The 72,089-nt window shown below is 36.6% G+C and overlaps 4 protein-coding genes and 1 long non-coding RNA gene across 6 annotated transcripts in view; 2 read left to right on the top strand and 3 right to left on the bottom strand.

Annotated features, from left to right (window-relative positions):
• LOC128213183 (protein Hook homolog 3-like) overlaps positions 1–22,648 on the top strand; it is a 39,247-nt gene extending 16,599 nt beyond the window's left edge. Inside the window, exons 2-6 of one of the 2 annotated variants that reach the window (XM_052918735.1) lie at positions 3,567–3,650; positions 10,398–10,790; positions 11,033–11,245; positions 11,553–11,718; positions 12,459–13,672. In XM_052918735.1, coding sequence (XP_052774695.1) covers positions 3,573–3,650; positions 10,398–10,790; positions 11,033–11,245; positions 11,553–11,718; positions 12,459–12,724 — 1,116 coding nt within the window. In that variant the 5' untranslated portion in view covers positions 3,567–3,572 and the 3' untranslated portion in view covers positions 12,725–13,672. Of the gene's footprint in view, positions 1–3,566; positions 3,651–10,397; positions 10,791–11,032; positions 11,246–11,552; positions 11,719–12,458; positions 13,673–16,690; positions 16,840–17,120; positions 17,172–21,557; positions 21,642–22,520 lie in introns of those variants that run through there. The other variant, XM_052918736.1, reaches the window with a different exon arrangement.
• Positions 17,805–20,854, bottom strand: LOC128213179 (uncharacterized). The gene is made up of 2 exons (XM_052918730.1): positions 20,769–20,854; positions 17,805–20,537 (listed from the first exon to the last, which is right to left on the bottom strand). The coding sequence occupies exon 2, from the start codon at positions 20,532–20,534 to the stop codon at positions 18,372–18,374; it is 2,163 nt and encodes a 720-aa protein (XP_052774690.1). The 5' UTR covers positions 20,535–20,537; positions 20,769–20,854; the 3' UTR covers positions 17,805–18,371.
• A 6,325-nt stretch (positions 22,649–28,973) lies between the features above and the next one.
• Positions 28,974–32,724, bottom strand: LOC128213186 (uncharacterized). The gene is made up of 4 exons (XR_008257696.1): positions 32,625–32,724; positions 32,270–32,335; positions 30,773–30,952; positions 28,974–30,452 (listed from the first exon to the last, which is right to left on the bottom strand). It is a non-coding gene; the product is annotated as an uncharacterized LOC128213186 (long non-coding RNA).
• Positions 32,725–36,772: 4,048 nt separating this feature from the next.
• LOC128215431 (protein Hook homolog 3-like) lies at positions 36,773–57,637 on the top strand. The gene is made up of 6 exons (XM_052922118.1): positions 36,773–36,878; positions 41,676–41,761; positions 42,270–42,393; positions 47,423–47,474; positions 55,614–55,762; positions 57,581–57,637. Exons 1-6 carry the CDS (start codon positions 36,840–36,842, stop codon positions 57,635–57,637), a joined length of 507 nt encoding a protein of 168 aa, XP_052778078.1. The 5' UTR covers positions 36,773–36,839.
• Positions 57,638–61,066: 3,429 nt separating this feature from the next.
• LOC128213175 (uncharacterized) lies at positions 61,067–64,020 on the bottom strand. The gene is made up of 2 exons (XM_052918725.1): positions 63,936–64,020; positions 61,067–63,687 (listed from the first exon to the last, which is right to left on the bottom strand). The coding sequence occupies exon 2, from the start codon at positions 63,682–63,684 to the stop codon at positions 61,522–61,524; it is 2,163 nt and encodes a 720-aa protein (XP_052774685.1). The 5' UTR covers positions 63,685–63,687; positions 63,936–64,020; the 3' UTR covers positions 61,067–61,521.
• Between the last annotated feature and the right edge of the window lie 8,069 nt (positions 64,021–72,089).

The following is a 72,089-nucleotide window of genomic DNA, read 5'->3' as shown; positions in this document are numbered from 1 at the left end:
TTGTGAATGAATCCTTTGAAAGACATATGACTTCAGTTCAGGCCACACTAAAAAAGGTGTGGTTAGGGTTAAATCTTGTCCAGAAACAGGTAGGGTTGATAGACTGGTTTTTTTTATAAGGCTAACTTTAAAAAAAAAAAATATTAGGCTAAATGGAAGAACATTATTGCCTTCATTGGGGAATGGCGTTAATGTAATCTTCAGTGATAACCGTAAAAGGATTTTAATCTACATATTATGAAAACGAATATTTTCATTTTTTTTTTTTTACAGATAGACAATAAAACGTTAGGGTCAGGGTGTTTATCCTAGGTAGGGCTTGGCTACCCGAAGCAGAATTATTTTTTTAGGCCTTAATTGTTTGCTGCATATTAATGATGTTAGAAAACTGAGTGTGGTGTTTATTGATTGGTGACCTAATGACAGACACCGTCCGTCTGCAATAACTACCTGTCATTGACACTGTTGTGGCACTATTGGAATTTCTCGCCTCAGAGAAAAATAACATATTCAGAGACAGCATTAAACGGTTATAACGGATTTTTTTGTGATTTGTGTTTTTGTAGATATTTGTATGAATTACGGTATGCTTGTAATTTTGTTGTTTTTATTGTTTTTTGCCAAATTATTAATCATGAAATGGGACATAATTTTATATTGGTATAATATGTTATAGTAAAATGACATGAAGAAAAATCTTAATGATTAAGAATGGGTGGAGTGAGTGTAGCAACTTAGGATACAGCCTCATTAGCTGATACATTGACAATGCAAAATCTGACACAGGGATTGTGTTTTGGGTGAGTAGCAGTAGGCGGACCTTTAAACGCACTCAAAAGTTGTCATTCTTATTGATTAAGTCTACTACTTAATAATTGCCTATCTGCAATTTTTATTGCCTGAAAATGTAGGTTATATTCTAATCGGTCTGTGAACAAGATTTCTTATATATTGTGTCAGTCTACTTTATTGCGTATTGATGACAAATTCTGTCTTTTTAACTTTCAAGAAATTGACACATCTGACAAGTTCAACCTGAACCCAGTGTACTGCAGTGACATTTAAAAGTTAGATATGTTATGTAGTTTTTTTGTTCAAATACCATCAAGTTTTAATCTGAAAAGTGCTTGAGAGTGTTAGGTTGCCAAGGAAACCCATGTGGTTGAAATGCATTGAGACTGGTATAGGAATGGTTCTTCATTCAAAGTGTTAATTGCTCTATATCAGTGTCTAGGGATATAACACATTACAGTTTCTGTGATTTTTAAGCACATTTCTATTTTAACTCTGGATTTGTTTGAAGGCTCAAATCAGGCATCATCCCTCAAATAATTGATTTGCCAAAGGGATGGTGAGTTAATTACTATAAGTTTTGACTTATCTAAGGAGACAGATCCCAGTGAAGAAAAGTTGTTAATTTTTAGTTGTCTTGAGTTTCGAAGGAAAGAGGAACTGTGGTAGCCTTGGCTTTGTATGTTGTCCGTGAGATGCAGAAATTCTGGCAATAAATAAAACATCATTCAAGATATTCATAGAAAGTTGGTGAACATGTTGCCAGTTACTATAATCACATTTATTGCAAGGCCCATAACTCAGGCTTTGAAAATCGCTTAAAAGTATACCCTTATTTTTCGACTGGAAAAAAACACATAACAGACAAGCTGTGGCATCTGCTTCATGGTTCCCTTGCTTCCAGCCGGTGATTTTGAATTAAAACAAAAAGGAAAAAGAAAACTTACAAGGCAAAAAATATATTTGGTTTCAAGGTTACATCCTTTTCAAAAACAGATAGGTGAGTTAGGCTTTTTTATAACTTTTATTACTAGGCTTTATATAAGAACGTAAGAACGTAACGTCAGTATCGGGGGATGGGGTTATAGTAATCATCTGCAAAAAGCTTTTTAAAGGTTTAATCTACATATAAAACACAGACTAAAATTTAATTTTTTTTAATAATAATAGAAAAATAATTCCTACAGTCTAAAAAACAGTAGGGTTGGCACCTTATTCGTAGGATCGGATGGGTAACAAGAACCCAAAATGTTTTTTTTAGGCCCAAGCGTTATTGTCTTTTTGCTGTTTAATGAGGATACATGTTACAGATTTTCTTCTGTGTATAAAAAAGGTCATAAAGTGAAGCTGTAAAAAATGTTGCGACAAGAGACTTGTCATCAACGATGATGACCTTTTCTGAAAAACACACTGATTAATGCTTTAGTTATTGTTGTTAGGTTGTAAAACATTAAATCATACAAGATTCTTTTGACCTGAATCGTAGCACAAAGATTCATTTAATTAGTCGGCGCCCATTGAGGGCGCCGACTATATTTGATATTACTTTAGAAATTTTTGAAGTCGGGGACTAGTTCATAAAATGTGAACTGAATATGACAACTAATAATTTCATGTCAACGTTTAAGACCTAATTGTTGATGGCATTGTGTTGGAAAAAAACATATTTATTAATAGCAGTAATGCCAGACATTAAAACAGGTCGTACATGGTTGTAAGAGAGTATTGTTTCGAAATAACAACTTCACCATGAATAAATTATTAATAATAATAATGAGGTGTTCATTTTTTTTTTAAATTACTTCAGCATTGCATTTTTAAATTAACAAAACATACAGGATAACATAATTGATGAAAAATAAATATGTAAATAAAAAAAATCTTATGTAAATATAAAGTCTCGTTTTGTATAAAAGTCCGTTCATGAAGGACGAGAGCGGGTCGTGCTAATGCGCTGGTTAAATAGCTGACGTTGTGGAAATGGAAAGATACTGCTGACCATTGTATTTTTAAACGTATAAATGCAGTATGATTTGTGGTTATCAAGTCGGAAAGGTTGGTTTCTTTTTAATAGCACATAAACATTACATTACATTACACTGTCGCGTAAAATAGCACATAAGCGAGTTATTGTAAAGGAAGTGGCATGCACAAGTACATGTTATGTAGCGTAATTTCTACCCATCTACTTATTTAATTATAAAATTTATCTATTAAAATTTATCTATTTTTCAATAATGCCAAAATCATACTATGTTATGGAAATTTTACGATACCACTGATTAGGAAGTGAAACAGTAATTTAATAACAAGAAGTTTATTAAGGAGGTACAGATTAGGTTGAAAAGGTAGACCAGTTCTGATAGCTCCGTATGGCGAGACATGCTAGAGTTATGGTAATTTTATGATATCATAGATTACACAGTTCATTATGATGATGAATTTGACCAAACTGCTGTTACGGCACAATATATTATGGACACACGAGTTATATTGAATTTTTTTAAATATAATCATGAAAATGTACTTGTTCAAATATATGCATCATTTCTTACAAATGCATTATGAAAGTAAAATTTTGCACACGGTCTTGAACGCCAAAAAAGAGTTAAATAACAGTTCACTGAGTATATAAATTAATATGAATTTTTCTGAATGAGTTACATTTTTCCACAAGTTAAAAGTCCTGTTGCAACTACACCTATTACTCCCAAATATGGTCTACAAATTCCGTCTAATTTTATATATGATCGGCTAATATGTCAGCGTTTTAGTACCGCATGACGCGAGCCTCGTTCTGGTGGAAGAAAGGAAAACACGCGAGCCTCGGTTTGGAAGAACAAAGGAAAATCGAAATGGTAAGAGGGATTTTAGCAAATTTACATCAATGTTGTAATGTGTTTATGCCATTCAACGGCATGCAATGCACTGCAATTGCACTTATAGCTTTATTGTCATTTTCTCATTACAATCTGCATAGTAATGACTTGCAATCAAGGCATATCGACAGACTGCTGTATGAAGGCACAGAGCTTTACCGAGAAATCGTCTCGTCCACTGACTATTATGGGTATTTGGGCCACAACCAGTTACCAAATTTTGTTCGCCATAGACATCATGACTTTCATGTACAGTACCTGTTGGATAATTTCTATGGTTCGATTGATAATGAGGTTGTTGTCAGTTTGGGTCAGACTTGTTTTTATGAGGCATTGTCACAGGCGGTGTTGCTTTCACATTCACATTTGCTTACAGTTAATGACCTTACTGTTGCGTTATATATAGATGTCAGCAATGAGCATTATTTCATACTTGATTCTCATCAGAGAGGTACCAACGGCCTGTTGAATCCGCAAGGTAATGCTGTTTTGCTCAGGTTTGACAGTTTTGCCGAGCTGGTTATGTACATTTTTGAGGTCTATTCTGGATATATGTATGAATTGACACCAATTTTTTCCACTGTAAATGGTGTTACAGGCGATAATGTTCAGCAATATGAAGTAACGTCTTCTGTTCAACATGACATTGATGTACCCACTGTAGAGCACGTTGATGATGCAATTGACCAGATTGTGACTTGTGGCAATGATCATGTAACTGAAATTTACACTGCGACTAAAATACTGCTTGATGACTATAACAATGAGGGTGTAACTGAACATAAGGTTGAAGATGCATTAGACCAGTTTGTGACTGTTAGCAATGATTTCAGAAGTGAAATATACACAGCGTCTAAAATAGTGACAGATGAGTATGGCCATGTGCAAGCAATTGTCGATCAGGTTGATGATACAATTGAGAAGCTTGAAACTGGTGGTAAAACCTCAGGAAATGAAATGTACACTGCAACTAAAATTGCGGTAGGAGGCTACATTGAAAGTCCGTTTGATGCCAACACAGTAGGAAAATCGCTCTTACCTGGTCGGACATTCCTTTGGGGTGCAATGAATGAAGAAGATAGAACACAATGTAAGGATTCTGTGCATACTGTTAGAAATTATAGTAGTTGTAGCGTAGATTTTTTGAATGGGGAATATGTTGCAGATGAGTTTAAGATGAGTTCTTCAGGGTATTCATTCCCTAACGAAACGTCTTTTCAATATTTATTTCCATATCGTGATTCTGTTGAAAAAGATCATAGATATTTCAGCAGTACACCTAAACGCTCGCAAAAGAAACACAGGAAATACAGAAAAAAAGAACTGCTCATTCCGTTCAGTGATGGTGTTGACCTTGATATAAAAAATGCTGGACTAAATGATACAGACTTCACTGTTAAGAATCTAGCAACCTATGAGACTTCCATGTTGACGGTGGGATTTGTTTGTGATGTTAGCACGTCTGTTGATCTTACATTTATTGATTATGAGCTAGATGATAATCATAATGGTGGTTATGAACAGGCAATCCGTTTGCGTCCAATTCATAGCTGTACCAGTTGCAATAGGTTTTTGTATATTGACCAGGTGGCATATTTAACCTCATGTACAGAAGTATCATATGTTTTGAATGTGAATGAGAATGATGAGTTATGCCATACCTGCAAGAGTTCTATCGCTCGAAATAATGTCCCCAGTATTTCTGTGCACAGTAACTTTTTGTATGTGGGTGAAACTCCAAACGAACTTAGAGGGTTGTCATCTCTGGAGAAGAAACTCATTTCGAAAATAAATGTTTTCATGACATTGGTTATGTTGCCAGGAGGCCAGTACGCTGAAAAGGGGCTAGTCTTGAATTTACCAGCAAATGTAAACATTGTTGCTTCACAGCTGCCACGTTCTTTTAATAATGATTCTTTCATTACTGTGTCTTTTGATAAAGAGAGCGGTATTCCAAAGGAAAGCAAGTCACGGTTAGTGTCTGTAAATGCCATTTTTCAAGCACTGAATTGGTTAAAAAAAAATAATGAACTGTACCAAAATGTTTCTATCAATTGTTCTCTTGATTATTGTGACAAGAATCATGTAGGGAATATTTTTGAGAATGGTAATGTAAGTGGCCATTCAGTACATTGCGAAGAAAATGTTATGGTTCCTGTTGATTCATCTGGGCAGTGTCATGTGCAAATGACTGATGATAACAACATTCTGCGTATGCCAATCAATACAGCTGAACCTGTGAATGTTTTGAATTTAACAGCTGGAGAAGAGATGGCATTCCCGTGGTTGTTTCCTTATGGTAAATTTGGTTTCAAGCATGTTCGTCCTTTGCGTATCACACCTTGCATGTACTTTCGTGTCAGGTTGTATGATGCAAGTGCAGATTACAGGAAAAATCTAACGTATTTACTTCATTCAGCTGTGTCCTATGATTTAGCCCTTCTGAAGAGTGAGGTTAATATACATATGAAAATTATGAAAACAGTCAATGGGAAAGACGAACCAATTACTGCTGGGAACATAAGGAATATCAGTCAAAATTGTGACCTTCTGGAAAATTCATACATGTTCATGAAGAACATCAAAGGCACTGTTGCTTACTTTCGGAATATGTTATATGACCTTCTTGCTTCTTTCAGATGTTTAGGCCCTCCAACTTTGTTTATGACTTTATCAGCTGATGATTTGCATTGGCCAGAATTGGGGATGAGTCTGGATAATGTTGGATTTCATGAAGCATTTGGTCGATCATTTTTTTCATCCATGAGAGGTGATCCACTCATAACTGCAACTCACTTTGAAAGGAGATTTAAGGCCTTAATGAAACATGTCATACTTGACAATGAAAAGCCTTTAGGAAATGTGCGTGATTACTTTGCTCGTGTAGAATTTCAAAATAGAGGAAGCCCACACATTCATATGTTCTTGTGGATTGATGATGTTCCACAGATAATAAATGAACAATCTGTGTCTGATGTTGTTGGTTACATTGATAGAACTATTCATTCGGAGATACCAGATTTCAATGCAGACCCAGAATTGCATGAGCTTGTGAAACGTTTGCAAACGCATCACCATTCATCATATTGCAGCAAGAAGTGGTCTAATTGCAGGTTTGGTTTTCCAAAGCAAACATCCGCTAAGACAAAGCTTAACTCTCACATCAATTTTTCCTCAAAAAACAAAGGCAAATTTTATATCACAGAAAGGAACTGTGCTAGTAGTTTCATTAATGACTATAACCCAAGTGTCTTGCGTCATTGGAGAGCTAACATGGACATACAAGTGATTCAAAATGCTGAAGGTGCTGCATATTATGTATGTGCATATTTGTGCAAATCCGAACCAGATGACTTAAAGAATGCTCTTGGAGATTTGATTCATACGGTGTTTAAACAAAACCCAAGCATATCAAAGCATGCTAGATTGCTTAAAATTGGACTATGTGTTCTCAAACATAGAAGAATGAGTAGTCAGGAAGCTGCATACAGGCTTGGTAATTTGCATTTGTTGCATTCCACAAGATCTGTTGTATACTTAAATACACGACAACCACATAAGCGGTTTAAAATCTTAAAAGCGTCTAAGGATATAGATGAATTAAGTGATGACAGTACTGACATTTTCTGCACAAACTTGCTAGATTACTACCACGACCGTCCTACATCTTTAGAGTCCTGGAGTTTTTACAGGTTTGCTTCTTGGTATACTAAATGTGCCCCTCTTCACTCGCAACGAAAGGCAAATGAAAGGATTTATTGTGCAAGGCATGATGTCTGGTTGAGGAGAGATAAAAAATTTAAGGTCATTCGTTTCCCTAAATTTCCATTTGGCAGTGAAGACTACAGTTATTCAATGTTATTGTTGTTATTTCCCCATAGATCTGAAGGTGAATTGTTACATCCATATGCAAATGCTAGAGATTCGTTTCAAGCAAAACAAACAATGTTTGATGACAACATTAATCATGTTTACTTTTCACTGACGACAGAGATAGAAAATGCGGTTAGGAGGTTCAGAATGTGTGAAAACGAAATGATGTCGGTAAATGATTCCACAGAATGTGAGGTTGAAACGATTGGTGATGAAATGATACAGAACAATAATGGGTCATTTGGTTCTACAACAACAGATGTGCCTGATGTTTCACCTGCTGATGATAGTGTCATAACTGAAATGCATTCTTTAGAGTGTTGCATTATGTCCATTAATGAGTTCAATGCAAGAGTTAAGAAAATGTCTGTGTGCCAATCAAAGGTTCTTGATTTTGTCAGTACACATTTTGCCAATACATTGGAAGAACCAATGCATTTATTTGTAACTGGAGGTGCAGGTGTTGGCAAGTCATTTTTAACCTGTATGATTATAGCATATTTACAACTTTTCACCGCTTCAGTTGTTGGTCAGTCACATGTTGTTGTTTGTGCTCCTACAGGAACTGCTGCAAGGAACATTCAGGGTTCAACAATTCATTCACTGCTGAAAATTCCTGTGTCTGACTACTTGAATTATGAACAATTGCCTGAATTCACATTGTCGAAATTGCAAAGGCAATTTCTGAATGTACATACCATTATTATTGATGAGATAAGTATGGTGAGTGACAAAATGCTTACATATGTAAGTCGTAGACTGTCGGACATAAAAACAAATAAACGTCCTTTTGGAAATATGAATGTTATCGTTGTTGGTGATTTTTTCCAGTTAAGGCCAATTAAAGGTAGTTATGCATTTATGAACAAATTACTTTGGTATTTGTTCGTGCCAATGTTTTTAACTCGAAATATGAGGCAGTCTTCTGATGTTGCGTATGCTCAGCTTTTGAATAGGGCTCGTGTTGGATGTTTAAGCGAGAAAGATGTAGAGCTCTTGTTGCCCAGGCTTAATTTTAAGCAAGAAGACATGCTTAATGTCTTACATGTTTTCCCATTACGTTCGGCTGTTGTAGCGTTCAATGAAGATCGTCAGTCTCTGTTAAATTCCTACAAGCACTGCTTGCAAGCTTGTCATTACTTCGCTGTGGATGACTATGATGTTGGCAGTTTTGTGCCTGACTCTTTAATTCCTGCAAATGATAAAGACGCTGGTGGTCTGCAAAAGAATTTGATTTTGTGTATTGGTTCACGGGTTATGTTAATAAGGAACATATACACTCAATTAGGACTTGTAAATGGTGCAGTTGGAACTGTTCACTCTTTTCAGTGTACAAACAATGTTGTTACAGCTGTTAATGTCGTTTTTGATGATCCAAATGTTGGCAGAATTTTACAGATAGAAACTGAAGGAAATGCAATTGCTGTGGAAAAAATTGAGTTTTCATTTCTAAATGGAGGTCGCAGAATAATAAGACGTCAGTTTCCTTTAATACTAGCCTGGGCTTGCACTATTCACAAAGTACAAGGTCTATCTGTTGATAAGATAGCTGTTGACATTGGCAACTCTGTATTTGAAAAAGGAATGGCCTATGTGGCTATGAGTAGAGTGAAAACCTTGTCTGGTTTGTTCTTATTGAAATTCTCGACTACAGTTGTTCAGCCTCCAAATGGAGTTTTAGAGGAATATGATCGATTAAGACATGCTGATAAATGAAGTGTTGTGGTTACAAGTATATATCCTTACTATACATTTTAAATCATTTAAAGTGCTTATTTAAATAGTTGTTTATACTGTGCTATGTAACATTATTTTTGAAGAAAATGTTCATTCACATATTGGAGTTAGCAATGATTTCATGAAAGGATTTTTTTCCATTGCTGGTTTAATGGTGACTTTAATAACACAATACTCACTGAAATGAAACAAATGAACAGAATGAGGTGTCATTACTGTAATGAGCTTGTCAAGGTCATTTTTTGTGTGTTTTAATTATTGAGTAATTCCTTGTTAAATTACACTATTGTAATTATAACTATCGAATATCAAAACAACTAAGAAATGCATAAAATTGCTATAAAATGCAATTAACAACACTGAAATAGTTCTGCACAAAGGTCATGCACAAGCAACTGAATACTTTTATGCCATATACTGTGTATACCATATTTCAGTCTTAAGCATATATATAGTAAACAACAATACATTTTTTTCATTAACTACCATACACTCATTATTTCCCTTCACCAAGAAGTAAAGTTTGTAAAAATTATTCACACAGAAGTGTCATTTTCCACTATTTAAAAAATGAAGAATTGTGTTGTTCTTTACACTTCAAGTGATATATTGTGGCATAACAATTGCATATCACATTATTGTTACTGTTATAGTGAGAATATTGTTGTTGTGCCTTTTATAATATATCTGTCTTCTGTGCCTGTAGTTCAATGGTGTCTGTGTTTTGAGGTGATATTCAATGGCTATTCTTGTTCAATTTCATTTATAGTTTTGATTTCGGTACATTGTTTGCCTTCATAGTTTGGGGATGGCATTGCAATCATCTGCAGGACATGAAGCATATATTTATATATACATTTTTCTTTGCATAATTAAAACATAATGAAAAAAGTGTTTTTTGAAGTGTGTACAAAACAGTTATTCTTAAAAATATTGTTACTGAAAACAATGTACATTTTGTAATAAGAATTCATGCTGGGAAAAAATTTCACATTCATACTTAGCTAATCGGTAAAGCTGTGTCCTTCAGAACAGTCATTACTTTTATATTAATTATACAAATTTTACAACCTTGATGTAATGAGCTAATTTCCCTCTGCACACTTTTGGTTAAAGGCTGCTCAAGAGAAACGCACAGTGACTATGAAGGTGCTGAATAAATCAAAAGAACTCATCACTTACACAAGTGGCGCAACGCAGATGGCATACTTTAACCTCGTTTGCGCACGTGAAGATGAACTGCTACACATCAGAGTCTATCAGAGACACAAATTCACCATGGTCCGTGTTGGGATGACGTACAAATTCTCAAGCCTTGTAAAGAAAGGAGACACTTGCTGGTGTGTCAGTGGAAGTAGTATTGCTTATGCTGCACCTGTTGAAGTAGGTTGTTACCCAGCACACAAGACCTTACTTCCGGAGGAGGAACCAGCAACTGGATGTAAACGGTCATTACAGGATGCTATCACGTCTCCGCAAAAGTCCACCATTGTTGGCAAAATAGCCAAGGTATATATTGCTTTAAAGTTAATGAGAAGAAAGGAGGGTTTGATGCTAAATTGTTATATTTATTAGGCCGTATATATGTTCAAATATGCAAAAACAGGTCCTTTATTTCGGCTCATTATCATGGCCATGTACTTTATTATTCATATTATACACTTAAAATTACAATGTCAAACGGGTGTTTATCTTTGTTATAACACTGTGTGCCATATCACTTAGAAAATAATGAAAATAATACATTGCAGGTGTCTCCATTGACCTTCCGTAGAGACGGAACACTAGCTGTCAGGTCTTTGGCTTTGAAAGATGCCAGTGGGCCAGCTGTAAAAGTCACATTGTTTGAGAAATTCGCCACTGACACGTACAATCCAGAAGCTGTGATTGAGGTCAGTGGTGTGTACCAAAAGACCTACAACAATAGGGTTCAGTTGACTGCCACAAGCAGCACAACATGTCAGGTAAATAAATCACTTTGGCTTTATAAGTGCTTCTTACCGTACATTACATGTGTTTGTATTTCATATCTAAATTGCAATTACTGCCTATATGTACCTGTCCACCTTCATTTCCAATTTAATTCCTCCAAACAAGTTCTGTCTTAATTTTTTTGCTCATGTACATTGAGAACATGCATTTCATACAGTGCTCAAATGTGCATAGTGATTTACCTATGCTTCATGCTCCTGTCGAAACACGTCTACCTTTTGAGTGTACATTCAAGAAATTGAAATGCAGGATTTAATAAAAAAAATATTCCTTCTGCAGTTCTTGGCAAATACATCACTGCCAGATGTTGTCATTGATGATGCTGACATCATCAAATTCAATGAAGACCCTGACTTCAAGGTTAATGACGAGACCACTTCTGCTCAGGCTCTGACTGTAGACAGCATCTTAGATGTGGATGTCTACAAATGCTGCACCAACACAGGTAGTTATATTGTTATACATGCACTGTTAAGCAAATCAACTTATGTACTGTTTATGCCAGAAATTTATTTACTTTCACATTGGCATGGTAAGTAACTCCAAGCTCACTTAAATCAACTGGGAGTGACAATAACTATAATTATTAAACAACATTGAAAATTGTTGCCTTTTGTACATTTCTATTCTAACAATAATAGCAAATATTTCCCCTTCCTATACTTCGCAAAGCGTAATAGATGTACATACAATGTACAACAGTAACGTTCTTCTCAAAACAGTAGCATTCCTTTGGTGTAATTAATTCTTACAATATAAATACCTCTCACTTTGCAAACATCATTTAACAAGAACCAAACATTTGTTAACTGCAAATAAATCCTAATATTCACAGCAACATTTCTAGTTCTTCTTGTAAGTGCACGCATTGCTCCGATTATTTGTCAGTTTCAGCGCATTCATTACAAAATGGGCAATGTGTTCTCTACATGTTAGAGTTAAATTCTGGAATAACTTCTGTATATAAAGTCTATTCCTTTGCTGATTGATAATTTTTATGTCCTGTTATATCAGAGGTTAATTTATATGGCATTGTTCATTGTCCAACTGGTTCATTTTTTCTTTTCTTTTCGCATGTGTTTAACTGAAAATCCAGTCACTCTATAATTAACTGGAGAACTTACTGTGGTATAAATGAACAATAAATTCCTTTCCTTTTAGTGCAATATCTACTTATATTAACAGGTTGTCGAAAGAAAAAGCTGGTGGATGGTCGTTGCCCAGTGTGCCACAACAATGCCAGTGCGGACACTATTCGCCTAAAGGTTGAAGTCCTTGTTGATGAAGACACCAGACAGTTCACAATATTTGAGAAGGAGGTGTGTGCCATATTCGGTTTGATTGACCTGACTGCCGGGGATGACGTTGTGACCAACTTAGTATGCCAGCTGCCAGTGCAGGTCAAAGGGAAAATTTCAAGAGGCAATTTGTACGACATTGTGAAAGAATGAAGTTTGTTTAAGGAACACAAAAAAAAACATGACTTAACAAAACAATACCTGTAGCCTTTTCATATCAGCATTTTTTTCTAGAAAACCAATAAGCATAACTTTTTTGTCAAATAGTTCTAATGTCCTGTATATGTATACACAAAGTGCAAGTTCATCACAAAGCTCCATTAACAATTCGATCATTATATTTCAAGTGGCTGTGTAGTTTATAACAATCTGTAATGAAAATTGTTGATTTCAAACTAATAAATTTTTCCTAACCTTGATGCTTTTGCTATTCAGCATTATGCAAACCATTTGTACTCTATCGCTTTCATTTATAGTTGTATGTATGCATTCCTTGACAGTTTTTGTGTAGAGTGAACTACTACCATGCATGTTCATAACATTGTAACATTTTAACACTATTGCAGATCTGTGTTGAAATTTTTTCTTCTGAAACTTATTTTTTGCTAATTACACTGATCATTACCATTTACATTTGAAGCATTATATGTAGGACATTTTTCACACCCTTCATTTTAAACAGAACTTTGTGTTTTTAGATTATTGCTTTTTTCATACCAGAATACCTCACTTCTTTAAAACTAATCTTCCCTTTCTACTAGCACAACTTACATGGAACATGCTTCGTATCGGTTTGGCTATTGATATTTATCATTTCTTTAAAACAATTTTCCATTATTACACATTTCAGTTTTCCATTAAACATTTCATTTTACTTCACACAACTTTTCTTGCCATTCACTTCATTTACAATTTACACCTGTGTATAGTTATTACTGTTCATGCACTACATGTCATGGCTTTTTCAACAATTATGTATATATGTTATGTTGAGAATGCTTCTTCTGTGTTTGGTATGCTACTTTCATTAATGTCTTATGTGCATGATGTACATGTGCACTTGTCATAAGTGACTTTTTAAATGCTCCATTTAGTATATGCAATCAATTATTTGCATCATCTACATGTAGTATTTGTCATTAATGACCTTTTATGTGCTTTATCTAGTACATGACATATACATTATGTACATATAGTGCTTATCATTGATTACCTGTAATGTGCTTCACCTGATATGTTATAATATTTGTCATCCTGGAAGACATCACTTCAATTAAAACAACCTTTTCCTTTAAGTAACAATTCTTACAGAGACAGCTTTAACTGGTCAAGCTATTAACATGTATTATCTTCTTTTCAAATTTATTTATTTTAATTAATATTAGGTTTTACAACAGTGTTTATTTCAGTTCAACACTTTCCTTTAACAGGCTTCCATATAAAAATCACATCTTTGTAAAGTTGTCACAGTTCATGCAGTACATGTTACAGCTTTTCAATAATTATGTATATATTTTTTGTTGAAAATTATTTTGTGTGTGTTTGGTATGCTACTTTCATTAATGTCTTATGTGCATGATGTACATGTGCACTTGTCATAAATGACCTTTTAAATGCTCCATTTAGTATATGCAATCAATTATTTGCATCATCTACATGTAGTATTTGTCATTAATGACCTTTTATGTGCTTTATCTAGTACATGACATATACATTATGTACATGTAGTGCTTATCATTGATTACCTGTAATGTGCTTCACCTGATATGTTATAATATTTGTCATCCTGGAAGACATCACTTTAATTAAAACAACCTTTTCCTTTAAGCAACAATTCTTACATAGACAGCTTTAACTGGTCAAGCTATTAACATCTATTATTTTTCCTTACCATTTCTTCATTTTAATAAAAAAATAGTTTTACAACAGCGTTTTATTTCTGTTGGACACTTTCACTTAACTGGCTTCCATATAAAAATCACATCTTTGTAAAGTTCTCACAGTTCATGCAGTACATGTTACAGCTTCTTCAATATTTATGTATATATGTTTTGTTTGTAATGATCTTTCATGTGTTTGGTACAGTATTTGCTTTAATGTCTTATGTGCATCATGAACGTGAGGACTTGTCATAAATGACTTTTTATGTGTTTCATGTACTACATACACTAATACATTGTACATCATCTATATATAGTACTTGTTAAAATGCTCACTATGTGCTTCATCTAGCATATGCAACAATGCCTTATGTGCATCATCTACATGTTGCTTTTTTGTGTTGTGATTTTGTTGTTGTTCTGTAAATAGCTGTGTAAGAAGTTGCACAACAGGATAGCATCTCTTACCATTTGTCTAGTCTTTTTGCCAACATTTCTCTAGTCCCTTGTATTGATGTTTAGTACTTAAACCAATATTGTCACAACAGTCCACAGCAAGTGCTTTCATTTCCTACAACTTTTGTACTGTTATAAAAATCATTGTTTTACATATCAATATTACAAAATTTCAGGAACAAAACATAATGATCTCAATTATTGTCATAATGATCTCAGGTATTGTTCATGAGTTTTTTCAGCATAATTGTTACACATTTTTATTCCTTCAGTTTCTTTTGTATTCTCATTAAGCATTTGCACTATTTGTAGAAATAGCACCATTCAAAACTTATTGTGATGATTGTTTTATAACATTGCCATGTTTATCATTTACATTCAGTATTTTATAATGCAAGATACAAAACTGACATCATTCAAGTGCAATTTCATGTTGTTATTTTTGATAAATCATTATTTCTTATATTTACTCTTTCATGTAAATTGTGTTCACTTGTTATCATTAAAAAATGCCTACATTTAACTACAGTATTATCAACAAATATGTCTTTCAAGTGTTTATATATTTCAAAGTTTATGTTTCCTTACACAGCATTTGTCCACTTTTGGTATCTGCATAATAGCTTCCCATTTTTGTCATAACATGTTTCTTACACTGTTTCAAAGAAAATCCTATTTCCATACAAGTCTTTCGTTATATTATTCCTCCTGGCCCTGGCCTGTTTTGAGACACTCTCCAGTGTCGGTTTCATGTCACTTTACATCAGTCCATCAGTACTCCGTTATTCCTTAACTACTTCGCAAATGATCAGTTCCCTACATGAAATCAAGTGTCTCTGTGTTATTCCTTAACTAATACGCAGATGATCTGTTCCCTACATGAAATCTAGTGCCTGCACTTCGACTGTTGACATACATAGAATATCATAAAATTGCAATTATCACAGGAAATAATTTTCGCGCCGACTTGATGCTATGCATCAAAATTTTTCTTGTTAGAAATTGTTACAGTTGTGTATTTGATGATGTGTGTATTAGAAAGAAACGTTATTGCATGGATTTATATTTAATGCTGATTGTTCAATATCATTGTTCTACGACTAAACACGTATAGTTTAAGTTATGTATAAGTCATTTTGCATGCTTTCAAAATACCTTCATTTCAAGTGAAAGTGGTATTGGTTTAAATCATATTTTAATGGTGAATTATATTCAGCACTGTCTGTGAAGGTAATAACCACATCGAGTTTCTACAAAATATCCTTGAGTAAATGGTGATACACCGAATGTGATACATTTTTATGTTTGATCAGTATTTTTATGGTGAATTGTCTGTAGTACTATTTATTCAAGACTACAGATGAGCGCATTAGCCTAAATAGAGATTGGACGGTTATTTTTACAGCTGATTCTTGGGTGTATAGTGAATGTTATATAAATATCTGAAATTTCATTGTGAATTGCCTTCAGCACTATTATTTTACTAACGGTTTTAACTTACGGTGAGAGCAGTAACCATAAACAGCTTGGCCAGTTATTACAGCTGATTCTTGCGTGTATAGTAAATGTAATATAAAAAATTATCAAAATTTTCATGGTGAATTGCCTTCAGAACTATCATTCCACTATCTGTTTTAACTTACGGTGCAAGCAGTAACCATATAAAGCTTGGCCAGTTATAACAGCTGATTCTTGCGTGTATAGTGAATGTTATATAAATATCAGTATTTTCATGGTGAATTGCCATCAGAACTATCATTCCACTATATGTTTATACTTACAGGGGAGAGCAGTAACCATATAGAGCTTGGGCGGCTGTTACAGCTGATTCTTGGTTGTGCCGTAAACTGCACGGAAAAACAAGAGTACATTCAGCGGATTATGTCAATGGAAGAATCGGTTCAACACGCCGTCATGACCGCCATTCAAGAGGTTAGCTTACTGTTGATTGGGTGAATTTTGTTGGGTTCTTCTTTTCCTTATTTGTTCCTTTTGGTCGTGATCGCAAATATTAAAAATGTTTGGCACCATAATTCAATCATTGGCGCACATAAATAAAAAAATATTTGCTTAATTTTCAGTTGGTGACTTCAATGATTTGCCTTAAAAAACCCAGAATATATATCTAACATTTACAGTGCTGTGAGATCAGCTCATAATGCCATGTTTAATAGGAATGCAGCTGTAATCAGACATATCGTAATCCTTTCCAGCTGATGACTAAAGAAATTGCCACAGATGTGGACTCTGAAGTAGGAGAACAGGTATGACTTGCTGTGATAGCTTAAATTGATAGACAATGAGTAATCTGCTTTCTGTGATAGCTTTGAACTGAATTGTAAATTAATTTACTTTTGGAAAATGGGTATTAATAATATTGTAAATACATGTATTGGTTCTTTTTCTATTAAGAAGAAATAAGAGGTTTCTAGTTATACCCCCGACAAACGAAGTTTGAAGGGGGAATATTGGAGTCACCCTGTGGTCGGTCGATTGGTTTGTTGGTCGGTCCGTTGCAATTTACCTTGTCCCAGGGTTCCCGCTGGCAATCGCCATTGTTGCCAATTGGAACAAAATCGCAAAAGTGGCGAATTTATGATTTTACGATTTATTTTTAAATTTTTTTTTTTTAAATGACGTAAGCAGTGCCCATGCGACCTGCATGATAATCAATTCTGCCACTGTCATAAATCAAGCGCATGTACTGGTTTGAAAACAAATCCGAAAATTAGGGCAAGTAGTCACGGCTCAGTCAACACCTCGCTAATTATTGTGGAATTTTATTGCTTTCACGGATTAACTATGACATCATTTAACTTTTATGTCTCTTATTAGCACACAATTTCAAGATTTAGCTCAACAGCTTTGTGCAGTAGTTGTGTAATTAACGTGTTAGTTTTAAAAATGCGAATCATAGAATTTTAGGTTGTCTGAAAGACGCTAATAATTATGCAAATTTCGTAATGACGTTAATACGCTAAAAATAGCTTTGCTTTCGGTTATGTCGCTATTTGTAAATTGCTATGTATGCACATTTTAGGGGGTTAAATAGTGTCAAAAAGATAAACAGAAGTCATTAGGTATGCTTACATATGAATAGAACAACATCTCAGTATTAGCATCACTGATATTGTTTAAAAGCCTTTTTCTAACTTAAAAACATAAGAAAAAAAATGAATAACTGACGATAGTCCATAAAATAAAGTTGTCATTTATAGGTTGGCTTTCCAAATAGTTGACTGCAATTTCATATCAGGGCGGCGTTCGGGGGTATTATTCACCTTCAGTGATAGCTCTAGTTTAAATTGAGTGTTATAAACATTTATATAGTTTAAAACGTATTTTTATTTCAAGGTTTAAGTAATTTTCTTTAAAAATAAGTCAATAATACAGATGTTGTTATTTTTCTTTCTTTTAACCGCATTGGGTCTTCATGCTATCAACTAGGCTGAGTGAAAACATTTTCAGCCATTTAAGTGCTGATGCATGATCCTAGCCACGTGCCAGTTGGCTGCATTATTTCTTGGGTAGTGCTGCAGTGACTCAGTGTAGCAGACCCTGGCTAGATTCAGTTCATTCTCCAGTTCATAACAGTGGCCCAGCATGTTCCAGGCTGTGTCTATATAACCACAGCCTTTACTTGAGCATATGTAGAAATAAAGGTTGTTCAGTGCCCGCAATTTTCTGTCATGTTGGTTCAGTTGTGTGTGTGTGAGGTACTGTAGGTAGTGGAGAAATGGGACACAGTCAATCACAATGAGGTCCATCCATTCATAGTCAAATGCTGGATGTCTCTGTTGTCTGTCTTCATATCCTGCTGTTCTAAACATTTCATACACCAGATGGTTTGGAACACAATGGATATCATCTCGAGTAAAAGTAACATCCAAGGCTGTATATTTCTGTAACATATCCTTGAATGGTGTGTTTCCAGTCTTTTTCATGAACTCATTGGTTAGTGATGTTCTCTGTCTTCCTACACACGTACAACATTGCCACACTGCAGGCCCCAGTAGGCCCTCACAGTAGGTCAGGCAGTTTGCTGCTGCCTCATACTGCCCACTGCAGTACAACATGGAGGCAAACTTTAGTCTCCTGGACAGCAGATCCGAGTCAAAGGACAGTTGGTACAGCTGGAGAATGCTGTGTGTGACAGGTTGTCCTTGGTAGATACACCTGGAGGCTTTAATGGAGGCAAGGGCTCCACAAACTGATGGTATTAACAAGGAAGCTGTCTCTTGCTCTATTTTAGTTCCATTGTTCTTTAAAACATTCAGTGTCTCAAAATGTTCTATCAAAGATTGATATAAGTCGCTCTTGTCATTGATTAGTAAAGCAATAGGTACTTGCTTAAAAGATGCTGCCCACGATAAGTACAATTTAACCATTTGGACTTGATAGAGTGTGCATCGAGTGTCAACCCCAATAATTTGGGATGAAATCACAGATGACATTCTCCTCCCCAGATCATCCATTTCAATTGTATATAGGCACTGGAAATTGCTGTAAATGATTTCTGTTATCATAGAATGCAGTTTGTACTGTTCATGTTTGAACAGCTTTCCAGTGAACAGGTTCACCCCTGAGATGGTGTAGTGTGGACACAACCTGATCTTCAGCCATCTGAGAAGTGTGGTCAGACAGTAGATCACACACTGTACAAGGTTGTCTTCACTCCATATGTTTGGTGGATATGTCTCTATTGTAAACAGAATTGCAGTCTTCATGTGAAATGTACTGAAACGGTCATCAACAACCTGCTTTATTATTGATTTTCTAAGCATTTTCAGAAATACATACACTTTATGCTGTATTATATTCATATCAAATACAAGAAGTCTTTCCATGATAGATGTTGAAAATCTCCACTCCCGCTTATACAGAGGATAGTGCATGTTTTCTACAGGCACATAAAAAGTTGTGGATCGGCACTTGACTGGTCGTGAAGGATCCTCAGTGTATCCTTGTGGCACTAGGAACACTCCAGTCTGTCTTGCCATGGCCAGTGTGTCAGGTCTGGGCCAGTGACCAGGGCGTGGCCTACAGAATAGAAACTTACACTCTTCAGGAAGGCTGGTACAGTGAAATGCAAATATAAAATCAAGCATTTCATTCCAGCTTCTTGATGGACCATGTTGGACCATCTCTCCAGATTGGCTTATTTGTCTAATTTCTTCATGCATCTCAATATGAGTGTTGGTCATCAGCACTCTGCCCTCACTATCCACCATGTCACTACGCCTGTTGACCTCTGTCACTTGTAATGGGAGGTCAGATCTCACCCACTGAAGCCAGCAGTGTTGGGGTGGAGATTGTTCATTCTTTACCACAAGAAGATTCTCCTTCCCCTGCCTCCATTCACTCCAGTCAAGTATTACTGGCCAGTCATTAATACACACCAATGTGTCTGTATCTGACTTCATTCCCAGTGTGGTAGTCCCCTCTGTCTGGCTTCCAAAGGTATAGATAGTGAGGTTCCCACCATCAACCTCATCTCTGATCCTGTCTAGTGTCTCTATCATCAGCCATGTTCTCCTCCTCCTGGTGCGGATGAACCTGCTGACCCCAATGTCCTCCAGCACCCGGGACAGACGCAGGGACAGCTGCTGCATACTCTCTCTGTCCATGGCCTGAAAAACATTATTTGACATTTGAAATGTTACATTGCCAGGATTCCCTTGCGTTACTATAGAAAATTATGTAATTTGATCATTTTCTTAAATTTAAACCAAAAGTGAAGAGAATGATGAGAAATGAAAAGTAGTGTTTTGTTTTATGTTAAAACATATATCATTTATTAGCTTGATAACAATATCATGTATTTAAACCTTAGTTTATTGTCTAATGTTATCAATAATTACCTTTTCTGTAAAAAGTTCAGGATAACTAAACTATTTTGTCCTCTTTATATGTCCAATTATTGACGAAATGGAATGTTTTGGTTGCGCTTCCTGGTCTATAAATAGAAACAAGACATTGAACAAAGTAGTTATGATTAGGCTAGCATTTTTTTATTAATCGATTTACAGGGAAAAAAGTAGGTTTTGAGTTGGGGGGACGATAAAAAAAAAAAAATCTCTGAAATGGGCCAGTAAATGGAACAAATAAAAATGAAATTGAAAATTAAAAGATTTTTTTTTCAGTTTGAATTCCCACTGAATAATAAGATCATTTCTTTGGCCACATTATTACTCTACTACAAACAGAGCATATTAAGCCCATCAAACACAAATGTCTTGAGCCACACATAGTAATTTGTGACATTGTTTGTTCAAGCTGCTTTGAAGGCTTTCAACAATACATCAGTCATATTGTGGGTCAGTTAATAACCTTTCCAGGGCAGCCAGGTCTTAGTTTACAATACACTGTTCAATATAAATAGGTGTTATAAAATTAGCCCTATTGGAATTGGAATAATCGAGGGCTTAGGGAAAGACAGACAGGAATTCTTTCTATTGTTATATGGAGTAATGACCGTCTAGCTGAGAGGTAGGTAGGTCCATTTACAACGGTTAAAAAATACAAAAAATCCTTAAATAATGATCAGATGATTTCATGAATTGTTTGAAAATCATAAAACAGTCAACTTAATGAAATGATGATATAAATATTTTGTAAAAAAACATGTAAAATTGTGTCAATTTTTCCAGTTACGTCGAACAGTAGATGAACTGAACAATGCAGTAGAGGCAAAGGAGGAATTAATGCAGCGCTGTCATGAGCTCGATCTACAAGTAAACACATTGGGAAGATTGTTCAGAAAATTGTCAAAGTTAACAGGGTTGTTAATGACATTGTTGTTAATTTTTAAATCTTTACTACTCTGAAATGTCATGAGCTTAACCAACAGGTACACACATAGGGAGGATTGTTTAGAAATTTGTTTAAGTTAACAATGTTGTAAAACAACTTGATGGATACCCTTGTGATCTGTTGTGTTTCTTAAAGATTTAAGACAAACCTTTTAAGCTGTACTTGTGTATAGTTAAATATATGAGCACATCATCAGATAGTTCATGTTTAAAAGTTAACAACGATGTCGTTGATCACTTAATTAACTTGAACAAAATTTGCAGCAATGTTTTATGGATTAAATATTTCATATAATATGTTTTCTGGCTTAACATGTTATGTCATAATGGTTTGGTATAATCAATTACTTCATGAAAGCAAGAAGGTTCTAATGGCAGATAGAACTGTCTCGCTCTCATCTCTCGCATTGAGCTGCATGTTCATATATTTCACACTATTTTCCTGCCACAACATTTTGGAATCAATACCATCTTCTAACTTTGTAACGAAAACTGATGATTTTTCAGTGGTCTATTTTTTGTGCTTCTTGCTAAACATGGCATCTGTATATGGTTTACTTTATATGGTGTCATCATCGGTTTTCAATCATTAACAATTTAATAGCTTCAGGTTGAGTCATTTAAATTGGTATGCACTTTATTCATTGTCATAAGACGCCCCTTATGGATTTTGGGGTTTAAAGGTCAATGTCATGGTAAAAAATTATGGGTGCTCCTGAGAGGTGACACCCGATTCACACAATTCTAGTTTATGTAGAAATTAAAACAATATTTTCACATCCATTCTTTTTCTCTTCTCAGGTAACAGTGTTACAAGAAAAAAACAACCTTGCCATCGAAAACGATAGACTCGCAGAAAGGCTAAACATAGCAGAAAATCTGGATGACCCTACGTAGGTGGCGCACAACTTTGTTTTCCAGTAAATGCATTATTAAAAGCTGTTTGTGCCGTGTATTTGCATTTTGTTACTAGTGTATTGTTAACTGCATTGAATTGATTTTCAAAATGATTGTATATTTATAGATGATTACTGCCAACGACGAGCAGAAATAAGACTTGTAATTAATAAATGAAATTGTAAATTTTTGGCATTATGTCAATTAATAATGATTTTTACATGCTTTCAAAGATTTCTGCATATCTTATGTCTCCAGGTAAAAAAAAAAATATATATTTTTTTTTTTAACTGGCACAAGTTAAAAAGCTGATTGCATTAATTGTTATTTTTATCATTTATTTTTTGTACCTTAAATGACACTCCAGTTTACTTAAAATATGAAGTGTGGAGAGCCCTCAAAAGGAGGGCTTTTAAAAAGCCAGTTTTGCTTCTGTAGCAGGGTTCACCCTGTTTTACCCCCAAAAAGCACCCCCCCCCCCCCCCCCCCCAAACATCACTGAAATTGTTTCAGCCCTTCAGCTACCAGGTCTATCACATTCCTGATTATGAATGTTTCCTTAACAGGTCAATATATCCACCATTTTTGTTAAAGTTCCGGTGGCTGTGTGGACTAGCCGGCTGTTCTCTACTGTTTTCTTGGTTTTACCAGCGTGGTTTCGAACCCCACTAAAACCGAAATACTGTTTTAAGCACTGTATTTTTTTCTGCAATTTTGATATCATAAAATAATGATAAAATTTATTAAGTGTTGTCAGATGCAATACAGGGAAAACTTATTTTTGGTCCAAAAAACATAAGCGATTCACTTTATAGGACTAAATCTAGAAAACTTGGTATATGCCTTCATATGAATAGTTATGGCGATGACACCTGATGGGAAGTTCTAAATCTTAAGCAATGCAGTTTATCAACTGAAACCTGGAATCATTGACCTAAGATTGGATTTTGGATTCAAAAGTGAAGTTACGTTAAGTTTGATTCAGTTGAAACTAGAGCTATCACTGAAGGTGATTAATACCCCCGAACGCAGCCTCTCATTATGATTTATCATTGTATGAGGTTTTATGAAATTCCATCTAGTAGTTTTCATGTTACTGTCCGGACAAAAGTTTGACAAAAACAACACAGAACAAGTTACTGTCCGGACAAAAGTTTGACCAAAAAAAACACACAGAAAAAGGCAATAACTCTGTAATTTGCTAAAATAGTGTAATGATTCATGTACACTGAACTCCTTCTCATTGTGCTGTACCATTGTATAAAGTTTTATTACATTCTATCCGGTAGTTTTCAAGTTATGCTCCGGACAAGAAAAAAGTAACAAAGGGCTTTAACTCTGTAATTAACTGAAACAGAGTTATGGTTATTGTACACTGCACTTCCTCTCATTATGCTCTATCATTGTTTGAAGTTTGTTCCAATTCCATTCAGTAGTTTTTAAGTTATGCTCTGGACAAGGTAAATTGCAACGGACCGACCGACAAACCGACTGACCGACCGACCGACCGACCAACCACAGGGTGACTCCAATATACCCCCTTCAAACTTCGTTTGTCGGGGGTATTAATACTGTGAAATTAAAATAATGTTGCTTGATTTTGAAGTCTACAGATAATACACAGGATTTATGTAAGAAATATGGTTAGAATCAGTAAAGACTTGAAAGAAAGTCTTAACTGGTTGTGTAAGAAACAGATAACTTTTAATTTAGTGAAAAAACATAAAAATGGAATTACATGTAGAGAAAAAAAACTACTAGATCAACAATTGGATTCACCTGAGATATTACAAGAACATCAAATTAAGAAGATGATCTACAAAAATAGATTATATTATATGAAGAAACTACTAGATCAACAAAATTGGATTCACCTGAGATATTACAAGAACATCAAATTAAGAAGATGATCTACAAAAATAGATTATATTATATGAAGAAACTACTAGATCAACAAAATTGGATTCACCTGAGATATTACAAGAACATCAAATTAAGAAGATGATCTACAAAAATAGATTATATTATATGAAGAAACTACTAGATCAATAAAATTGGATTCACCTGAGGAATTACAAGAACATCAAATTAAGAAGATGATCTACAAAAATAGATTATATTATATGAAGAAACTACTAGATCAACAAAATTGGATTCACCTGAGATATTACAAGAACATCAAATTAAGGAGATGATCTACAAAAATAGATTATATAATATGAAGAAACTACTAGATCAACGAAATTGGATTCACCTGAGATATTACAAGAACATCAAATTAAGGAGATGATCTACAAAAATAGATTATATTATATGAAGAAACTACTAGATCAACAAAATTGGATTCACCTGAGATATTACAAGAACATCAAATTAAGGAGATGATCTACAAAAATAGATTATATTATATGAAAAAACTACTAGATCAACAAAATTGGATTCACCTGAGATATTACAAGAACATCAAATTAAGAAGATGATCTACAAAAATAGATTATATTATATGAAAAAAACTACTAGATCAACAAAATTGGATTCACCTGAGGAATTACAAGAACATCAAATTAAGGAGATGATCTACAAAAATAGATTATATAATATGAAGAAACTACTAGATCAACAAAATTGGATTCACCTGTGGAATAACAAGAAACTATATGATGAAAGTCTGTTAACGGTGCTTTAAAAAAAATGTTCATCGGAAATGGGCCAAAATTAAAGAGAATATTGAAATTATACGAAAGAATTGTGTGGATTTTTGGTGACATGATTGAGTCGGTGACAAAAAACACTTCCATTGTAGGTAGTTTTCCATGCTTGGTGAAATTGAGAAATAGTTTTTCATACAAGTATGGTTACTTATCTGCATGGAAATATCAACATAAAATGAAACTAATGTGAATTGTGTCACAAATTAATTCTTCTGAATGTACACAGTAACTATTATACACTTCTGTTTGCAAATCACGTTAGCATACATAGATCAAGGATCTGAAGCATTGATAGTTCTTGGCATTTGTTCAGGCTTAAACCACCAAGTGAATTTCCTTTCAAAGCTAACAGCTATGGCCTATCATTCAACTTCATACATCGAAAAAAACACTAACTTTTGCTAACACCATCAGCAATTTGACCTGTTGTTTAACTAATTACAGAACTTTCTCTTGAAAAACGGGCTCCTTACCACACAAACCATCCATTTACAGTTTGAATTAATCTTCCTAATGGATTGTACTTTTAAAGTATGCTTGCACAACTGCATCATTACAAAAGGATATCTTTGAAGAGGTGATAATGACTACATGGGTATCTTGGAGAGGTGCTCATGACTACCTGGGGTATCTATGAAGAGGTGATAATGACTACCTGGGGTATCTATGTTTAAAGAGGTGACCATGACTACCTGGCTATCTATGAGAGGTCACCATGACTACCTGGGGTATCTATGAAGAGGTGACCATGAAAACCTGGGGTATCTTTGAGAGGTGATCATGACTACCTGGGATATCTTTGAGAGGTGATCACGACTACCTTGGATATCTTTGAGAGGTGACCATGACTACCTGGGGTATCTTTGAGAGGTGATCATGACAACATGGGGTTTCTATGAAGAGTTGATCATGACTATCTGGGGTTTCTATGAAGAGGTGATCATGACTACATGGGGTATCTATAGAGTTGATCATGACTACCTGGGGTTTCTATGAAGAGGTGATAATGACTACCTGGGGTATCTTTGAGAGGTGATCATGACTACCTGGGGTATCTATGAAGAGGTGACCATGACAACCTGGGTATCTTTGACTACCTGGGGTATCTATGAAGAGGTGACCATGACAACCTGGGTATCTTTGAGAGGGGACCATGACTACCTGGGGTATCTTTGAGAGGTGATCATGACTACCTGGGGTATCTTTGAGAGGTGACCATGACTACCTGGGGTATATTTTTAAAGAGTTGATCATGACTACCTGAAGTATCTTTGAAGAGTTGATAATGACTATCAGGGATATCTATGAAGAGTTGATCATGACTATCAGGGATATCTATGAAGAGGTGATCATGACTATCAGGGATATCTATGAAGAGTTGATCATGAATACCTGGGGTATCTATGAAGAGTTGATCATGACTACCTGGGGTTTCTTTGAAGAGTTGATCATGACTACCTGGGGTATCTATGAAGAGTTGATCATGACTACCTGGGGTATCTATGAAGAGTTGATCATGACTACCTGGGGTTTCTTTGAAGAGTTGATCATGACTACATGGGGTTTCTTTGAAGAGTTGATCATGACTACCTGGGGTTTCTATGAAGAGTTGATCATGACTACCTGGGGTTTCTATGAAGAGTTGATCATGACTACCTGGGGTTTCTATGAAGAGTTGATCATGACTACCTGGGGTATCTATGAAGAGTTGATCATGACTACATGGGGTTTCTATGAAGAGTTGATCATGACAACCTGGGGTTTCTATGAAGAGTTGATCATGACTACCTGGGGTTTCTATGAAGAGTTGATCATGACTACATGGGGTTTCTATGAAGAGTTGATCATGACTACATGGGGTTTCTATGAAGAGTTGATCATGACTACCTGGGGTTTCTATGAAGAGTTGATCATGACTACCTGGGGTTTCTATGAAGAGTTGATCATGACTACATGGGGTTTCTATGAAGAGTTGATCATGACTACATGGGGTTTCTATGAAGAGTTGATCATGACTACATGGGGTTTCTATGAAGAGTTGATCATGACTACCTGGGGTTTCTATGAAGAGTTGATCATGACTACCTGGGGTTTCTATGAAGAGTTGATCATGACTACCTGGGGTTTCTATGAAGAGTTGATCATGACTACCTGGGGTATCTGTGAAGAGTTGATCATGACTACATGGGGTTTCTATGAAGAGTTGATCATGACTACCTGGGGTATCTATGAAGAGTTGATCATGACTACCTGGGGTTTCTATGAAGAGTTGATCATGACTACCTGGGGTTTCTTTGAAGAGTTGATCACGACTACCTGAGGTATCTATGAAGAGTAGATCATGACTACCTGGGGTATCTATGAAGAGTAGATCACGACTACCTGGGGTTTCTATGAAGAGTTGATCACGACTACCTGGGGTTTCTTTGAAGAGTTGATCATGACTACATGGGGTTTCTATGAAGAGTTGATCATGACTACCTGGGGTTTCTATGAAGAGTTGATCATGACTACCTGGGGTTTCTATGAAGAGTTGATCATGACTACCTGGGGTTTCTATGAAGAGTTGATCATGACTACCTGGGGTTTCTATGAAGAGTTGATCATGACTACCTGGGGTTTCTTTGAAGAGTTGATCATGACTACATGGGGTTTCTATGAAGAGTTGATCATGACTACATGGGGTTTCTATGAAGAGTTGATCATGACTACCTGGGGTTTCTATGAAGAGTTGATCATGACTACCTGGGGTATCTATGAAGAGTTGATCATGACAACCTGGGGTTTCTATGAAGAGGTGATCATGACTACCTGGGGTTTCTATGAAGAGGTGATCATGACTACCTGGGGTTTCTATGAAGAGTTGATCATGACTACCTGGGGTTTCTATGAAGAGTTGATCATGACTACCTGGGGTTTCTTTGAAGAGTTGATCATGACTACCTGGGGTTTCTATGAAGAGTTGATCATGACTACCTGGGGTTTCTATGAAGAGTTGATCATGACTACATTGGGTTTCTTTGAAGAGTTGATCACGACTACCTGAGGTATCTATGAAGAGTAGATCATGACTACCTGGGGTTTCTATGAAGAGTTGATCACGACTACCTGGGGTATCTATGAAGAGTTGATCATGACTACCTGGGGTATCTATGAAAAGTTGATCATGACTACCAGGGGTTTCTATGAAGAGTTGATCATGACTACCTGGGGTATCTATGAAAAGGTGACAATGTCAACCTGGGGTATCTTTGAGAGTTGATCATGACTACCTGGTATATCTTTGAGAGTTGATCATGACTACCTGGGGTATCTATGAAAAGTTGATCATGATGACCTTGGATATCTTTGAAGATTATAGGGTATAGTGTGATGGTCCTGAACAACTGTGTAACAGGTATTGGAGTTTTAAGTGAAAATGCCAACTTGCCCCAAACCTTCAACTGGACACCAACAGCCTCCTTATTCTTCAAATTGCCATAAAAAACATGTTTTTTTGGAGAACAAATACACACTACAACAAAAAAGTGTTGGTCCAGTAGAAAAAAAATAGTGATCAGTCAGGTTTGTGGAAACACAAAAATACACATTTCGCCTTAGCTGTACACTGGGCTTTTTTAAAAGTCAGTCAAATAAGACTGCATTTTAACCTTTTATTGTTCTCTTAACTAATTTAGACAATTATCTGTCAGTAAATGCAAAGATCTTACATACATAAATTTATTAAAATAATTTGGTTAAAAAGCAATGACTGTAATATTGACTTTTGACCATAAAGAATGTTTTACTATTAAAAGCATTATCAGTGATTTCCTGGTATTAAATACAAGCAGGAATTGATATAAGAGGGGGTGAATAAGGGCACAGCCTTTTGACACATCCTCTCCCTCAGATATGAAAATTATACAGTTTTAAATGTTTGCAGTGAGGCTCAGGGTGATTTTAAACAATTCATGTGCATGGTGCATATTTAGCCTATTTTATAACCTTTTTTACAATATTGACATAATAAGGAAGTTGAATAAATTACACAGATTTAAAAACATATAAATGCAAAACTCTTTATATCATTATACAAAAACATTGGCTCTGAAACATAAAATATCTCAAATAGTCTTTGTTTAAAGCTGCTCTCTCACAGCCGGATCGACTGATTTGACATCTTTATTGTCTTGAAATGAGGTATATTTGGTAGATGTCTAGAAAACAGTGATATATATGACTGCTGTCAAAAGATCAGATAGTTTTTCCAATAAGATGAGTGAATGCAAAAATGTTCTAAGTGACATTAGATAAAGAAGCAGATAGAACCTTTTTGCTTTCACCCCCTTCAATTGATAATCGATGTTTTATGACTACAAAAGTTACTTATAGACGCTTTAAGAAAATTAAAATTTTCAGCAGTTTTTCACACAATTGAGATCTGTTCTATTGTTTAATCTTAAATGAACGATGCTTTTGAGACAAAACATGCAAAATAATGAAACAAGATAAGGTCAACAATGACCCTAATTCGTGATGGTCAAGTTTCTGACACAAAGCGTAATAGTATTTACAGTTACATGCACAAATAATGATTTGCAATGCTAATAAGTTCTTGCTGAATTTCAGCAGGACCCTGTTACATATGTGTTGGACTGATATATCAATCACTAGATATCAATGGTATAAGGTCAAAGAATTAAAGGGTCATTGTGCAGAATAACCACTGTTTGCCATGACCATCACCTTTGACCAACAAACTTCAAAAACAATACTGGTCATGTTCTGGTCAAAGATAACCTACCATTAATCTTTCATGGTCTGAGCTCAACCTACAAAATGTATTTTCAAGTTATTTACTAAAATAAAATGTGTCTGTTTGCAAACATATACTAGTGCGTATGCCCATTGTTTTTTACAATAGTGGCAAAATACATATAAAATACATTTAAGGTCAATAAATCAATAACACAAAGCAGCCCAGTTTTTTTACATAACAGATTCTCTGCAAGCCAAGCTAAGGTAATTCCATCCAAAGAGTATGCAAACTGTCAACAGCCGGTTGAAGAGATTTTCCGGAGGAACAATCCTGGGGATTCATTCACTTCCTTCTGTCAGAGTAGAGACGTTTCAAACTGACAGCCTGCAATTTAAATGTACTCATTTGAAAACTGTTGATATCCACAATGACTTTTTAAAAAAAAAATCCATTAAGTGATGTTACATCAAATGTTGCCCATATACAATTAAATGCTCAAACAGACTATCATTTAACAGTAATTTTACAGGTATGAAGCTATGGCGTTTACAGCATTTAAAAAACAACACATTAATGAAACAAATGATATCATTTACTTTGTCTGTATGTAATTATTTGTAAACTAACATGTTTTAAACAGGTTATTATTTTTAGTTTTAAATACAGAAATGTTGATGCTGAGGTCTTGGAAAGTTAATTCTTACACAAGGAAGAGGTGCAAAATGTATGCATCCATAGGCAGATGTCATTCTGTTGATGTTGTTATGGCTGCTACTGAGATCCTGGACTCAACGGCATGGTCAAGTGTTGATCCAAGCAGCAATATATCTGCCATCGCTGTGGAAGGCTCTGGATGAAGGACGGCAAAGGTCCATGACCAGCTCCTAATAGCAAATTCAATTATAATTAATAGTATGAGATGCATTGTTTATTTAACATGTACATGCATAGGTATATAATTTAACTCTACATAATAATGCACCAGTCAATTGTAACCACGCCCCCCCCCCAGGCCCATGGGTATACCGGGGATAGCCTGGGAAATGCGCCATGTTTTACCTTCCAGGTGGCCCCGCAGTGCCGAGTGACTGTGCGGTGGTTTTGTCTTTCCGCCAAATACAGCGGGTAATGGGCCTTACCTAGAGTCCCTTAGGTGCTGGGGCATTTGGCGGGGGTTTCACGAGCAGTTTGTCCCTGCAGGGTGAGAACTTTGCCCGAGCTTGGCTGGAGCGAAAGTCAAAGTCCCCGCTATTCCCCGGACCTGGGGGGGAGGGCGTGGTTACAATTGACTGGTGCATAATCAACACACATATCTGCCAACTTTCAAGAACCAGTTGACCAAACAGCATATGAGATGACTAGGGTACGAACTGACTAAGTCTAAGGTAAGAGTAGATCTACTCATAAAACGTCACACATTGATTTCTATCATTTTTTTTATTTTCTATAATGTGTTCCGTGTGCAAACAGAAAATGTCAATTAGAAATATGCATCGACCCATTTTGGTCAAATAGCCACTACATGGAAAAAAATGGTCAAAAAGCCCCCATTTTGGTCAAATAGCCCCCACTCCTTCTTTTATTTGTCATTTTTAAGATATTTGAATGTAAGTTGTAATCTTTTTTAAGATATTTGAATCATAATGAATGTATATTTGAAGGTAAGTAATAATATTTTTAAGATATTTGTATTTATATTTGAAGGTAAGTTGTAATATTTTTAAGATATACAGTCTAAACGTCAACTTCCCTTAAAAGGTTAACTCAGTTAATATTTTGAGTAAACTTACTCCGTACATCAAATCCTCACTAAACCGGAATCCTCACTAAACCGGAATCCTCACTAAACCGGAAATTTTGCCCAGTCCGGACCTTGTCCGGTTTAGTGAGTTTCCACTGTATTAACATATTATTTATAAGTAATATTTTAAAACGTTTGATATTCTTACTTGGTAAAATTGTCAGATTTATTAATATACAAATAATGTTAATTGCACTTCATTTTGTATAATAAAGGTTTAGAAATGTTTTGGAATAAAATAAGTATGCATACATACATATAAAAAAATAAAAAATGGGGTCATTTTTGGGGGGCTATTTGAACAATTTTAAAATGTGAGTGGGGGCTATTTGAACAAAATGGGGGCTATTTGACTTGGGGGCTATTTGACTAGGAAGCCTTTTAAAGCTTGTTAAATTACCTTTGGGAATTGTCATACCCATTTTTTGTGCCGCGTGGACGACTCTTAATGACTCCTTCCCGAGATCTAAAAAGGATCAAGAAATGTGTCTATTTCCTCGTTTTATTATGAGATGAAACACTTCGAAGTCAACAGTAAAAGTGAAGTACATATACATGTATCATAAGTATTAACAACATTTCATAATACAGAATAATAATGATTTCAACATTGTCAAATAATAAGTTTCTCTTAAATTACCAATTAATCTTGATTGACAATTAGCAATTAGATGAACCAACAATGCATTGCAAAGTCTCACATCAATTTCTGAGTTAGTTGGTTTCAAAAGTATACAAAGAAGCAATATACATACATGTCAACATCTTTTGCTGTCTTAAAAGAATCAGATAAGCTTAAAACTTTTTCACTGACAAATTTCTGGGTTTTTTTTCTCAATCGCTTCCTGATCTTAGAACGACTAAGTTAACTATCTAACGAAAAGCTAACAATGGAGCCAAAAGAATGACCGAAAAGTGTACAGCGCTTAGATGTGACTTGGGTGTATAAGCCATAGACAATAATATGCTTCTTACATAAATCAGTTATACATAGTCAGTACATGATAATTATAAGGAATGTATGAATACATTTATAAACATATCAAGACTGATTTTCCATTCTAAATTATCTTTAAATACTTAATACAATATCATTGAAATAACTTTATAGCATGTTTCTAAAACGGAAACATTTAAGTCTCAAATACAACTGTTAATCATTAAAAAAGATAGAACAACCTTACACAAATAAGCAAAATTCTTACCTAAAAAGGATCAAGAAATGTGTCTATTTCCTCGTTTTATTATGAGATGAAACACTTCGAAGTCAACAGTAAAAGTGACTCGAGCGAGGAAAGACACAACTTTTTAGAGAATTGCCAAAACTATCATCAACCAATGACAAAGGATGTTACAAAAAGTCATGCCAATACATGGCCAATGAAATTGAGACAATTAATCCAGACGCAGGGGACACTAGGGGCTGGGCCCTAAAAATGTCATTGTCTGACTTAATCTCAATTATCAGTTAAGCCGGGCATTCTGTTTATATTACAATCTAAAGTTTCGCAACAATCTTCAGCGTAGTGATAGGTTGTCAAGAAAAATAATTCCACAGACTAATTGATAATAAAAATGCTATACGCTGTGTATACTATAATATAAAGTTTGACAACTATGTTTGGATAGAGTAATAAATGTCATGAAACCATTTGGCTATTATCAAAATTCACTTTAAGCACCAGGAATGTGTTTCTAACAGACAAAATATTCTAAAATTATGAAACATGAAAAGTATTAATGACATTTCGTAAAACTTCATTACACAAAAGTACTCGAAATTTTACAGCATAACACATTCACAAACAGAACAAGATAAAAATTGCATGTAAAGGTTATCGTCCTATCACATTACTGCCTGTGATGTATAAAGCTTTCGAAAAACTGGTGCATACACGCCTTCAAACATGGTCAGTTAAACATAAAAAACAATTTCCAAATGCACAACAGAATGGATATCAAAAAGGACTTGGATCGATAACAGCATCCTTTGCTCTTCAGGAAACTATATTCACAAACCTAGAGTACGGCTCACCGTCATACGTAGCAACACTAGAAACTTCCGGTGCCTTTGACAATATATTGCACCCAGCCCTATTTGTTAAACTTCATGACTATGGAATTCGTGGTAGAATGCTAAGAGTACTCATCAACTGTTATACAGACTTAAAGGGCACGGTTTTAGTAAACGGTATACAGTCGACGCCATTTCCGGTCCGCCAAGGCGTCCGTCAGGGAGGGATACTTTCAACGTGGCTGTATCTCCTCTTCATTGATAACTCCTAAACAAGCTACAGGTTTCTCCTCATGGATCTTACATTGGATCCATAAACACTGGTAACCCGACCCTTGCTGACGACCTCACATTGATATCATCGAACAAAGCTGCGCTACAAGCCCAAATAAACGTTGTTGTTGCTTACGCAAATTTATGGGGCTATCAGTTAACACGAAAGCAAATGTTCGTACTTAATCTTCGGAAATAGTCAAACAGTAAACGACTCGTTGGTCGTAGGCCATACAACGCTTGTCCAATCAGAGTCAACAACACACGTCTGCATAGATAGAAATCCATAGATCTTGTAAATGTGCCACGGCCGTTGACGCCAGAATAAGAAAAGGACGATCATCGCTCTTTTCCTTGCTAACAATCAGAGAGTCAGCCTACGATGTCAATCCGCTAATGCTTGCTGGCTTAGTGCAAAAATATCTACACCAACCGTTCTATATGGCTCTGAATTATGGTCGTCACTCACCGAATCTGACATTACAAAGCTCGAACGTTACGTTCGTCTCGCGGCTAAGATGTGTCAAAACCTTAACACGAGAACAAGAACTGATATGGCTCTCAGTCTGTTGGGATGGCATTTTATTGTATCACAGATCGACCTACGAAAGCTCATGTTTTTCCACAAACTGTGCACTTTAAATGCATCACTACTTGCGAAGAAGGTGTACGACTATAGGCTTCCGTCATTCTGTACTCGCGGTAATAGCAGCTAACTTGGCTTTATCCCAGACATCTTCAAAATCCTTAGCAAATATGGTTTAGATCAGCACATACACACCTACAGATGTACAGCAAAGCTTCCTACAAAACTGGCTTGGAAACGGTCAATCAGAACAGCTATCACGGGCTTCTATAACGATATATGGAAATCCCGAGTCACCGTCGACCTGGAGTTTCAACTTTTTAGCAGTTTCCATACTCGCGTCTACCCGTCCTTAATATGGTCAATTGCGTAATCACGAGAAGATATACGTCATGCGATATCAACCATCCGCTTCCTCACAAACACAAGACATCCCCAGGCCGGGATATGTACTCGATGTCTTGCGTGGTCAGCTGACGTCGACGTACATCGTGTTTCTTCGTGTCCAAGGCTTTCCGCCGAGAGACAAGTGTTAATGAACAGACTCGAGACCCCATGTAAAAGTGCAGAGTTTATCTACTACTTAACAGCGCGATTCGTCATGAACATGTTGCACCCAGTGATCATACAGACACACGTATCCGCGCAGTCTGTAGATATTTTCACAATGCATTGTACAAACAGACTTAATAGACTTACACTCACAAAGGACCCCTCACTGCTGATTATTCGCATAAGAAATTAGTATCATGTTCGTCTTTCGATGTTTCTTGCTTGTTCATGAGTACTATCTTTAAAACTTATACGACAGCTCTAATATTATTGTAACATTTATTTTTGGTTATCCTTTTATTTTGCATGTCTCAGTGCGTTTAAGGCTTTTGAACTTTAAAACGGATGCAGTAAAATCAAAGGTATTATTATTAAAGCATATTTTCCTGAGCACCTTCTGTTACTTGTATTTCAATTTCGGCAAGTTTTTGAACTAGGTGCCACGAAATGTTGATATTGATTCTTTTTTCCTATTTCATTTTTTTTATTCTTTTCTTGGAATAAAATAAAATAATAAAAATAAGTATTCAGTGTAATGTACATCGCATTAATGATAATAGCCACAAACTCAGAAAATATAAGCTCAGTTCTAAAGTATATGCTTTATCTTACAATATTATTACATTAACATCGTCATCCTTGTGTAACAACTTTGTGCCTTATAACATGTAATATATATTGCTGTACATACTGTTTATATGACCGTTTGTTTGTTTAATATGTTTAAATCCCTTTCGGGTGGAAATAAAGACAAAAATAATAATGTTGGAGTTTTCAGTGTTAAGAATGAGGAATAAAGAAACGAGCGCTTGTACAGACAAAGTGTAATCTTCGTAAACATCTATGCAATTCACTATCATTTTGATTATGCTTCACAATGTGCCCTTAACTCCTATATATAGCACAGTAGAAAATGACACATTGTATAGCGCTGTAAATAATATGAATATTATTGATTTGACAATTTTTTTAATTGAAATAGGTTTCAGCTGCAAAACATGTAAAATTTGAATGCTATTAGAATCCTAAAATAAGTTTTGATCAAAAGAAAAGAAATATTTGACCGTCTTAAAGGCCTAGTTTAAGAAATGTTTGGCATGATAATCCCCTGCTGATAAGACAACTAGGCAATAAGATTAAAGGCCTAGTCCAAGCCTTTTATAAGGGCTATTTGACTTGAAAGCCAATTTACCCGTGCCTACTTTCCCGGCCTTTTTACTCGTGTTGCGACTATTGTATTAGACGGACGGATCAAGTATTGTCACTATACACTAATATTATCGCAAGCTGCCGTTTTTCTGTTATTACTTCTTCCTTACTCTGACCAATAAAACTACAAGACCCTATATAGTAGCTGCATCCAACACTAAACCCCCGGTCACAATATTCTTGACGTCAGCGTAAAGGAAAATAGTTTAGGTTAGCCTAATCGATTAAGCCAGAAATTAAAACGAGTCCATACGGAAGTAGAAATGTTATCTCCCTTGTCAATTACAGCTTGCAACTTGTCAAAATAGTTTTTGAAATGATTTAATTACCAAAAGAATGGACAGAGAAGTTCTTTGCGAAAGTTTAATTGTCTGGGTAAGAAAGTTACAGTCATTTTATACTTTGTTTCTGTAAAGCCTTTTTTCATATCGTTTTTTTTCAGGTTTTCCAAGCTCAAAACAGTTTTTGTTTTTTTCTATTTCATGGTTAGTTTAACAGGCTGGTGTCGAACCTTTTCAAGCAAAAAGTAGAACAAAGGAACTAACATTTTATGCTTTGTTTACAATAAAGCAACAAGCTGTGCTTTGGGGCACTCGGAAATGCATAATGATAAACCATTTCAGTGTTCCCTCCTAGTCTAAAATTATAGACGTGTTATACGGGATTCTTCCAATAACTAACGTCTAAACGGGTTTGTGCAAAAACCAGGGGTGTTTTGAAAAATATTGAAATTATATTAAGTGAAGTATTTTATGGTTTATATTGATCATAAAGGTTTGTATTCATATTTTACCATGTAAGTGAAAAGTTATTTTGCACAAAACAAGCATTTAATGCATTAAAACACATTATTTACCTTTCCAATAAAACAAAAGTTGACTGACACAGACAACAATTATGCCAAGCGGAACAACTCGACCCAATCGTAATAACTTGGCCACCTCCGACAAGCTTCGAGATAGACCTCGTAAATACAAAAGAAACAACTCGGCCATGGCCGAAACGTTCCGATTGTTAAAAATTGTGCCCTGAAGCCTTGCAGGTGCCCTTCATTTATATATCGCTATGTTTTGACAGCAAGAAATGAAAAAACCCAAGTCAAACTCATAATTATTCATAGGATATGACATTTTTATGTATGGAACTGATATAAAATAACATAATCTGGTAATATTTCTTGTTTATATGATATTTTATAGATGTTAAATGCTTTAACCTGGAATCCCTATCTGAATAAATTCACACTTTTGATACTAAACAATTTGCACGTGAAGGATTTGCCATATCAAAAAACGTAAAATAATCCGTAAACGTACAATTATTTGGACTATGTTCCCTCCTGGTTCTAAAAAGTTGTTGCCACTTTTTCGTGGGGGGTTAAGGGGGGCACGAAAGGCTCCCTTACAGGTCCAGGGCAGCGTCCTTTTGGGGATTCAGAAGGGTTGAGGCCCCCTGAAGCTAATTGGGTTTAAGCATTTTAAGAGCCTTAGATTGCATTTATTTAGCGCATTGTCGTGCAAAAACATAATATTTTTGTTGTACATGAAGCACAAGATATTAGCAAATTGTTATTATATTGACAAAATATATGAAAAAGTATATATATAAATAAAAATATATATATTGCAAAAAATGTGACATATCAATATGTTGACTTCAGTCTAATGCCTGCATTTAAAAGCAAGGTTCTCAATAAGTTTCAGTTGAACCGTCTCAAAGAGTAAAGTAACCAACCTGCTTCTACTTATTCTATTTAAAATTCATTTAGTTTTCCAAATTTTAACCGGCACAATTGCCATTTGAACCATCCATTTTAGCCGGCAGCCGGTTCTTATTGAGAACACTGCAAAAGTGTCATAGAATTAAAGAATACAATTATGAAATTATGAGATAAATTTAAAATAAATGGAAACTCAAAGAAATATACATTGTCAAACTCAGGCCATTCTTTCCTAGTAGAAATTCTTCTACTCTTTACTCCAGCCAACTTGTTGGAAGCCTTATCAAATGGGATGTAATTTTATTTATTTGTAAGCATACCCAATGATTTCTGTTAATCTTTTTGTCACTTTTTAACCCCCTAGAATGCTGCATTTATATCAATTACAAATTGTGACAAAACCAAAAGCAAATCTATTTTTAGCACCTAAATGTCATTACCGAATTTGCATAATTATCACTGTGACTTTCCGACAACCTAAAATTCTATGATTTGCATTTTTAAAACTAACACGTTAATTTCGCAACAACAAAGCTGTTGAGCTAAATATTTAAATTACTTGCTAATAAGAGACATAATAGTTAAAGGGATGTCATTGTTAATCAGTGAAAGCAATAATATTCTGTAATAATTTGCAAGGTGTTGATTGGGCTGTGACTGCTTGCCCTAATTATTATGCCCCCCTTCGAAGAAGAGGGGTATATTGCTTTGCACAGGCATGTCGGTATGTCGGTCGGTCGGTCCGTCGGTAGACCAAAGCTTGTATGAGTGATAACTCAACAATTCCTGGACGTATGGTCATCAAACTTCACATGAAGGTTGGGCCTGACCAGTAGATGACCCCTATTGATTTTGGGGGTCATCGGGTCAAAGGTCAAGGTCACAGTGACCTTTAATGGTAAAATAATTTTAAAGCTTGTCCGAGTGATAACTCAACAATGCCTGCACCCATGGCCCTCAAACTTGACATGGAGGTTGGGCCTGACCAGTAGATGACCCCTATTGTTTTTGGGAGTCATCAGGCCAAAGGTCAAGGTCACAGTGACCTTGAATGGTAAAAGGTTGTCCGAGTGATAACGTGACAATGCCTGCACCCATGGCCCTCAAACTTGACTTGGAGGTTGGGCCTGACCAGTAGCTGACCCCTATTGTTTTTTGGGCTCAATGGGTCAAAGGTCAAGGTCACAGTGACCTTGAATGGTAAAAGGTTGTTCGAGTGATAACTCAACAATGCCTGCACCAATGGCCCTGAAACTTGACTTGGAGGTTGGGCCTGACCAGTAGATGACCCCTATTGTTTTTGGGGGTCATTGGGCCAAAGGTCAAGGTCACAGTGACCTTGAATGGTAAAAGGTTGTCCGATTGATAACTCAACAATGCCTGCACCCATGGCCCTCAAACTTGACCTGGAGAATTGGCCTGACCAGGAGATGACCCCTATGGTTTTTGGGGGTCATCTGGCCAAAGGTCATGGTCACAGTGACCTGGAATGGCAAAAGGTTGTCCGAGTGATAACTCGACAATGCCTGCACCCATGGCCCTCAAACTTGACTTGGAGGTTGGGCCTGGCCAGAAGATGGTCCCTATTGATTTAGGGGGCCATTGGGCCAAAGGTCAAGGTCACAGTGACCTGGAATGGTAAAAGGTTATCCGAGTGATAACTTGACAATGGCTGCACCCATGGCCCTCAAACTTGATTTGGAGGTTGAGCCTGGCCAGAAGATTGTCCCTATTGATTTTAGGGGTCAAAGGTTAAGGTCACAGTGACCTTGAAAGCAAACTCGACAATTCTTGGACCTATGGTCATCAAACTTGACATGAAGGTTGGGCCTGCCCAGTAGATGACCCCTATCGACTTTGGAGGTCATCAGGCCAAGGTCAATGTCACAGTAACCTTTAACGCAAAAAAGTTAACAAATCTTCCCCCACTGATATTTCAACAATGCCTGAACCTATGATCATTAAACTTGACATGGATGTTAAGCCTGACCAGTAGATCACCCTTATTGATTTTAGGATTCATAGAGCCAAAGGTCAAGGTCACAGTGATCTTGAATGGTAAAAGGTTGTCCGAGTGATAACTCAACAATGCCTGAACCCATGGCCTTCAAACTTGACTTGGAGTTGCATCTGACTTGTAGATGACCCCTTATGATTTAAGGGGTCATCGGGTCAAAGGTCAAGGTCACAGTGACCTTGAACGAAAAAAACTTGTCTTGTGATAACTTGACAATGCCTGCACCCATGGCCCTCAAACTTGACATTTCGTTTCTGGTGACCAGCTGATGACTCTGGATTTTGAGCTCATAGAGTCAAAGGTCATGACGGTCATAACACACTTTATCCTCACACTTTAATGGTCATAATCTTAAAACAGCAACAAATCAGCTGTCATTTCGGTCCATGCATATTTCATTCAATTGTCCATATAATCCTGACAACATGGCGCTCAGGGGGGGCATAATGTTTGACAAACATCTCTTGTTGAATTTGTTGTCGCACCACCAGATGTGCTTGATTTATGCCAGCGACTGAATCAACTTTCATGCAGGCCGCATGGTCACCTCTTACGTCATTTTAAGATAAAATATTTTTCATAAATTTGCCAAATTTGAAAAGTTGTCGCCACTTTTGCGATTTGGGCGATCTCCAGCAGGAACCCTGCATTTACAGAGAAAACATGGAAAAACTTTCATAATGTGTGCCTAAATGCACTGAGCAGGTCATAAAGTTAAATTGAATGTGTTAATTGAGCCAAAGATAATAACAGTTGAAAAAACATCAAAATTATTCAAAAGAATTGTTTGCTTTCGTAAATTGTCGTAAATGAGTTGTGTCAGATGTTGCAAACGCTCATTTTGCAAACAAAACATTAAAAATTACATCAGCATTCAAAGACAAAGCGGGGTATGCCAAAAATATCTTAACATTTCATCTTTCTTTAAAAAAAAATATTTATTCGTTTAAACTTAACAAAATAGTAAATGTGAAGGTTACACATTTTATTTTTGTTTTCAACCAAAATGTTTGGATGTAAGCATACTTCTCAATAGCCCTGAATTAGTGAATAGCTGTTAATGTATCTTGATATAGTGGGTGAATGTCGCGAAATCCATGTGTTCTGATGTACTTACTTTGACGAAAGAATAATTTACGGTAAATCCTCTTTCCAGTTGATATCCAAATTTGACAACATTTATGTAGGGTTTTTTATTATATTTCAAGGCATTCTGTGTATTTTTGAGCTGCTCGGTGCTTTACAACGCACATTGCTTTTGTCTTCAAGTGTTTTCTCACTAATATTTCATCAAGCAGTTACATGAATACATGATGACTTCAGTACACAAAAAGAAGATTTTTTTTTTTTTTTTAGAAGATTGAGTTCATGTCCCTTGTATTTACTGAATTTTACTGACGGAATGAATATTAACTTTTTTTTACCACTATTTCAGTTGGAGACATTTAATCTGGATGTTCCTCACGGCAACGCAGAAGAGCTCAGTGATGGAATTGCCATGTCAAAGGTGCTGCATCAAATGTGAGTTCACCACACTAGGAAGTTTTAGTTTGTCTAATAGAACCATGCTATTTAATCAAACTGTTCCTTTTGATTCATTTTTTGATCTTTTTTTATTCATCAGATTTTTTTACCAATTCAATGTCATGTAGAAGCACCACTCCAGTCTGACAAGATATATATAAAGAACAATATATGCATCCAATATTTATACTTGACACATATATCTATTTGGACATGCAGCTTGTATGCAGCATTTTCAATATATTGACTCAAGGACTTTTGAGAACTGTGTAGGATGATACTTCACAGTTTCCCCATCTGCAATAATATTTTATTGAGTGGTTTAAGAAAGGCTCCATGAAAAGTATACTTAGGGCTACTTTAAAAAATATATATATTATGTTAGATATACTTAAACTTTTTTGAATTTACATGTTGATCTTTATTCAATTGCCTTGCAGCGGCTCAATCTCTAACCAGTGGACTAGCAAAATAATATTATGATATATATAAAATAAATTTCCAGTGCCCCTGACTATTTCACGGACTCATGGCTGAGCAGGGTAAAAACTGAGGATGTGACTAACTGGAGATTGAAGGTTTCCAACCTGAAGAAAATCCTCAAGGGCATCCTTGAGTACAATATTGAGGTAGGGTTTCACATTGGTTCACTGTCATAAGTCAAGAGGTGGTAATGAAAACATTTTACGTGACATATAATAAAGAAGCACAATTTGTTTTCACTTCCTCTCCTCGAAGTGCATATTTTTTCAATAAAGTTATTAAGATGTAGTTTCACAACAGAACTAAACAGACTCAGGCGGGGAGTTTTATGAAGCCACTAGCTATCCATTGATGTCAGCCCCATTGAGAGTTTCAGTCTTGTGATGTCGGCCCAATTGAGGGTATCAGTCTTGTGATGTCAGCCCCATTGAGAGTATCAGTCTTGTGATGTCAGCCCCATTGAGAGTATCAGTCTTGTGATGTCAGCCCCATTGAGAGTATCAGTCTTGTGATGTCAGCCCCATTGAGAGTTTCAGTCTTGTGATGTCAGCCCCATTGAGGGTATCAGTCTTGTGATGTCAGCCCAATTGAGAGTATCAGTCTTGTGATGTCAGCCCCATTGAGAGTATCAGTCTTGTGATGTCAGCCCCATTGAGAGTATCAGTCTTGTGATGTCAGCCCCATTGAGAGCATCAGTCTTGTGATGTCAGCCCCATTGAGAGTATCAGTCTTGTGATGTCAGCCCCATTGAGAGTTTCAGTCTTGTGATGTCAGCCCCATTGAGAGTATCAGTCTTGTGATGTCGGCCCCATTGAGAGTTTCAGTCTTGTGATGTCGGCCCCATTGAGAGTTTCAGTCTTGTTGTGTCAGCCCCATTGAGAGTATCAGTCTTGTGATGTCAGCCCCATTGAGAGTTTCAGTCTTGTGATGTCGGCCCCATTGAGGGTATCAGTCTTGTGATGTCAGCCCCATTGAGAGTATCAGTCTTGTGATGTCGGCCCCATTGAGAGTATCAGTCTTGTGATGTCAGCCCCATTGAGGGTATCAGTCTTGTGATGTCAGCCCCATTGAGGGTATCAGTCTTGTGATGTCGGCCCCATTGAGAGTTTCAGTCTTGTGATGTCGGCCCCATTGAGGGTATCAGTCTTGTGATGTCAGCCCCATTGAGAGTATCAGTCTTGTGATGTCAGCCCCATTGAGGGTATCAGTCTTGTGATGTCGGCCCCATTGAGAGTTTCAGTCTTGTGATGTCGGCCCCATTGAGGGTATCAGTCTTGTGATGTCAGCCCCATTGAGAGTATCAGTCTTGTGATGTCGGCCCCATTGAGAGTATCAGTCTTGTGATGTCAGCCCCATTGAGAGTATCAGTCTTGTGATGTCAGCCCCATTGAGAGTATCAGTCTTGTGATGTCAGCCCCATTGAGAGTATCAGTCTTGTGATGTCAGCCCCATTGAGAGTTTCAGTCTTGTGATGTCAGCCCAATTGAGAGTATCAGTCTTGTGATGTCGGCCCCATTGAGAGTATCAGTCTTGTGATGTCGGCCCCATTGAGAGTATCAGTCTTGTGATGTCAGCCCCATTGAGAGTATCAGTCTTGTGATGTCAGCCCCATTGAGAGTATCAGTCTTGTGATGTCAGCCCCATTGAGAGTTTCAGTCTTGTGATGTCAGCCCCATTGAGGGTATCAGTCTTGTGATGTCAGCCCAATTGAGAGTATCAGTCTTGTGATGTCAGCCCCATTGAGAGTATCAGTCTTGTGATGTCAGCCCCATTGAGAGTATCAGTCTTGTGATGTCAGCCCCATTGAGAGTATCAGTCTTGTGATGTCAGCCCCATTGAGAGCATCAGTCTTGTGATGTCAGCCCCATTGAGAGTATCAGTCTTGTGATGTCAGCCCCATTGAGAGTTTCAGTCTTGTGATGTCAGCCCCATTGAGAGTATCAGTCTTGTGATGTCGGCCCCATTGAGGGTATCAGTCTTGTGATGTCAGCCCCATTGAGAGTATCAGTCTTGTGATGTCGGCCCCATTGAGAGTATCAGTCTTGTGATGTCAGCCCCATTGAGAGTATCAGTCTTGTGATGTCAGCCCCATTGAGAGTACTAGTATCAGTCTTGTGATGTCAGCCCCATTGAGAGTATCAGTCTTGTGATGTCAGCCCCATTGAGAGTATCAGTCTTGTGATGTCGGCCCCATTGAGAGTATCAGTCTTGTGATGTCGGCCCCATTGAGGGTATCAGTCTTGTGATGTCAGCCCCATTGAGAGTTTCAGTCTTGTGATGTCGGCCCCATTGAGAGTTTCAGTCTTGTGATGTCGGCCCCATTGAGAGCTTCAGTCTTGTGATGTCAGCCCCATTGAGAGTTTCAGTCTTGTGATGTCAGCCCCATTGAGAGTTTCAGTCTTGTGATGTCGGCCCCATTGAGAGTTTCAGTCTTGTGATGTCGGCCCCATTGAGAGTTTCAGTCTTGTGATGTCAGCCCCATTGAGAGTTTCAGTCTTGTGATGTCGGCCCCATTGAGAGTTTCAGTCTTGTGATGTCAGCCCCATTGAGAGTTTCAGTCTTGTGATGTCGGCCCCATTGAGGGTATCAGTCTTGTGATGTCGGCCCCATTGAGAGTATCAGTCTTGTGATGTCGGCCCCATTGAGGGTATCAGTCTTGTGATGTCGGCCCCATTGAGAGTATCAGTCTTGTGATGTCGGCCCCATTGAGAGTTTCAGTCTTGTGATGTCAGCCCCATTGAGAGTTTCAGTCTTGTGATGTCAGCCCCATTGAGAGTATCAGTCTTGTGATGTCAGCCCCATTGAGAGTTTCAGTCTTGTTAGCTTGTGGGACATAATGTAACTCTGGTTAGAGCTACCCTGGTTCTTTTAAGTGTTTCATTCAGTCTTGTTAGCTTGTGGGACAAAATGTAACTCTGGTTAGAGCTACGCTGGTTCTTTTTAGTGTTTCATTCAGTCTTGTTAGCTTGTGGGACAAAATGTAACTCTGGTTAGAGCTACCCTGGTTCTTTTAAGTGTTTCATTCAGTCTTGTTAGCTTGTGGGACAAAATGTAACCCTGGTTGGAGCTACCCTGGTTCTTTTAAGTGTTTCATTCAGTCGTGTTAGCTTGTGGGACAAAATGTAACTCTGGTTAGAGCTACCCTGGTTCTTTTAAGTGTTTCATTCAGTCTTGTTAGCTTGTGGGACAAAATGTAACCCTGGTTGGAGCTACCCTGGTTCTCTTAAGTGTTTCATTCAGTCTTGTTAGCTTGTGGGACAAAATGTAACCCTGGTTGGAGCTACCCTGGTTCTTTTAAGTGTTTCATTCAGTCTTGTTAGCTTCTGGGACAAAATGTTACTCAGGTTGGAGCTACCCTGGTTCTTTTAAGTGTTTCATTCAGTCTTGTTAGCTTCTGGGACAAAATGTTACTCAGGTTAGAGCTACCCTGGTTCTTTTAAGTGTTTCATTCAGTCTTGTTAGCTTCTGGGACAAAATGTTACTCAGGTTGGAGCTACCCTGGTTCTTTTAAGTGTTTCATTCAGTCTTGTTAGCTTCTGGGACAAAATGTTACTCAGGTTGGAGCTACCCTGGTTCTTTTAAGTGTTTCATTCAGTCGTGTTAGCTTGTGGGACAAAATGTAACCCAGGTTAGAGCTACCCTGGTTCTTTTAAGAGTTTCAGGGTATAGTACTGGCACGGTTTAACATCCTTCCAGGAAGCCTAAATAAGTATTTTTAGTGGATAGGAAGGAAAACACACGTGCAATAACTTGGTTGACAGTCCGTTTTTGGAACTAGGTGATCTCCCATGTGAACTCAACTTAGGGTGATAAAGTATTTAATATTGAGTGAGACAAGAGATTCTGTTTAGCTTGGTAAAATATTGCTCATTTACAAGGAATGATTAAATATGAAATGGAAAAATGACACCATCTAATGAATAAAGATGATCATAATTCTTCATGCCTTTGTGGTGTATCTGTGGTCTAGTGGGCACTTACCAATCAACCCAGGATTTTTTTACCATTTAACAGTCAGGCCATTCAGGGGTTTGTACAGAATAATCTCTTTCAATTCTTGTGCTTCATATTGGACAAGCATTTGGCTTGGTAAAATAGTGCTAATTTACAATGAATGTGAAAAATGGCACCATCTTACGTATAAAGAAGATGATTTTTGTTTTTCACATTATGCTGCTATAGAGATTGATTATGATTCTTCATGCCATTGTGGTGGTTCTGTGGTCTAGGGGTGAGACACTTGATTGTCAAGTGTCAACCCAGGGGTTCAATACCCTGCCCCACAACTAAAAATACTGTGTGACATTGCTATACACTGGCATACATCAAAGAACGGTGACCCAAGGTACATGTAGTTTAATTCATGGTTACATTCTGTCTGTGTTCTGTGCCCTGAAACCTTAGAAAAAGATATTCTCACTAGGGTAGGCAATTGGCATCCAGTGCTCCAGCTAGGCCTAAATAACAGGGGAGAGTACTCTGCTGCCCCTTTCCGACTCCCTACTGCCTTTTTACTATGCCCTGCTGTGCCCTTTTGTATGACAGAACTGACTTTGATGATTTTGAACTATATTATGTATTTCTTGGACATATCAAGTCAAGTCAATTTTCAGAAATAAATACAAAAAAGATAAATGTACATAATTTTATGAATTAATTTTAATACAAAATTAAGGTATTCATAACAAGCTATTAGTATTGAAAGTAGTCACAACACTTACACAATATAATTTTAACATTGAACTTTGCAAGTGCCCCAATTTAATTTGCATCAAAAACGCCTCTTCTGACCTAGCACCCTGCTCTTTTTAAATCCTGGATGGAGCACTATGGCATCTGTTGACTCTTCTACAGATAGTTATTAAGTAGACAATCTTTATGAAACATCTTGAATGGATAATCAGGGATTTCCCTTACACAAAAAACCAGAGTCCCACACATATTTGTTCTGCCTAGGTACCCATTTCCATCTTCCTGTGGATTTCAGGGACCCCCTTAAACTTGTTTACAGTTTTATTTGTATTATTGGGACCCCATAAAAGTACCAGAGACTTTAAAATGTTTTAAAGATTGTTATGAGATTTGTAAAATGAGAAAATGCTTCTTAACATAATTTCAAATCCACAGAATGTGCCTTTAATAACAAAGGGATAATGTGTCCTGACTGTATTTCAGATCCTGGGTATACAGATCCATGACTTTCAGATGCCGGATGTGAATGCTATAGGTATGTACACATACATTTTGCAATTAATATGGTGACTGCATTTACATGTATTCTACTAAATATGGTAGAATAAGTTATATTTTTACAGTTCAATGGTTGGGCAGAGCTTCCAGCAGTAATTCTTAAATTAATATGGGTTTAACCCCTTTTGTGGAACTAGCTGCATTATTTTCAAAACATTATCATGATACATGTAACTGTACATAAATGTTTAGTGTTTGTGAGACTTGAACGTTCATGTTTGGGATAAGAGTAAAATAAATATGTATTTAACATAAAAAATTTATGTTTACCTTTTAATTGCATTTATGATTTAAGGAACATCCATCCACATGGTCCAAGTACCAAGTAATAGACAGATGGGAACTTCAGGCTCAGAATTTCTGACTTGGAAAGATTAATAAGTTTATAAGCTTTAAGTTTCCAAGTTTATGAAATATAACTCATGTCACAACTTGTGACAAAAAGAGTTTTGATATAATACATATTACACAATAGGAAAACATTTGTTTTAGACTCTTGTAATGGTTGAATATAAACACTTTGAATTGTGCATCAAACGCGATACTTTACCTACAAATTTTATGAAAATTCCTAAAAATTCCTGAAAATCAGACATGGAATTTTTTTAAATTCCTGAGTTTGGGTCATATTGAAACCCCTGTGATAAGACAGTCCAAAATTGAAGGCAAAAAAGTTTATACCTTCATTTTCAAATTCTTAATGGAAGCCCTGAAACTGGGAAAGGGCTAGTTGTTTAAGTGAATCTAGAATAGTAATCATTTGTGCATTCAGTTTATTGTATGGTTTTAGCTGAAGAGTTATGGATGGGTGCTGCACCATGTCCCTTTTTTGTTAGCACCCTTTTGCTCTCATGGAGACAAATTTTGGCACCATTCTGCCTTCTTAGAATAAAATGTTTAAAACTTTTGAATTTTTGTTCTCTTTGATTATAACTTTATTTGGCAGTTGAAAACTTTTACGACTTCAATTAAAAGGGAATAAAACAACAGTATTATTTATTCAAAACTTTAAAAATAAACATGTTTTATCAAACTTTTTGCCAAAAAATGAATAGACTATTCGGAACTTGTTCATTCTTGGTTTTCCCATAATTAATTCAGTATGTGCCATGCAGTACAAACAATGAAAAATACTGTATGTACTGTTGTGTAAGTTGAACTTGTTTAAACATTAATGTCATGGTTTTGAAAATAGCTAACAAGAAGTATGAAGTGCCCATTCTGGTGTAATAACATGATATCATTAAACTTCTTAACATTATAAAGTTCCACCCGTAAACATCAATTAAATAATGCATTATATAAGGTATTTAAAATAGAAGAATTAATGTCTAGATGGGTTTGTTTATAACGTCCATGGAATCTTGAAAAACCCCTTGAAGATTGGGTTCTAAATAAAAACTATTATATTTAAAGGGATTTATCTGTATAATCATTTCATATTATCACAATTAATTCTTTAAACTGACATATCTTTCTCTAAAGTTCATATTCATTATTATGCCCCCCTTCAAAGAAGAGGGGTGTATTGCTTTGCACAGGCATGTCGGTATGTCGGTCGGTCGGTCCGTCCGTCGGTAGACCAAAGCTTGTCAGAGTGATGACTCAACAATTCCTGGACGTATGGTCATCAAACTTCATATGAAGGTTGGGCCTGACCAGTAGATGACCCCTATTGATTTTGGGGGTCATCAGGTCAAAGGTCAAGGTCACAGTGACCTTTAATGGTAAAATAATGTTAAAGCTTGTCCGAGTGATTACTCAACAATGCCTGCACCCATGGCCCTCAAACTTGACATGGAGGTTGGGCCTGACCAGTAGATGACCCCTATTGTTTTGGGGGGTCATCAGGCCAAAGGTCAAGGTCACAGTGACCTTGAATGGTAAAAGGTCGTCCGAGTGATAACTTGACAATGCCTGCACCCATGGCCCTCAAACTTGACTTGGAGGTTGGGCCTGACCAGTAGATGACCCCTATTGTTTTTGGGGGTCATCGGGCCAAAGGTCAAGGTCACAGTGACCTTGAATGGTAAAAGGTTGTCCGAGTGATAACTCAACAATGCCGGCACCCATGGCCCTCATAATTGAATTGGAGGTTGGGCCTGACCAGTAGAAGACCCCTATTGTTTTTGGGGGTCATCGGGCCAAAGGTCAAGGTCACAGTCACCTTGAATGGTTAAAGGTTTTCCGTGTGATAACTTGACAATGCCTGCACCCATGGCCCTCAAACTTGACTTGGAATTGGGCCTGACCAGTACATGACCCCTTTTGTTTTTGGGGGTCATCTGGCCAAAGGTCAAGGTCACAGTCACCTTGAATGGTAAAAGGTTGTCCGAGTGATAACTTGACAATGCCTTGTCACGTAACGTTGTTACGTATAAACTTTAAAGTGTCACGTAACATAAAAGTTACGTATGAAACACTTTAAAGTAATAACAAAAATCAATAATAGAATTCAAAGTTTATTTGTATCAAGAAGTAAATACTTCGTCATGGTGATCAAATGTAGATTCACTTAGATGCTGACAGTTTGTGATAGCCGCTGGCTATTAGACCAATTAGCGTGACAGTTCATGACTGTAGAATACATCTTTTTGTATATAACAAGAAATTAGATATGCATACCTGTCACAAACTAGACGAAATCAGCAGTATATATGAAAGCATGTTACTCAGTTAGTTTAGGTTAGGTTTTGGGCATGAACTGGACATATAGCCCGTATGATACTTAAGAAGGTACATAACAAAATAAAGACTAAGAACACTTGAACAGTTGTTGGTTGTTTACTGAACGAACTATCACGAAAGTTAAGTGAGCGTTGGCATTACGCGACAGCCTGCACCCATGGCCCTCAAACTTGACTTGGAATTGGGCCTGACCAGTACATGACCCCTTTTATTTTTGGGGGTCATCTGGCCAAAGGTCAAGGTCACAGTCACCTTGAATGGTAAAAGGTTGTCCGAGTGATAACTTGACAATGCCTGCACCCATGGCCCTCAAACTTGACTTGGAGAATTGGCCTGACCAGTACATGACCCCTATGGTTTTTGGGGAACATCTGTCCAAAGGTCAAGGTCACAGTGACCTGGAATGGTAAAAGGTTGTCCGAGTGATAACTCGACAATGCCTGCACCCATGGCCCTCAAACTTGACTTGGAGGTTGGGCCTGGCCAGAAGATGGTCCCTATTGATTTTAGGGGTCATTTGGCTAAAGGTCAAGGTCACAGTGACCTGGAATGGTAAAAGGTTATCCGAGTGATAACTTGACAATGCCTGCACCCATGGCCCTCAAACTTGACTTGGAGGTTGGGCCTGGCCAGAAAATGGTCCCTATTGATTTTAGGGGTCATTGGGCCAAAGGTCAAGGTCACAGTGACCTTGAATGATAAAAGGTTGTCCGAGTGATAACTCAACAATGCCTGCACCCATGGCCCTCAAACTTGACATGGAGGTTGGGCCTGACCAGTAGATGACCCCTATTGATTTTAGGGGTCAAAGGTCAAGGTCACAGTGACCTTGAAAGCGAACTCGATAATTCCTGGACCTATGGTCATCAAACTTGACATGAAGGTTGGGCCTGCCCAGTAGATGACCCCTATCGACTTTGGGGGTCATCAGGCCAAGGTCAGTGTCACAGTAACCTTTAACGCTAAAAAGTTAACAAATCTTCTCCCACTGATATCTTAACAATGCCTGAACCTATGATCATTAAACTTGACATGGATGTTAAGCCTGACCAGTAGATCACCCTTATTGATTTTAGGATTCATAGAGCCAAAGGTCAAGGTCACAGTGATCTTGAATGGTAAAAGATTGTCCGAATGATAACTCAACAATGCCTGAACCCATGGCCTTCAAACTTGACTTGGAGTTGCATCTGACTTGTAGATGACCCCTTATGATTTAAGGGGTCATTGGGTCAAAGGTCAAGGTCACAGTGACCTTGAACGAAAAAAACTTGTCTGTGTGATAACTTGACAATGCCTGCACCCATGGCCCTCGAACTTGACATTTAGGTTTCTGGTGACCAGCTGATGACTCTGGATTTTGAGTTCATAGAGTCAAAGGTCATGGTCATAACACACTCTATCCTCACACTTTAATGGTCATAATCTTAAAACTGCCTTAACGGCAACAAATCAGCTGTCATTTCGGTCCATGCATATTTCATTCAATTGTCCATATAATCCTGACAACATGGCGCTCGGGGGGGGGGGGGGCATAATGTTTGACAAACATCTCTTGTTTTTTTATAAAACAACTGCTGTATATAATAAGGCAAAGTTACGATTACAGGGACTTACTCACAGATTTTTTGTTGTCAACATTTATTTTAAATTGTTAAAATATAGTTATTTTACCTACTTTCATGAACAAGCACCAAGCAGCTATTGGCAGATGCTTATTAAATCCGAAATTTGAAGATTACTAAGTTTAAGTTAACACTTACAGGTAAAATGGAAAATTTCTGTCTCATATTTGAATTATAATTGCAAAAGAGCTCTAATTTAAACTTATTGGGATTTTTTTTACAAGTATTTTGATCACTTTTCACACAAAATAAAACAATTCTGGTGTTTGACGGTATAAAACATGAATAAATCCTTTGAAAGACTTCAGTTCAGGCCACAAAAAAGGTGTGGTTAGGGTTAAATCTTGTCCAGAAACAGGTAGGGTAGGTAGACTGTTTTTTTTTATAAGGCTGACTTTAAAAAAAATATTTTTTTAGGCTAAATGGAAGAACATTATTGCCTTCATTGGAGAATGGCGTTAATGTAATCTTAAGTGTTAACCTAAAAAGGATTTTAAACTACATTTCATGAGAACAAACATATTCAATTTTTTTACAGATAGACTATAAAAAAAACTAAGGGTCAGGGCCTTTTTTTAGTTCGGGTCGGGTAACCTGAAGCAAAATTATTTTATTTAAGCCTTTATTGTTTGTTGCATATTAATGATGTTAGAAAACTGAGTGTGGTGTTTATTGATTGGTGACCTAATGACAGACACCGTCGTCTGCAATAACTACCTGTCATTGACACTGTTGAGGCACTATTGGAATTTCTCGCCTTGGAGAAAAATAACACATTCGGAGACAGCATTAAACGGTTATAACGGATTTTTTTGTGATTTGTGGTTTTGTAGATATTTGTATGATTATATTAAATGATATACGGTATGCTTCTAATTATGTTGTTTTAAGTATTTTGAAAAAAACAACATTTATCATGAAATGGGACATATATTGGTATATGTTATAGTTAGATGACAGGAAGTAAAATCATAATGATTAAGAATAATTTGAGTGAATGTAGAAACTTAGAATACAGCCTCATTGATTGCTGAATTGTCAACACAAAATCTGATGCAGGGAATGTGTTTTGGATTAGTAGCTGTAGGCAGACCTTTTAACGCATGCGAAAGTTGACAATCTTATTGATTAATTCTTCCATTAAATAATTGCCTTAATTATCTGATCTGCAATTTCATTGGCTGAAAATATAGGTTTTAATCTAATGGGTCTATTAACAAGAATTTTCTATATATTGTGTCAGTCTGTTTTATTACATATTGATGGCAAATTTTGTCTTTTGAACTTTCAAGAAATTGACACATCTGAAAAGTTGAACCTGATGTCATTGTAAGGCAGTGACATTTAAAAGTTAGATATGTTATGTGTTGTTTTTTTTCAAATACCATCAAGTTTTATTCTGAAAAGTTATTTAGAATGTTTGGTTGCTATGGAAACCCATGTGGTTGACATGCATTGAGACTGGTATAGGAATGGTTCTTCATTCAAAGTGTTAATTGCTCTATATCTGTGTCTGGGGATATAACACATAACAGTTTCTGTGAATTCTAAGCACATTTCTATTTTAAATCTGGATTTGTGTGAAGACTCAAATAACGCATCATCCCTCAAATAATTGATTTCCGAAAGGGATGGTGAGTTAATTACTACAAGTTTTGACTTATCTAAGGAGACAGATCCCAGTGAAGAAAAGTTGTTAATTTTTAGTTGTCTTGAGTTTCGAAGGAAAGAGGAACTGTGGTAACTTTGGCTTTGCATGTTGTCCGTGACATGCAGAAACTTTGGCCATCAATAAAACATCATTCAAGATATTCATAGAAAGTTGGTAAACATGTTGCCAGGTACTATAATCACATTTATTGCAAGGCCCATAATTCAGGCTTTGAAAATCGCTTAAAAGTATACCCTTATTTTTCGACTGAAAAAAAAACACATACATGTAACAGACAAGCTGTGGCATCTGCTTCATGGTTTCCTTGCTTACAGCAGGTGATTTTGAATTAAAATAAAAAGGAAAAAAGAAAACTTACAAGGCAAAAATAATGATTGGTTTCAAGGTTACATCCTTTTCAAAAACAGATAGGTGAGTTAGGCTTTTTTATAACTTTTATTACTAGGCTTTATATAAGAACGTAAGAACGTAACGTCAGTATCGGGGGATTGGGTTATTATGAGTAATCATCTGCATAAAGCTTTTGAAAGGTTTAATCTCATTATAAAACACAGACTAAAATTAAAAAAAAAATAATAATAATAATAGAAAAATAATTCCTACAGTCTAAAAAACAGTAGGGTTGGCACCTTATTCCTAGGATCGGATGGGTAACAAGAACCCAAAATGTTTTTTTTAGGCCCAAGTGTATTGTCTATTTGCTGTTTTATGAGGAAACATGTTACAGATTTTCTTCTGTGTATAAAAATGGTCATAAAGTGAAGCCGTAAAAAATGTTGAGACAAGAGACTTGTCATCAACGTTGATGACCATTTCTGAAAATCTCAACGATTAATTCTTTAGTTATTGTTGTTAGGTTGTTAAACATTAATAAACATTGAATAATACAAGATTCTTTTGACCTGAATCTTAGCACAAGAAGACACTTAATTTAGAAATTGTTACAGTTATAAACCATATATATATGGTTCAAATCCTATTGTAATGATGAATTATATTCAGCACTGTCTGTGAAGGTAATAACCACATTGAGATTCAGAAGTTTCTACAGAATGTCCTTGCATAAATGGTGGTACACCGAATGTGATACATTTTTATGTTTGATCAGTATTTTTATGGTGAATTGTTTCCAGTACTATTTATTCAAGACTTTAGATGAGCGCAGTAGCCTAAATAGAGATTGGACAGTTATTTTTACAGCTGATTCTTGGGTGTATAGTGAATGTTATATAAATATCAGTATTTTCATGGTGAATTGCCTTCAGAACTATCATTCCACTATCTGTTTTAACTTACGGTGAGAGCAGTAACCATATACAGCTTGGCCAGTTATTACAGCTGATTCTTGCATGTATAGTGAATGTTATATAAATATCAGTATTTTCATGGTGAATTGCCATCAGAACTATCATTCCACTATCTGTTTATACTTACAGGTGAGAGCAGTAACCATATAGAGCTTGGGCGGCTGTTACAGCTGATCCTTGGTTGTATAGTGAATGTTATATCAATATCAGTATTTTCATGGTGAATTGCCTTCAGAACTATCATTCCACTATCTGTTTATACTTACAGGTGAGAGCAGTAACCATATAGAGCTTGGGCGGCTGTTACAGCTGATTCTTGACTGTATAGTGAATGTTATATAAATATTAGTATTTTCATGGTGAATTGCCATCAGAACTATCATTCCACTATCTGTTTATACTTACAGGTGAGAGCAGTAACCATATAGAGCTTGGGCGGCTGTTACAGCTGATTCTTGGGTGTATAGTGAATGTTATATAAATATCAGTATTTTCATGGTGAATTGCCTTCAGAACTATCATTCCACTATCTGTTTATACTTACAGGTGAGAGCAGTAACCATATAGAGCTTGGGCGGCTGTTACAGCTGATTCTTGACTGTATAGTGAATGTTATATAAATATTAGTATTTTCATGGTGAATTGCCATCAGAACTATCATTCCACTATCTGTTTATACTTACAGGTGAGAGCAGTAACCATATAGAGCTTGGGCGGCTGTTACAGCTGATTCTTGGGTGTATAGTGAATGTTATATAAATATCAGTATTTTCATGGTGAATTGCCTTCAGAACTATCATTCCGCTATCTGTTTATACTTACAGGGGAGAGCAGTAACCACATTGAGCTTGGGCGGCTGTTACAGCTAATCCTTGGTTGTGCCGTAAACTGCACGGAAAAACAGGAGTACATTCAGCGGATTATGTCAATGGAAGAATCCGTTCAACACGCTGTCATGACAGCCATTCAAGAGGTAAGCTAATTGTTGGTTAGTTTTATTTTGTGAGGATCCTTTGTCATTATTTTCCGTTTTGGTCAAGTTCCCAAAGATAAAAAACATGGGTAAAAGTTTTCCGTATTTATCCAGAAATTCCGGATTTTCGTATTCCCGGGGGGTCGAATTTCTAATTCGTCGAGATCCGTTGAGAAAATTGGGGGGGGGGGGTAGGCTGGGACCTTGAAATATATTTTCCATCGCTTATTCGATGCTTCGACGTTCGTATAGATCTGCGATAACTTATGTTATTATTGTCTTATCCGAACACTGCGGTATTTTGAAACGACGCTGTGACGTATATTTCACAGAAATAGGCGGGAAAACACGACTTGCTGCTCGACTAATCGAATCGATCGGAAGATTAACGTCATTGAGGAGAATCACGAAAGTTTCCATCTATGGCAGACGCGGTCCTTAGTCACAATTATATTCAAAAAAAGGCGCGAGTAGTATTTTGTTGTCAAGTTTGGTCAGCGATGATATCTAAGCAAGCTTAAATCTCAGTTTCAATCTCAAGAAATTCGAATTGAATCTCTCTCGTGAGCTTTCCGTGACAGAAAGCATCAGTTTCGGGGTCATTTTTCCAGAAGTGTGCGTAGATCGTAACCTTTGCAATACGCCATGTGCTATTTTAAGCATTTTCCATATAAGGTAATCCTCTACTTCCGATACCGAAAAACTTACAACAGGCCTCTCAAAAATAACCGCAAACTTGCTGAGTTTACTTTGGCAATGACAGAGAGGTAGATTTAGGTCTCAATAGCGGTAGTTTGTGTTCAAAAGCGGTAGAATTTCTAATTTCTTAAATTTTCAGACAAAAACAATGACGGAAACAATGTAAACAAAAACTTGATATTTGTTACTATTTTTAGATTTTCGGAAAATACGCATTAAATACGTCATGGTTGAGACTTGTCAAGTGCCAGTGTTTTTGATTGAGAAACAGAAGAAATATTACCTCTGACTTGTAAAAACAAGTATATGTATATGTCAAATTTCCCCCCAAAATGTCGTAAAATTTTATACACTGTAGATAATTTATAACACCTTAGTAATGTTGTTTTCTTTATGTTTTGACAGTTTTATTATGTCTTTAATATTTACAAAAATGCTGATTAGTAGGATGCCAATTAACAAGAATGATTAATGGTCTTTTGTACCGTACCGGTAACTTAGCAACGATCTCGGCCGAAGTGCGAAGTGATTTGACAAGTTGCTTATTGCACCATGTTCTTTAAATTGACAGATTAATATGGTATTTTAGCATGGTTAATTTTGAGGTTTTTAAAATAAAATTAGTAAATCATGATTACTGGCTTGCTTATGCAGGATATTCTTCAGTATGTAGTGTCACATGTATATCAGTATACTTACTCATAGTCATATTTGTCTGAAAAACCTTATTCCAATACTCCTCATTATTTAAAATTAAAGCCTGGAAAAGGCATTTCATATCCACTAAAATGGCTATGTTCAGGGAGCTTCCGGGGGCCTCTGGCCCCCTGGCCAAGGCTTCGCCCTGGACCTGACCGGGGGCCCTGCGGCCCCCAGCATTTTTCAGGATTTTCAAAATTCTCAACTTTTACCCATGTAAAAAATAATTGACTCCATAATTCGATTATTGGCAACCATCATAAAATCAATAATTTGCCATGTTTACCATTGGCATTTTATTGATTTTTCTAAAAAAAAATGAGAATATATATTTAACATTTAAAGTGCTATAAAATCTGCTCATAATACCATGTTTAATAAGAATGCTACAGTAATCAGACATACCGTAATCCTTTCCAGCTGATGACCAAAGAAATAGCCACAGATGTGGACTCAGAAGTGGGAGAACAGGTATGAGTTTCTGTGATAGCCTTAAATTAAAACAATGAGTAATCTGATTTCTGTGATAGCTTTGAACTGAATTGTAAATTAATGGGTTTTAATGATAATGTAAATACACTTCAACGAATTTCTAATTGGCCACCATATAAAATATGTTGCTATGCGACATTTATAATCAATTAACCTAATGTTTGGTTATTTTTGTATTGTACACACCAGTCTATCGATTTACTCGAAGAAAACACATATTCCTGTACAAAATCATTCGTGCGGTACGGTAGGTTCAAAAATAGCCTATGTGCTAAAGTTCCTCATGCACGGCATGGTGGTTGTCGAGACTAGGTGCCTCGCTGTAATTGCCGCAGCAGGTGGACATACAAAGTATTAAAACAAATTCAAATACGACGTGATTTAATCTTACCGTTTTTATTTTAAGGGTGTCAATGTTGACCGTCTGTGTTAAGTAAGTTCCGTGGTCATATTTCAATGAAGTTTTGTTTTACATGTTCTGAATAAATCGTATTATCCTTATTCTTGGTTATTTGTATTTTTATCCAAATATTTTCCTAAAATATGATAAAAACTAGGTGGCCAATTAGAAATTTGTCTTAGTGTACATGTATTGGTTCTTTTTCTATTAAGAAGAAATCATAAGTTTCTAGTTATACCCGGCAAACGAAGTTTGAAGGGGGTATATTGGGGTCACCCTGTGGTTTGTCGGTCGGTTTGTCGGTTGGTCCGTTGCAATTTACCTTGTCCGGAGCATAAGTTAACTTAAAACTACTGGATGGAATTGGATTAAATTTCATACAATGGTAGAGCATAATGAGAGGAAGTGCAGTGTACAATAACCATAACTATATTCTTGCTTATTACTGAGTTTTTGCCCTTTATTTTTTGCTGTGAATTTTTTGTCCAGACATTAACTGGTAGATGGTATTTATTGAAACTTCATACAATGGTATGGCCTTTAAGACTTTTTTCTTGTTCCAAGCATAACTTGAAAACTATTGGATGGAATTTAATAAAGCTTCATACAGTGATAGATAAAAATGAGAGGAAGTGCAGTGTACAGGAACCACAATTCTATTTCAGCTAATTACCAAGTTACTGCCCTTTGTAACTTTTTCTTGTCCGGAGTATAACTTGAAAGCTATTGGATGGAATTTTATAAAACTTTATACAGTGAGAGATCATAATGAGAGGAAGTGCAGTGTACAGGAACCACAATTCTATTTCAGCCAATCACAGAGTTATTGCCCTTTGTTACTTTTTTTTCTTGTCTGGAGTATAACTTGAAAAATATGATGAACATATGCTAGTTGTTGACATACAATTGCAGAAGTGTTCAAAACTTTCAAGTGCTTCAAAATTAGTGTAGTATTGTTTGTAATAAATTGTATACAAAGACTCCACAAATGCCAAATGTTTATAAACTGTCTTCTTCTTAAAAAAAAGGCCATCAGTGATAACAGTTTAAATAAAGTTCATGGAAGAACCAAGTCCATGAATACATAAAGTTCAGGCAAAAGAGGTGTTGTTTTTTATATTTCACATACATTTTTAGTGCTCTTTTGTTTGTTTTTCTTGAATCAAAATCTTGTTCCTCAGCACAACTGGAAATTTAATAACATTTATTAGCTCGCCTTTTCGAAGAAAAGGTGGGCTATACTACTCGCCCCGGCGTTGGCATCGGTTAAAGTTTTAGGGCAAGTTGGGATTTTCACTTATAAGTCCAATACCTTTCATTCAATTGACTTAATACTTCACACAGTTGTTCAGAGCCATCACATAATGAGGTTAGATAACTCCATATTATCTTTTATACAAATTATGGCCCCTGATTGACTAAGGAAATTAGGTTAAAGTTTTAGGGCAGGTTGGGATATTTATTGACTTAATACTTCACACAGTTGTTCAGGACCATCACCCTATGAGGTAACATAACTCCATACAGTAAAACTGCGATCGCTCGAAGTCGCCAGGGACCGAGCCAAAACCTCGAGGGAACCGATGTTTCGAACGACCTGATTTTCAATTTTCCAGTTTGATATGAAATATCTTTCAGTGTATTTTAAGTTTGAAGTTGTCAAACAGACTGTTAATTAAGACACCGATTATGTGTTGTGCTGTGGAAATCGCTAATATGTTCAAAGGTTGACGTAAACTAAATGTAAAACGCAAAAGAAAAAACAATAACTGAATAAATAGAAATGTTTATTTTAACAAAAAAGCACATTTTCGTAACAAGCAACATTTGAATGACAGTACATATTGTGACATTAGTCAGATTAAAGTTTCGCAAAATCAAGGATTGTTGATTGGCGCATCTTGTCGGTTTCGCAAAACAGTTCAATCGTAATGTGACGTGACAGCGTACAGAGCGTCTGAAGATCACGGTCAGCATCGGCAGTGAACTCAAAGAACCTTCTGACAACATCTAAAGCGTTAACTTCTCGTCATTAACTTCTCATAATTATCATCTCAAATGCCCATATTAACTAATATCGGTCATGCATTAACAGTGAAAAACGGTTTTTCACACTTTATCAAATTGCCTTTCAACTGTCATTGCATTTTTACAACATGCGAAAATTATAACACCTAGCACTTTTTTATTTATTTTGGAACACCAATTCGGAAAAAAGTGTGAAATTATGTCCTCGAGGGAGCCATAAGGTTTTGTGCACGATTTGTGTACTTGGGACCGAGGATATAGCTCGACTTCTCGAAATAATTAGGTTTCGATGCAGCGTGGGTATATTTTATATGAAAATAGAAGGAAAAAAGTTTGGGGACCAAGCTCCGACCTCGAGGGAACGCAAGTTCTCGAACGACCGCTTGTTTGAGGGAACGCAGTTTCACTGTATTATCCTTAATACAAGTTATGGCCCCTGATTGACTTAGGTTAAAGTTTTAGGCAAGTAAAAGTTTGAGGGCAAGTTGGGATTTTCACTTAAAACTCCAATACCATTCATTCAATGCACTTGATAGAATTCAATTATTTACGACCTTCTTACAACAAGAAACAAAACTCCATTTTAACCCTAAATACAAATTATGGCCCTTGAATTATTTTATTTTTTTATATTCTTAACCACACTTTCGTAATGGGAAATCAAGTTATTTGAATGACTTGCGTCATATTCGGGCGGGCTGGTGGGAGGGCAGCATCAAAGTCACCTTATGTATTAATAATTTTAGTTAGGTTTGACATAAAGTGACCAAACTTGGTAATATAACATCGTTATTGTATTCACTTCTAAGTAAAAGCGGCGTAGTCAACGCGACGGCTCTTGTTGATTGCCATGTTAACTTGTGCAATTCACAAGAATTATAAAAGCGTTATTTTCTTATTTTAACAATATCAATCGGAAATCGTACAAAGCAAAAGTAACCCCATCCATAACATTTTATGTGTTTTCCTTTTTAAATATGTTTATATAAACCATTACTTTGAAACTACTGGTATAAAAAAAGTAACTTAACTCATTTATAGATGGTCATAGGCAATCGTATATTCTGTGCTTTAGAACATCAAATATATCAGTATTAACATCTCAGTATTAGCATCACTGATATTGATTAAAGCCTTTTTCTAACTGTTAAAAACATAATAAAAAAATGAATAACTGACGATAGTCCATAAAATAAAGTTGTCATTTATAGGTTGGCTTTCCAAATAGTTGACTGCAATTTCATATCAGGGCGGCGTTCGGGGGTATTATTCACCTTCAGTGATAGCTCTAGTTTAAATTGAGTGTAATAAACATTTATATAGTTTAAAATGTATTTTTATTTCAAGGTTAAGTAATTTTCTTTAAAAATAAGTCAATAATACAGATGTTTTTTTTTCTTTCTTTTGGTCTTCATGCTCCACTAGGCGAGTGAAAACATTTTCAGCCATTTAAGTGCTGATGCATGATCCTAGCCACGTGCCAGTTGGCTGCATTGTTTCTTGGGTAGAGCTGCAGTGACTCAGTGTAGCAGACCCTGGCTAGATCCAGTTCATTCTCCAGTTCATAACAGTGGCCCAGCATGTTCCAGGCTGTGTCTATATGACCATGGCCTTCACTAGAAGATATGTAGAAATAAAGATTGTTCAGTGCCCGCAATTTTCTGTCATGTTGGTTCAGTTGTCTGTGTGTGAGGTACTGTAGGTAGTGGAGAAATGGGACACAGTCAATCACAATGTAGTCCATCCATTCATAGTGAAATGCTGGATGTCTCTGTTGTCTGTCTTCATCTCCTGCTGTTCTGAACATTTCATACACCAGATGTTTTGGAACACAACGGATATCATCTCGAGTAAAAGTAACATCCAAGGCTGTATATTTCTGTAACATATCCTTGAATGGTGTGTTTACAGTCTTTTCCTCGAACTCATTGGTTGGTTGTGTTCTCTGTCTTCCTTTACACCCACAACGTTGCCACATTGCAGGTCCCATCAGTCCCTCACAGTAGGTCAGGCAGTTTGCTGCTGCCTCATACTGCCCACTGCAGTACAACATGGAGGCAAACTTCAGTCTGCTGGACAGCAGATCCGAGTCAAAGGACAGTTGGTACAGCTGGAGAATGTTGTGTGTGACAGGTTGTCCTTGGTAGATACACCTGGAGGCTTTAATGGAGGCAAGGGCTCCACAAACTGATGGTATTAACAAGGAAGCTGCCTCTTGTACTATTTTAGTTCCATTGTTCTTTAAAACGTTCAGTGTCTCAAAATGTTCTATCAAAGATTGATTTAAGTCGCTCTTGTCATTGATTAGTAAAACAATATGTTTTTGCTTAAAAGATGCTGCCCACCATATGTACAATTCAACCATTTGGACTTGATAGAGTGTGCATCGAGTGTCAACCCCAATAATTTGGGATGAAATCACAGATGACATTCTCCTCCCCAGATCATCCATTTCAATTGTATATAGGCACTGGAAATTGCTGTAAATGATTTCTGTTATCATAGAATGCAGTTTGTACTGTTCATGTTTGAACAGCTTTCCAGTGAACAGGTTCACCCCTGAGATGGTGTAGTGTGGACACAACCTGATCTTCAGCCATCTGAGTAGTGTGGTCAGACAGTAGATCACACACTGTACAAGGTTGTCTTCACTCCATATGTTTGGTGGATATGTCTCTATTGTAAAGAGAATTGCAGTCTTCACGTGAAATGTACTGAAACGGTCATCAACAACCTGCTTTATTATTGATTTTCTAAGCATTTTCAGAAATACATACACTTTATGCTGTATTATATTCATATCAAATACAAGAAGTCTCTCCATGATAGATGTTGAAAATCTCCACTCCCGCTTATACAGAGGATAGTGCATGTTTTCTACAGGCACATGAAAAGTTGTGGAACGGCACTTGACTGGTCGTGAAGGATCCTCAGTGTATCCTTGTGGCACTAGGAACACTCCAGTCTGTCTTGCCATGGCCAGTGTGTCAGGTCTGGGCCAGTGACCAGGTCGTGGCCTACAGAATAGAAACTTGCACTCTTCAGGAAGGCTGGTACAGTGATATGCAACTATATGATCTTGCATTTCATTCCAGCTTCTTGATGGACCATGTTGGACCATCTCTCCAGATGTGCTCATTTGTCTAATTTTTTCATGCATCTCAATAAAAGTGTTGGTCCTCAGCACTCTGCCCTCACTATCCACCATGTCACTAGGCCTGTTGACCTCTGTCACTGGTAATGGGAGGTCAGATCTCACCCGCTGAAGCCAGCAGTGTTGGGGTGGAGATTGTTCATTCTTTACCACAAGAAGATTCGCCTTCCCCTGCCTCCATTCACTCCAGTCAAGTATTACTGGCCAGTCATTATTACACACCAAATAGTCTCTATCTGACTTCATCCCCAGTGTGGTAGTCCCCTCTGTCTGGCTTCCAAAGATATAGGTAGTGATGTTCCTACCAGCTAACTCATCTCCGATCCTGTCTAGTGTCTCATCCATCAGGAATGTTCTCCTCCTCCTGGTGCGGATGTACCTGCTGACCCCAATGTCCCCCAGCACCCTGGACAGATGCAGGGACAGCTGCTGCATACTCTCTCTGTCCATGGCCTGAAAAACATTATTTGACATTTAAAATGTAATATTGCCAGGATTTCCTTGCGTTGGTATAGAAAATTATATAATTTGATCATTTTCTTAAATTAAAATCTAAATTCAAACCAAAAGTGAAGAGAATGATGAGAAATGAAAAGTAGTGTTTTGTTTTATGTTAAAACATATATCATATCATTTATTAGCTTGATAACAATATCATGTATTTAAACCTTAGTTTATTGTCTAATGTCATCAATAATTACCTTTTCTGTAAAAGTTCAGGATTGCTAAACTATTTTGTCCTCTTTATATGTCCAATTATTGACGAAATGGAATGTTTTGGTTGAGCTTCCTGGTCTATAAATAGAAACAAGACATTGAACAAAGTATTTATGATTAGACTAGCATTTTTTTATTAATCGATTTAAAGGGAAAAAAGAAGATTTTGAGTTGGGGGGACGATAAAAAAATAATAATAAAATCTCTGAAATGGGCCAGTAAATGGAACAAATTAAAATAAAATTGAAAATTAAAAGATTTTTTTTCAGTTTGAATTTGCACTAAATAAAAAGATCATTTTTTGGCCACATTATTACTCTACTACAAACAGAGCATATTAAGCCCATCAAACACAAATGTCTTGAGCCACACATAGTAATTTATGACATTGTTTGTTCACGCTGCTTTGAAGGCTTTCAACAATACATCAGTCATATTGTGGGGTCAGTTAATAACCTTTCCTGGGCAGCCAGGTCTTAGTTTAGAATACACTGTTCAATATAAATAGGTGTTATAAAATTAGCCCTATTGGAATTGGAATAATCTAGGGCTTTGTTATATGGAGTAATGACCCTCTCGCTGAGAGGTAGGTAGGTCCATTGACAACGGTTAAAAAATACAAGAAATCCTTAAATATTGAAAGGTCACCCACTACTAAAAGTAAGTTGCAGTAAAACACGGAAATACAAACTTAGTGAAAATCAAAAAAAACAATGACGTCGTTTTGCTTCGTGCCATTAGTAGATGTTAATAATTGTTGCAAATATTGATGTGAAAAATAATGATAATAACTCGAAACAACTTGCATCTGCGTCACAGTTGTCATCTTTCTGCATAAAACATATATTACAGTACAGTAGGGTATTTCAGATTTTCTTTAAAATTGTGATATTTGTGATATTAATGCACCAGTCAAATGTAACCATGGCCACCCCAGGATATACGGGGAATAGCCGGTGAAATGGGTCGTGTTTATGCTTTTCAGGTGGCCCTGCATTGCCGGGTGAATGCGGTGGTTTTGTCTTGTTTTAAATATAGCGGGTAATTGGCCTTACCACTTTGGTGGGGATTTTACCAACTGTTTGTCTCCGCATGGCATGGAATTTAGCCGGTGTTGGCTGTACTGAAAGTCCAAGTCCCCGCTATTCCCAAGATCTGGGGGGGTGGGGGTGGGCGTGGTTACAATTGACTGACCAGTGCATAATTTGGTTCCCTTTATGCCATGTTGATCTGATTCATACCATAGTAAAATATTTTCTTCAACTGTAACAACACTTCAATATTAGACACTGCATTGCAACAGGAAAGTTTCACATAATTTATCTTGAGTCAATATCATTGTTTAATCACACAAGTGTGTATAATTACACAAGTGTTTCATTAAACACTTAAATTCCGATCAGCTTCTGTCAACATATCATTGCCATTTTGGAACTATCTAGCTGATGCGCGTCATCTTGAAGCTCAATATACATCAAGTCGAAAATTATAGATGTGTTCACTACGTGACGTGCCATATCAAAAATGGTAAAAAATCATTCAATGTACAATTATTTGAACTGAATAAACTTAGTGTTTGAAATGTCATTCTTGGCTAGGAGAAAAAGTTGGATGAGGCATGAAGTCTCGCCAAAACAAAACTTGTCAAAGACTCTGAAGTTGCTGTTTATTTGGACTAGTCAACTATTAAACTTTTCAACAAGATAAAGTTACTATTATAAATGATCCTGGCATTAGGACACGGAGCTAGCCTGTCTGTATTATCTGGAAGGTGCTAAGCCCCTGGTGAGCCTTAAATGCCTTGATTTGAAATCTGCCACTTATTATTCTCTATCATTGACTACACATTTTTCAGGTAATTGTAAATTATAGTATTTTTTGGTATGTTAAAATTAACAATGGTAAAAGATAATGCATAACTTAATTGTGCATGCTGGGGATATCAATATTGTATACATGTATATAGCTTTACGGATATTTACAGTGTTAAAATAGCCCAAAAGGGTCTTACTAAATGAAAAAATAAAAATACTAGAATGTAGACAGGATTTTGACATTTTTTGGCAATTAATTAAATTGAAGGGCATAGCCAGGCTGTACTAAATGTGAGAGGCTATGGGATGGGGAATCCCTGTAACCGTAGGTGGTTAAGGGGGGGGGGGGGCTGCTCCCCACGGAAAAATGGAACTAACATGTTTAGCATTGATTTGTATTTGTCGGGATTTATAGGTTGGAGGCCGACGACTGTAGTTACCAAGTGATTTTTAAGGCTGTGTTAGCTACATGTATCTATCACAGAGAAACAATGCTTTCTATAGCTGATCTTCCCTTTAAGGTTTTATTCTGATGTCAAAACATAGTGTAACCCTCGACTTTGTTTGGCCATTTTTTTTTATTTTTCAAATTGATGTTACGCACGTCGTAAGTGTGTAACGCTGGCTACGCCCCTGAAATTGTTCTGTTGCAATTTTGGGCAAATCATTCTCATTGGTATGCCTATCAAGCATCAAACATGTATGTCTAAAAAAGATCAATAAAAACAAGCCATATTATTGAAATGTTCAAGGCCAACAGATCCCTTCAGAGAAAATCATGCATAACCCTTTTACATGTATATACATAATATATTCTCCCTCCAAACAGAGACCTGGTATGTTAATTTGCATATTTTGTGCTAATGCGTATATCTTGGACTTGACTTATTTCTTAGTTACCGCATGGCCTGTTCCAAAGGGTAAAGCATTTGGAAATGTCAGTTCAAACCTGACAAATATGAAATTCTTTTCCTTAATTCAATTTTGATATTTTCAAAACACCCTCTTTTTTAAAAACATTTCGTCACCTTAGTGCAAGAACGCAATATCTGCTTCTATTTCTTTATGCAGTTATTGAGTTATTGCACTAAGGTGACGATGTTTTAATAGATGTTTATGGACAAGAAGACTCTTAATTTGAACATCAACTTGTTAAGACTAAGAAATAATGAGCCCTTAAAGCTGCACTCCCACAGATTGACTATTTTAACAGCTTCTTTTATTTTTTGTTTTGGAAAGAGCAAATTATTGCGTAAATATGTGCAAACCAATAATAAGATATCTGACAAAATATCAGATCTTAAATTTTCATATTTATGTTCAAAAATTGATGCTTAATGGCTTCAACTGATACTAACGGTGAAAGAAAAAATGCATAAAACATCAATTTTTGAACTTAATTATAAGAATCTATGATCTGTTTTTTAGCTCTACTGGCCAAAGGCCAGAAGAGCTTATGCGATGGTAATGTGTACGTAGTATGTGCATCCGTGCGGTCGTGCGTCCGTGTGGTCGTGCGTCTGTAACCAATTGCTTGTGAACACAATACAGTCTTCAGTTTTGATTTTATCTCGATGAAACTTGTACAGTATCTAGATATCCATTAGAGCTCGGTTCCTTTCGAAAACCAGCCTGATCCGCCCATGCATGCCTAGATTATGGCCCTTGATAGTATAAAAAAATGCTATTGTGTAAACAATTGGTTGTGAACACGATACAGTCTTCAGTTTTGATTATATCTCGATGAAACTTGTACAGTATCTAGATATCCATTAGAGCTTGGTTCCTTTCGAAAACCAGCAAGATCCGCCCATGAATGCCTAGATTATGGGCCATGAAAGTTTTAAAGAAATGCTTTCTATTTTTAGCCAGGTCTGCATGAGCGAATTCTATTTTTAGCTCACCTGTCACGTAGTGACAAGGTGAGCTTTTGTGATCACTCTTCGTCCGTCGTCCGTCCGTCCGTCTGTCCGTCCGTCCGTTCACAATTGCTTGTGAACACAATAGAGGTCACAATTTTGATCTAATCTTTATGAAACTTGGTCAGACTGATCATCTCTATAAAATCTAGGTCAAGTTCGATATTGGGTCATCTGGGGTCAAAAACTAGGTCACTAGGTCAATTAGTAGAAAAACCTTGTGAACACAATAGAGGTCACAATTTTAGCCTAATCTCAATGCAACTTGGTCAGAATGGTCATCTCTATAAAATCTAGGTCAAGTTCGATATTGGGTCATCCGCGGTCAATAATTAGGTCACTAGTTCAATTAGTAGAAAAACCTTGTGAACACAATAGAGGTCACAATTTTAGCCTAATCTCAATGCAACTTGGTCAGAATGATCATCTCTATAAAATGTAGGTCAAGTTCGATATTGGGTCATCCGCGGTCAACAACTAGGTCACTAGGTCAATTAGTACAAAAACCTTGTGAACACAATAGAGGTCACAATTTTAGCCTAATCTCAATGCAACTTGGTCAGAATAATCATCTCTATAAAATCTAGGTCAAGTTCGATATTGGGTCATCCACAGTCAATAACTAGGTCACTAGGTCAATTATTAGAAAAACCTTGTGAACACAACAGAGGTCACAATTTTGACCTAATCTTTATGAAACTTGGTCAGACTGATCATCTCTATGCAATCTAGGTCAAGTTCGATATTGGGTCATCTGGGGTCAAAAACTAGGTCAGTAGGTCAATTAGTAGAAATACCTTGTGAACACATTAGAGGTCACAATTTTAGCCTAATCTCAATGCAACTTGGTCAGAATGATCATCTCTATAAAATCTAGGTCAAGTTCGATATTGGGTCATCCGCGGTCAATAACTAGGTCACTAGGTCAATTAGTAGAAAAACCTTGTGAACACAATAGAGGTCACAATTTTAGCCTAATCTCAATGCAAATTGGTCAGAATGATCATCGCTGTAAAATGTAGGTCAAGTTTGATATTGGGTCATTCACGGTCAATAACTAGGTCACTAGGTCAATTAGTACAAAAACCTTGTGAACACAATAGAGGTCACAATTTTAGCCTAATCTCAATGCAACTTGGTCAGAATGATCATCTCTATAAAATCTAGGTCAAGTTCGATATTGGGTCATCTGCGGTCAATAACTAGGTCACTAGGTCAATTAGTACAAAAACCTTGTGAACACAATAGAGGTCACAATTTTAGGCTAATCTTAATGCAACTTGGTCAGAATGATCATCTCTTTAAAATCTGGGTCAAGTTCGATATTGGGTCATACGCAGTCAATAACTAGGTCACTAGGTCAATTATTAGAAAAACCTTGTGAACAAAATAGAGGTCACAATTTTAGCCTTATCTTAATGAAACTTGGTCAGAATGATCATCTTAACATAAGCTAGGTCAAGTTCCATATTGGGTAAACCCAGGTCAAAAACTAGGTCACTAGGTCAATTATTTTTATTTACCGGTGATATTTGAACATAAATGTCTATGTTTGAGAACTTTCAGCTGTTTCATATATCTGATAAATATGATTATCATTTTGCAAGTGCAACTACCGACTCTTAAATAATGTCTATTTGGATTTTCTTGTATCATTCTATTTATGGCAGATATTAATTGTTCTTATTAAGACTTACAATCACATTATATAAATATTTTTGGATTTATTATTGATTTACATAACCATACGTAATTCTACTAAATTTTATTTCCAATTTATAATAATATCTTTTTAGATTTTTTTTTATGAAATTGCCTTTTTAGCTCACCTGTCACTTTGTGACATGGTGAGCTTTTGTGATCGCCTTTTGTCCGTCGTGCGGCGTGCGTCGTCCGTCAACAATTTACTTAAAAGACATCTCCTCCTTAACCGCTAGGCCAATATTAATAAAACTTCATAGGTTCCTTGGGTTGTCTTCTATCAAAGTTGTTCAAAGAATTCAATTCCATGCAGAACTCTGGTTGCCATGGCAACCAAAAGGAAAAACTTTAAAAATCTTCTTCTCCCAAACCACAAGGCTTAGGCCGTTGATATATGGTAGGTAGGATCACCAAATGGTCCTCTACCAAGATTGTTCAAATTATGGCCCTGGGGTCAAAATTGGCCACGTCCCGGGGGTCATGGGTTTTCTCTATATGTTTATAGTGAAAACTTAAAAAATCTTCTCCTCTGAACTTACTTGGCCTAGAGCTTAGATATTTGGCATGATTCATCGTCTGGTGGACCTCTACAAAGTTTGTTCAAATTATGGCCCTGGGGTCAAAATTGGCCCGCCCCGGGGGTCATGGGTTTTCTCTATATGTTTATAGTGAAAACTTAAAAAATCTTCTCCTCTGAACTTACTTGGCCTAGAGCTTAGATATTTGGCATGGTTCATCGTCTAGTGGACCTCTACAAAGTTTGTTCAAATTATGGCCCTGGGGTCAAAATTGGCCCCGACCCGGGGGGTCATGGGTTTTCTCTTTATGTTTATAGTGAAAACTTCAAAAATCTTCTCCTCTGAACTTACTTGGCCTAGAGCTTAGATATTTGGCATGATTCATCGTCTAGTGGACCTCTACAAAGTTTGTTCAAATTATGGCCCTGGGGTCAAAATTGGCCCCGCCCCGGGGGGTCATGGGTATTCTCTATATGTTTATAGTTAAAACTTCAAAAATCTTCTCCTCTGAACTTACTTGGACTAGAGCTTAGATATTTGGCATGATTCATTGTCTAGTGGACCTTTACAAAGATTGTTCAAATTATGGCCTTGGGGTCAAAATTGGCCCCGCCCCGGGGGTCATGGGTATACTTGATATGTTTATAGTTAAAACTTCAAAAATCTTCTCCTCTTAACTTACTTAGACTAGAGCTTAGATATTTGGCATGATTCATCGTCTAGTGGACCTCTACAAAGTTTGTTCAAATTTTGGCCTTTGGGTCAAAATTGGCGCTGCCCCGAGGGGTCATGGGTTTTCTCTATATGTTTATAGTGAAAACCTTAAAAAATCTTCTCCTCTGAACTTACTTGGCCTAGAGCTTAGATATTTGGCATGATTCATCGTCTAGTGGACCTCTACAAAGTTTGTTCAAATTATGGCCCTGGGGTCAAAATTGGCCCCGCCCCGGGGGGTCATGGGTATTCTCTATATGTTTATAGTTAAAACTTCAAAAATCTTCTCCTCTGAACTTACTTGGACTAGAGCTTAGATATTTGGCATGATTCATTGTCTAGTGGACCTTTACAAAGATTGTTCAAATTATGGCCTTGGGGTCAAAATTGGCCCCGCCCCGGGGGTCATGGGTATTCTCTTATGTTTATAGTTAAAACTTCTAAAATCTTCTCCTCTTAACTTACTTGGACTAGAGCTTAGATATTTGGCATGATTCATTGCTAGTGGACCTCTACAAAGTTTGTTCAAATTATGGCCCTTGGGTCAAAATTGGCCCTGCCCGGGGGGTCATGGATTTTCTCTATATGTTTATAGTGAAAACTTAAAAAATCTTCTCCTCTGAACTTACTTGGCCTAGAGCTTAGATATTTGGCATGATTCATCGTCTAGTGGTCCTCTACAAAGTTTGTTCAAATTATGGCCCTGGGGTCAAAATTGGCCCCGACCCGGGGGGTCATGGGTATTCTCTATATGTTTATAGTTAAAACTTCAAAAATCTTCTCCTCTGAACTTACTTGGACTAGAGCTTAGATATTTGGCATGATTCATCGTCTAGTGGACCTTTACAAAGATTGTTCAAATTATGGCCTTGGATTCAAAATTGGCCCCGCCCCGGGGGTAATGGGTTTTCTCTATATGTTTATAGTGAAAACTTCAAAAATCTTCTCCTTTGAACTTACTTGGACTAGAGCTTAGATATTTGGCATGGTTCATCGTCTAGTTGACCTCTACAAAGATTGTTCAAATTATGGCCTTTGGGTCAAAATTGACCCCGCCCTGGGGGGTCATGGGTATACTTGATATGTTTATAGTTAAAACTTCAAAAATCTTCTCCTCTTAACTTACTTGGACTAGAGCTTAGATATTTGGCATGATTCATCGTCTAGTGGACCTCTACAAAGATTGTTCAAATTATGGCCTTTGGGTCAAAATTGGCCCCGCCCCTGGGGGTCATGGGTTTTCTCTATATGTTTATAGTAAATAAAATCAAAAATCTCTTCTGAACTTACGTTGCTTAGAGCTTAGATATTTGGCATGATTCATCGTCTAGTGGACCTCTACAAAGATTGTTCAAAATTGGCCCCGCCCCGGGGGGTCATGGGTTTTCTCTATATGTTTATAGTTAAAACTTCAAAAATCTTCTCCTCTGAACTTACTTGGACTAGAGCTTAGATATTTGGCATGATTCATC

Source organism: Mya arenaria, chromosome 13 (genome assembly GCF_026914265.1).
Source record: "Mya arenaria isolate MELC-2E11 chromosome 13, ASM2691426v1".
Taxonomy (NCBI): domain Eukaryota; kingdom Metazoa; phylum Mollusca; class Bivalvia; order Myida; family Myidae; genus Mya; species Mya arenaria.
The sequence above is the reverse complement of the archived record's forward strand: the minus strand, read 5'-3'. Positions and strand labels throughout refer to the sequence as shown.

Bases quoted from the DNA above. Each gene is read 5' to 3' on its own strand.
- LOC128213179 (XM_052918730.1), bottom strand. From the start codon at position 20,534: ATGGACAGAGAGAGTATGCAGCAGCTGTCCCTGCGTCTGTCCCGGGTG.
- LOC128215431 (XM_052922118.1), top strand. From the start codon at position 36,840: ATGGACAGAGAAGTTCTTTGCGAAAGTTTAATTGTCTGG. The intron at 41,762-42,269 runs GTGAGTTCACCA...ATAAATTTCCAG, and splicing joins TCAAAGGTGCTGCATCAAAT to TGCCCCTGACTATTTCACGG. The intron at 55,763-57,580 runs GTAAGCTAATTG...AATCCTTTCCAG, and splicing joins TCATGACAGCCATTCAAGAG to CTGATGACCAAAGAAATAGC.
- LOC128213175 (XM_052918725.1), bottom strand. From the start codon at position 63,684: ATGGACAGAGAGAGTATGCAGCAGCTGTCCCTGCATCTGTCCAGGGTG.